General features: G+C 38.5%; 6 protein-coding genes across 16 annotated transcripts in view; 2 read left to right on the top strand and 4 right to left on the bottom strand.

Moving 5' to 3' along the window:
* The first annotated feature begins 6823 nt into the window (after positions 1 to 6823).
* Positions 6824 to 16872, top strand: LOC104110616 (pentatricopeptide repeat-containing protein At3g42630). 9 transcript variants are annotated; one of them, XM_070174791.1, is made up of 5 exons: positions 6824 to 7000; positions 7451 to 8668; positions 15120 to 15642; positions 15729 to 15995; positions 16084 to 16872. In XM_070174791.1, the coding sequence occupies exons 1-2, from the start codon at positions 6914 to 6916 to the stop codon at positions 8606 to 8608; spliced, it is 1245 nt and encodes a 414-aa protein (XP_070030892.1). In that variant the 5' UTR covers positions 6824 to 6913; the 3' UTR covers positions 8609 to 8668; positions 15120 to 15642; positions 15729 to 15995; positions 16084 to 16872. The 9 variants fall into 9 exon arrangements, with proteins under 9 accessions (XP_070030892.1, XP_033515706.1, XP_070030893.1 ...); XM_033659815.2 differs by having other exon boundaries at positions 15110 to 15642; XM_033659820.2 differs by having other exon boundaries at positions 6825 to 7000; positions 15156 to 15642.
* On the bottom strand, positions 12439 to 18102 carry LOC104110618 (U-box domain-containing protein 35). The gene is made up of 10 exons (XM_009620145.4): positions 17681 to 18102; positions 16289 to 16386; positions 16056 to 16180; positions 15760 to 15977; positions 15609 to 15672; positions 15153 to 15480; positions 14647 to 14748; positions 14078 to 14506; positions 12935 to 13690; positions 12439 to 12733 (listed from the first exon to the last, which is right to left on the bottom strand). Exons 1-10 carry the CDS (start codon positions 17868 to 17870, stop codon positions 12659 to 12661), a joined length of 2385 nt encoding a protein of 794 aa, XP_009618440.1. The 5' UTR covers positions 17871 to 18102; the 3' UTR covers positions 12439 to 12658.
* Positions 18103 to 19167: 1065 nt separating this feature from the next.
* Positions 19168 to 21515, bottom strand: LOC104110621 (uncharacterized). The gene has a single exon (XM_009620146.4). The coding sequence runs from the start codon at positions 21234 to 21236 to the stop codon at positions 19713 to 19715; it is 1524 nt and encodes a 507-aa protein (XP_009618441.1). The 5' UTR covers positions 21237 to 21515; the 3' UTR covers positions 19168 to 19712.
* A 2855-nt stretch (positions 21516 to 24370) lies between these two features.
* LOC104110615 (pollen receptor-like kinase 2) lies at positions 24371 to 28035 on the bottom strand. The gene is made up of 3 exons (XM_009620143.4): positions 27105 to 28035; positions 25973 to 26593; positions 24371 to 25124 (listed from the first exon to the last, which is right to left on the bottom strand). Exons 1-3 carry the CDS (start codon positions 27904 to 27906, stop codon positions 24448 to 24450), a joined length of 2100 nt encoding a protein of 699 aa, XP_009618438.1. The 5' UTR covers positions 27907 to 28035; the 3' UTR covers positions 24371 to 24447.
* Positions 28036 to 33661: 5626 nt separating this feature from the next.
* On the top strand, positions 33662 to 34777 carry LOC138892120 (uncharacterized). Its single transcript, XM_070175815.1, has one exon. The coding sequence runs from the start codon at positions 33662 to 33664 to the stop codon at positions 34775 to 34777; it is 1116 nt and encodes a 371-aa protein (XP_070031916.1).
* A 28609-nt stretch (positions 34778 to 63386) lies between these two features.
* The window catches only part of LOC104110614 (cycloartenol synthase 2-like), a 20668-nt gene continuing 18224 nt past the window's right edge, over positions 63387 to 65830 (bottom strand). For all 3 annotated transcript variants that reach the window (XM_009620141.3, XM_070174789.1, XM_009620142.4), the window contains 5 exons: positions 65153 to 65296; positions 64598 to 64778; positions 64171 to 64251; positions 63877 to 63960; positions 63387 to 63769 (listed from right to left, as the gene is read on the bottom strand). In XM_009620141.3, coding sequence (XP_009618436.1) covers positions 63641 to 63769; positions 63877 to 63960; positions 64171 to 64251; positions 64598 to 64778; positions 65153 to 65296 — 619 coding nt within the window. In that variant the 3' untranslated portion in view covers positions 63387 to 63640. The remainder of the gene's footprint in view (positions 63770 to 63876; positions 63961 to 64170; positions 64252 to 64597; positions 64779 to 65152; positions 65297 to 65830) is intronic.

Raw genomic sequence — 65830 nt, 5'->3', positions numbered from 1 at the left:
TATGCCTAAGGGCTACATTAATTCGAGTTTGAGAAATCATTCTCAATCGACTACGAAGCCCAAGGTCTATCTTATTTCGAGTTCGAGCAAGTACTCACTCGACCATTAAGCTTAAGAGCTATTCTTATTTCGAGTTCTAGAAACCATTCTCACTCGACTACGAAGCCTAAGGGCTATATTACTTCAAGTTCGAGCAACACTCACTCGACTATAAAGCCTAAGGGCTACCCCAACTCGAGTTCGAGCAACCATTCTCACTCAGGGACTATCTACAAAGCCCAAGGGCTACTCTTAATTTGAGTTCGAGCAAATAATCACTCGACTATTAAGCCTAAGGGCTATTCTCACTTCGAGCTCGAGATAACGCTCGCTCGACCATTAAGCCTACGGGCTATATTACTTCGAGTTCGAGAAAACACTCACTCAACCATAAGCCTAAGGGCTACTCTTAATTCGAGTTCGAGCAAACACTCACTCGACTATTAAGCCTAAGGGCTACTTTTAATTCGAGTTCGAGCAAACACTCAGTAGACCACTAAGCCTAAGGGATATTCTTATTTCAATTTCGATAAATCATTCTCACTCAACTACGAATCCTAAGGTCTACATTACTTCGAGTTCGATCAACACCCACTAGACCACTAAGCCTAAGGGCTATTCTTATTTCGAGTTCGAGCAACCATTCTCACTCGGGGACTATCTACGAAGCCCAAGGGCTACTCTTAATTCGAGTTCGAGCAAACACTCACTCGACTATTAAGCCTAAGGGCTATTCTCACTTAGAGCTCGAGCAAACGCTCGCTCGACCATTAAGCCTACGGGCTACATTAGTTCGAGTTCGAGAAAACACTCACTCGACCATAAGCCTAAGGGCTACTCTTAATTCGAGTTCGAGCAAACACTCACTCGACTATTAAGCCTAAGGGCTACTTTTAATTCGAGTTCGAGCAAACACTCAGTAGACCACTAAGCCTAAGGGATATTCTTATTTCAATTTCGATAAATCATTCTCACTCAACTACGAATTCTAAGGTCTACATTACTTCGAGTTCGAGCAACACTCACTAGACCACTAAGCCTAAGTGCTATTCTAATTTCGAGTTCGAGCAACCATTCTCACGGGGACTATCTACGAAGCCCAAGGGCTACCTTATTTCGAGCTCGCTCATAAAGCCTAATGGCTACATTAACTCAAGTTCAAGTGAAACACTCACTCGACCATAAAGCCTAAAGGCTACATTACTTTGAGTTTGAGCAAACACTCACTCGAACGTTAAGCCTAAGGGCTACATTAATTCGAGTTCGAGAAATCATTCTCACTCGACTACGAAGCCCAAGGGCTACCTTATTTCGAGTTCGAGCAAGTCCTCACTCGACCACTAACCCTAAGGGCTATTCTTATTTCGCGTTCGAGAAATCATTCTCACTCGACTACGAAGCCTAAGGGCTACTCTTGCTTCGAGTTCGAGCAAACACTCACTCGACCATAAGCCTAAGGGCTACTCTTAATTCGAGTTCGAGCAAATACTCACTCGACTATTACGCCTAAGGGCTACTTTTAATTCGAGTTCGAGCAAACACTCACTCGACTATTAAACCTAAAGGCTATTCTTACTTCGAGTTCGAGCAAACACTCACTCGACTATTAAGCCTAAGGGCTACTCTTTCTTCGAGTTCGAGCAAACACTCACTCAACTATAAGCCTAAGGGCTACTCTTAATTTGAGTTCGAGCTAACACTCACTCGATTATTAAGCCTAAGGGCTATCCTTACTTCGAGCTCGAGCAAACACTCGCTCGACCATAAAGCCTACGGGCTACATTATTTCGAGTTCGAGCAAACACTCACTAGACTATTAAGCCTAAGGGTTACTCTTACTTCGAGCTCGAGCAAACACTAACTCGACCATAAAGCCTACGGGCTACATTACTTTGAGTTCGAGCAAACTCTCACTCGGTTATAAAGACTACAAGTTGGGAACTTAAAGCCTAAAGCCTCGAACTTATGAAAACTTTCACAAGGCATGAATGAAACAAAATTTTCACAAGGCAGAAAATGAAACAAAGGCAAGTTGGGAAAGGAAAAGATCTTTATATACATAGGAGTATTTACAAGGTTCGATCAGGACCCTACACAAAAAGATCAAAAAGAGAAAAAACCCTAAAGTTCCTGATTTTCTCCGCTGTAAGTTTCTTCTCCATCGAGCTCCTCCCCGCTCTCAGACCCATTCTTGCTCTCATCATCATCATCGTTATCATTGGAAGCTAAGGCTCCAACATTGACTTCAAGTTCTTTAGCCTTTATTTTCTCTTCGGTAAGGTCAAAACTTCGAGCATGGATCTCCTCGAGGGTTTCCCTCCGAGATTGGCATTTGGCAAGTTCGGCAATCCAATATGCTCGAGTTTGAGCGGTCTCAACTTCCTTTCTCGCTTGTACTTAAGCGGCTTCAGCATCAGCCCGGTATACGACCATAATTGCCTCTGCCTCGGCCTTTTCCTTTTCAGCTTGAGACTTGGCCTTTGCAAGTTCGGAAGCCAACCGGGCCTCGAGCTCCTCTATCCTCTTTGCCTGAATTGAGCTTTTTTCCTTCATGCCTCGAAGCTGACTTTCGGCCGATGACAATTTAGATAAAACAGTTTCCTTTTCTGCAGCAAAGCGTTCCATACCTTCTTTCCAGCCCAAGGTCTCCGCCTTTATCATATCGACCTCCTCACGGAGCTGCCCGATCATCTCGATCTTCTGCTGCAGCTGTGAGATTGAAATGTTATCCACCGTTCCCGAATCGAGCCCATGAACATTAAGATCACATTGACTTTCCGCCACCATTTCTAATTGCATCACCCACATTCTCCTACACATAAAAAAAATTATAATTAGATAGAAATTAAGATTTTTATTACCTGCTCGGTCAGGTCGGTCTGGTCTTGGTGAGCCTTGGCCAATTCGGCTCGACGGTCCTTGATCTCCTCTTCTCTTTGCCCACAAAGAAGTTTAAGGGCATTCTTCTCCTCCGTGAGCCCTCGAAGGTCGGCCTCATATCGACTCGACTCAGCTCGAGACCGAGAAAATGCTTCCCGATTAAACGCTGAGGCCTACGCAGAAAGAAGAAAAAAAGTTAGACAGGAAGAGAGAAACAAACACAAGGGTAATACCAACAAGAGGAGAAAAGGCTTACCCGATTTAGAGCTTGCTGCACTTCATTGAAAAGGCTCGATGCCTCACCCGAGTCCTTCCTCATGACCTCCAAATCGCTCAGGCCGGTAGAATCTTCGAACCCAGTAAAATAATCACAAAAGGGATCTTCCCTTTCGTGGCCTCCTTCGACGGAAAGGGTCTTCAAGGCTCGAGCCTCTCGAATCATTCCCTCGGAAAACGAGGGGAGCAGCGGGGAGCCTCCAATTTCTATCGCCCCAAGTGAACCACTTGGGGCGTTCTCTCCATATCGAGGGGCCTCAAGATCAGCCCCTGCAGCCATACCCATAATTGGCTCATTATGGTGGGAGGTAGCCTCGATCCTCGATGACTCGGGGACTTCAACCAATTCTCTTCCCAAGACTCCCTCATCACGAGATGGAATCTATGTTGTTCACCGATTCAGTAGCCTTTGAGGCCTCGGTGCTCATTTTCACTCGGGCCACCAGCTCGGAGTCATCATCTCCCTCTTTTTCATCTTCATCCCTAAGACGCCGAATAGAGTCTTCGGTCAGGAGGATGATATTCTTTCTCGGCTTACGAGCCGCCTTCTTAGGTTTCGGATCCTTGGAGGTCGAGATCTTTTTCCTCTTTTTGTCCTTCGTCGGTTTCAGTACCGGGATTGAAGTCTCCTCCTCACCGGATCAGGGCCTCATAACAATATCTTTGCCAAGGCCTGTATAAAAAGAAAATAAGAAACGCTTTACAAAGTCAACAATGACGTGGGAAAGAAGCTTACCATGTGTTTTGGCCTCCCATCGGCCCTTTGATAAATCGCGCCATGAGTGCTCGATGTATGTAGAGGTCGAAGCCAGGTCCCGTACCCAGCTCTTAAGGTTAGGAATTGCACCGGGCATCTAAGCAACCGCTACATAACGGAAAAGGATATCGGTGAGAAAGAAACGAAGAAGCAAAATAATAGGAGCTAACAGTAGGATTATACTTACGCTTCATATTCCATTCTTAGGGAAATGGCATCTTCTCGGCCGGGATTAGGTCGGAAGTTTTTACTCGAACGAACCGGCCCATCCAGCCTCGGTCCTTGTCCTCGTCTATGCTCGAGAATAGCACTTTGGTAGCCCGGCGCTGGAGTTTTATTAACCTACCTCGGTATATGGTCGAGGGTGAATGGCACCCCCTCGATTTTGTTTACAAAGAAGCAGATCAGAATAACGATTCACCAAAAAGAAGGATGGATTTGGTCTAGGGTTATGCGGTATTGGCGGCAAAAATTGATGACAACAGGGTCGAGGGGGCCCAACGTGAAAGGGTAAGTATAAACACTAAAAAACCCTTTCACATAAGTAGTAATATCTTTTTCGGGAGCTGGGATTATCACTTCTTTGTTCTCCAGTTGCAATCTTTCCTTACTTGTTTAAGATATCCCTCAGTTATCGAGCACATATACCTTGATACTAGCTCACATCGACCGGGAACCGATGAGGCTTTATTGGTCTTAAAATCAGAAGTGAGAACACACTCCCCGGGAACACATTCCTCAGGTCGTGGCTCCACCGGTATTTTGTCACCGGCGGGCTGTGAAGAAGAAGCGTTTTCTTTTTGAGGAACAATTTTTGACATTTTCCCCATTTGGATTTAAAGATTGAAAATAGAGGGAGATGACAAGATTTGGTGTTCTAAAGAGAGATTTTGTAGTGAAAATCACAGATTCGCAGATGAAGAACTCAGAAGGTGCGAAAAGGAACTTAAAAGATTTGGAGATTGGAGATCTAAAAGTAAAAAGTGGTAAAGAGAAGAGCTATTTATAGAGTTGACAATGACGGTTCAATATCAGCAGTGGCCGACCATCGTCTGACACACATTTAATGCCTTGGTAGCTGAACCGACGGGACATCTATCACGTACATCATGGTCGGGCTCGATGCAAAGGTCAGTGTATATCTAGTCGTACCATTAAAAAATCATGTCGTTTCTCGCCACATCCTTCCCGAGAAACGAGGGGACTATCTGTATACGGTCAAAACTGGTTTCGACCTTCATATGATTAGTCAAGATTGGAACATAATGGACCGAAGGTAGTCTTCATAATATCGAGATGAGATCTGAAGCCAGGATACCGAGCTCGAAGTCACTATCGAGCTCTGGTCCAAATCGAACTATGATGTGAAGTGGTGTTATCGAGTTCAAGAGCCAGAGACCGACTAATACCGAGATCGAATCAATACCGGACCCCGAGTCAATATCGAGCTCTAAATCTGGAGATCGACCAATACCAAGTCCGATCAAGATCGAGCTAAGAAGACAAGAGCCGTTATAGCCGCACTAAGGAACAGAATTTTGATGGGAATTAAGAAAAAGCCAATTAACTAATCTATCATGAGATCCCCACTATGTATTTTTTTAATTCTAAAGTAGGGTTTTCTCCATTATAAGAAGAACGACTATCATTTCTGTAAAGGGCATCAAGGCATCTACAGACTCCCACATTAAAAAGATTATTACTATTCATATAGAGATTATCCTTTTTTGGGCTTTGTACATTGATTCGTCTTGCTTGTTCATAAATCGTTTTTCACTCAATTTAGTTTGTATTTCATTCTTTTTACAGTCAATAATCGATATATTTCTACTCAGTTTTCCGATTTGTGCCAAGTTATACCATGTATTCCTAGAACTACATATAATTCAACTCTATCCGTTTTTCGGGTAAACAAATATAACTTTTTGTATACTCAATTATTCAGAAAAAGTAATATTGGGTAATTATATTTTCTTTTTTCCTTTTATCTATTCTCTTAACATTTTGGTGTTGGGAGTATAGATTCGTGCAAACTCTCCTTGCGCGGGAGATATGAGTTGATTTTGTGGTCCAGCATAAATGTTATTTTAGTTATAACGTATTTTTATGAGAAATTATTAAAAGATAACATAAGAGATTCGTATATAAAATATATGAGATCTTTATAAGGTTATTTTATTCTAATCAAATTGTAAGTGATAGTATGAGATCATTTCCTCTTTCTTTCTGGTACTATGAAAGATGGACCAATTAAATGTAAGAATGATGTGGAATGACATTTACTGAGCAAATTTTTAATATTTAATCACCTTTTGAGATGTAATTGAAAAATAATTACGTTTTAGTGCAAAAATAAAGTTTAAAGAAAAATACCCCTAACTAAGACATAGAAAATTAATACTTATATTTAAGTAAATTGGATGGCATTTCAAATTTGCTATCTGCAAAAAAGAAGAAAATTGACTATATGGAGAAGTGGTGTGAGATTCATATATTTAATAGTTCTCTAATGAGAATTTTTATTTTTAAGGATCTTTGTACAAATAATCGTTCAAATTTATTATTCGCATTTTCTAGACGGTATATATAAATTACATACTGATTATATATTGCTAAATACTTATTATATACTATGAATAGGACATATATTATATATTCATCGGATATTTAAATTTAATCGGTTGAATAAGCAGTTTATTTTTCAAATTTTTTAATAGTTCAAATTTCAAGACAGTTGCCTTACCACCACGCCCCCCTTAATTGATACTTTTGAGTTCGTTTGAATTGTTATAACAAAAACTTCAAATTATGCGGCTAAACTTTAAATACATCGAAAATGTTGGCTATTCTTTAAAAAGCGACCCTAAAAAGCGGCTATTCGTGCACTCCCGGGAAATGGAACCCCGATTTTAGTTTAGCGGCATGAGAACTGTGCGTCTGAGCTAGTGAGGGTAGTCAGCCATGGCAGTTGGGTTAGTTGTGTCCACAGCCTTCGCATCGGCAACTCCAAAACCAAGTCCCTTTTGGTATCAATCTTCTGCAGAAAAGGTACAATTTTCGCTACTATCCATCTTGGCTGGAACATTCTGGAAAATGATACCCTTCACTTAAGTAAATAAATGGAAGTTTTAGTTTTGTATACCCACTCGAATCAGCCTATTCATGATTAAAATTTGATCGGTTCACTTCTGCCATTACTTAATACTCCATCTATCTCAGTTTATGTAGCACACTTTACTTTTTAGTCAATCCCAAAAATAATATTTTCTATATTTCGAAACAATTTAACTTTAAACTTCATAAGTAAGAGATATTTATAGCCACACGTCTATGACTTATTTGTTAAATTGTAATGTTTTTTTTTCACAAATTCTATGTTCGTGCAAGAAATACCGAGTCTATGTTGCATCCGCCCCTGACTCTAATAACCCCTTAGATATGATCAATAGTTTCATAATGTTTCCCTTACAAGGAAGTTGTATACTGTGCTGATTGCAGAGACCGTGGCGCAAGAAACAGGGAGGAAATATTAATCGACATGGTACTTATGCAGATTGTGCTTCACAGATACAGGGCTTCACTAGGAAAAAATTGCCTTTTGCTGCTGAAAGGCTTTTCCTTGATATGAAATCTGAAGGTTTTATACCTGATAACTCTACCTTGTCAGCACTGATGCTATGCTATGCCGGTAATGGTTTATTTGCCAAAGCATTAGCTGCTTGGGATGAAATTTTAATCAGTTCATTTCTGCCAGATGTTCGTGTAATTGTAGAACTGATTAATATCTGTGGCTGCAATGGATATATCGACGTCGCTGTTAGAATATTGCATCAAATTCAGTTGAAAGATTCCGACCTACTTCCTGATATTTATGCTCGGGTTATCTCTCGTTTTGGAAAGAGAGGACAGCTTGAGTTGATGGAAATTATGTTGGAACAGATGGTTTCCATGGGGTTCCCTGTTGATTCTGCTACCGGAAATGCTTATGTAATATACTACAGCAATTTTGGTACGCTGAGTGACATGGAAGTTGCATATGGCCGTCTTAAGATGTCAAGAATTCTTATAGAGGAAGAGGCGATCAGGTCAATCTCCTTGGCTTATCTGAAGAGAGAGAAGTTTTATAGTTTAGGTCAGTTTGTAAGAGATGTGGGCCTTTGTCGGAGAAATGTGGGAAATCTCCTGTGGAACCTGTTACTTCTTTCTTATGCTGCCAACTTCAAAATGAAAAGTTTGCAGAGAGAATTTGTGAGAATGGTAGAAAGTGGATTTTTTCCTGATCTTACTACTTTCAATATTAGAGCTTTGGCGTTTTCAAAAATGTCATTGTTTTGGGATCTGCATGTAACACTTGAACATATGAAGCATGAGAAGGTAGTTCCCGATCTTGTGACTTACGGTTCTGTTGTTGATGCGTACTTGGATAGAAGTCTGGGACGAAATTTGGATTTTGCTTTACAGAAATTGAATACATATGATTGTGTTACAATAGCAACAGAACCCCTTGTGTTTGAGGCCATGGGGAAAGGGGATTTCCACTTAAGCTCAGAGGCACGTTTGGAGTTCAGTAAGAAAAAGAATTGGACATATGAGGAGCTTATCACAATCTATCTCAAGAAATACGTCCGGCGTAATCAAATATTTTGGAACTACTGATGATGAATAGCATGCTCTGGAAGTTCTGCGCAATTACATTGTGCGCAGTTATTTGAACAAGTAATCATGCTCATCCTTCCTTACTGAATGCTAATTTAACTTCACGAATGTGAATAAGTAACCTCTGATATGCGAGACATTAATATCCACCTCAGACATGTTGCGAAGTATGCTATAATATGTGAAACAGATGAAACAGTTTATTAAACATGATTTGATCCTGACAAGATTGAAATATTTTATTCTATATCTGTCTCTCTCTCTCTCTCTCTCTCTCTCTCTCTCTCTCTAGTTCTTCAGATACTCTGGTAAAAGTGTTTTATCGGCCACTGGCTGCAGCTCCCCGTTCACTGATTTTATCAGAAGGATATAACTGGAAGCTGCTGTTTACAATTCTTTCTTTTTCTTTTTTCTCTTTTTCTTTAGATCGTCATTTGTGCTTTTTCTTGGCCACATTCTTGTCCAGCTCATTTCAGTTAGTTCACCTGAGTGGCACAATTTAGTTGCTAGGTTACTGTTCTCTGTTCTAATTCCATAGTTTGCTTAAACTCTTTGTTCTTGCTGTTTCTTTTTGCCTGTGGTGCAGCAGATACCTAAGCTAACAGAAAATCAAATAGACACTAAAGATTAGTAACCTGAAAGAAGACAAACTCCAGCAGGTATGTGGAAGGGCAGTTTTGTGACATATATATATGGACACAAAATCTGCCTTAGTGTATTAGGTGGATTTACACCTGAGTGTTAGTAACACCTAAAAAGTGAATGCATGGAAGAAGGAGATATGATGCTTTAAGCATTATCAAAAGGAGATATGATGTCTTAAGTCTTATTTTAAGAACGGTCATGTCCATTTCTGTCCTGGAATTTTACAAAAGATGTGGTATGCATCAACAATATGCATGTAAAGAATACTCCTTTCTATGAAGTGTATCTAAGTGCATTCATTATCCTTGGACAGAAAGAATAATTCTCTTTGCAAAAGAAAGATATTATACCTTGATATACCACAACAACTACAACTACAACTACAACTACAACTTTGTGTCAATACTAATCTAGTTGGGGTTAGCTATATTATTCTTCACTATCTATGTCGTGCTCAATTTAAACTGATATCAATCTAGTATTTGAAAAGAGGGTTCTCTAGCACTAGAAGTTTCTACATTTTCTACTGGTATATAAATCTATAACAAGACTAAGAGACTCCTAGCGAGCGGTGGACTTAAAGCGAATGTAGCTAACATAAGTAAAACTTAATCTCGATTAATTTGTATTGTTGCCTACTACAGATATTTTTCTTCCACTGTTTTTGTGCCCTATTTTTCAATAAGTTTGCATGGATTTCAAAAGATTGCATGTTTTTTAGACAACTTCCTTCCATGTGATTTTAGGTCTATCTTATCCCCTTTTGCTACCATGAATCATCATGGTTTCACACATATGGACCAGTGCATCTCGAGGTCAATGGAGAACATTGAACAAAACTGAAGCGACCTTTTTATCCTCTTGTGCGCTACTTCCACCTTCTGCCAATGTCATCATCTTTAATCTTGTTTAATCTTGTATGACTGTACATCCACCTTAACATTTGCATTCTCTGTCATTTGCCATGGAAGTGGAAGGAGAATAGCATTCTGGATTGATAAGTGGATTTGCTATGAACCACTAAGACAGATATGCTGAAATCTTCAGACTATACTTACAGCATGAGGCTACAATTAGTGAAGTATGGAGTCAATATGGATGGAATTTACCTTCAGGAGAGCTCTAAATGACTGGGAACAGGGAGAGTGATTGGATTATTTCATAACTTTGGAGGTATTTAAAGGAAGCAATGAAAACGAAGATGCTATGATTTGGAAAGGTACAAGCAAGAAGTATAAACAGTTAGAGATATGTCTTTTTCAGCAGTACTGGACAACAGGATACAAAATGGCCATGGAAACAAATCTTGAAAGTCAAGATAACATATAAAGTAAACTGCTTTTCTTGGTTAGTTGCAAGGAGGGCCTGTTTAACTCAAGAAAATCTGTAAAGAAATGGTACACAGCTAACTCCAAGATGTTTCCTATGCAAAGCTGAATCTGAAACCAATAGTCATCTCTTTCTTCATTGCAACTTTACATCTCAACTGGGGCAGCTGTTTCTGGCCCTGGTAAACCGGAAATGGTAATGCCAGGAAACACATATGATCTGCTGAAATCCTGGAATTATGTTGGTGGAACTGTCAGACAAAAATGGTGGAGGGCTTTACCAGTATTTGGTGGACTGTTTGGAAGAAAAGAAATAGTAGATGTTTTTGAAGACAAGAGTAGCTCCATTCAAAAAGTTAAGATGAACTGTATTATAAGTTTCAATTTTTGGTGTAAAGAATTTTGTGTAGAAGAATGCAGAATATATTTTACAGTTTTTGGAAGCCTTGTAAATTGTACAAGGTATGGATGTAATTTTTAAATACAGCTACCAGCACAAGGTTTGTGCTGAGGAATATACTGTTATCATTTTTTTTTTTGAGGGCAATGTATGCGGTGCTAGAAGTGACAATATGGGTTTTTCTTGTGTAAAAGGTAGAGGATGGGAAACATGGATATGGAAAAAAGAACGAATGAAGGAAGAAACATGAGAGGGGTAAAAGGAATTTTTGGGAAGGGCGGTTTGTGTGTGTGGGGTGGGGGTGGGGGGAGGGTGGTGGTGGTTGGGGTGGGTGGGTGGTGGTGGTGGTGGTGGTTGGGGGGGGGGGAGAGGTGGTGGTTGTTGGAGGAGAGTAAAATATCAGAGTGGGCGGAGAAACAAATCTTGGATTTCCGAAGAATTCTTGGGTGTCCTTCGGAAATTTCGAGGAGAGGACAATATAACTCTCATATGAGATACAACAAAAATCTATGTTGTTCGGACTCTCCAAAAGTGCTGCCGCACCCGTGTCGGATCCTCCAAAAATGCACTAAATTTGGAGGATCCGACACGCACTCAACAACATTTTTGAAGAGTCCGAGTAACATAGACAAAAATGGTGTGAAGCTAGCCGTGGAAGACATTTTGAGGTTGAAACCATAAAAGATGAGGGAGTTATTTAATTTGGAATGCTCTATCAATTATGATTCACTTAGGAAATAATTAGAGTGGGAGGAGGCAAGAGATACTTGAGGAGAGTGTAGAGAGTCTTATGAAGTTTAAGATAATTTCATGCAATGTGAGGGGGGTAAATGACCTGAGCAGTGGGGCCATCACCTAGGTGGAATTGAGGGGATAGGCAACAGGGCAGTAATGTATACAAGAAATAAAACGGGAGAAGTTACCCGCATAAGATATCAAGTGCATGAGGAGAAGGAGATAGGTGAGAAAAGAAATGATTCCAACTGAGAGCTGGCTAAATTTTGGTGTTATGGGATGGGGGGAAGTTAGAATAGGGGATAGGAAAAAGAGGAATTTCTCCACTACAGTAGTCTTTAAAAGTATAGGCAGCATATTCGAGAGGCTTTGTGGGAGTCTATGGGCCAATAAGTGAGTGGTCAAAATAGAGTTTAGAGAAGAAAATATCTGAGTTTTTTTTCAGAAGGGGATGTGCCATGAGTTATAGGTGTAATTTCAATATGATAAGGTTTGCGAAGCAAAGTGAGATGTCAGACATTCTTTATCGTAATGGAGGAATTCTTGGATTTTATCAATTGTCACCAACTTGTTAACCTTCAGGTGCCAAATTTACTTGGTCAGAGCTAATGAGGACAGGAAATTCCTATTCCTTAATTTTATAGTGTTTCTCATACCACATGACCTTTCTTATATTGGATCTTAACGGAAAAGAACTTTAACTAAAGCAAACGGAAACATGGTGTCAGAAGTCTGTCAATATTTATGAACATAGTTTAGTTAAAGCATCATTTTCTTTTTGCAGAAATAAATAAATACTGGAAGCTAGATGAAACCAGCTGTCTTTAGCTATATCCTAGAAGATGAACTAAATTAAAGAAATCACTTGTGGTATCTTTGGTGTCAACAATATCTTGCCAATATCTTGGCTCTTCCAGCCTCTTTGAGTTTTGAATATTCTTGTTATCCACTTGATGTTGCGTCTGATGAAAAGGGGTTGGTTGAGCGGCTTTTACTGCTATCATATCCTGAAATTACCTGCAAAAAATCATGATTTGTTATGTGTTTGAAAGTTTCTTCTTCAGGGTGGGTATGCCAATCAACATCGCTAACATTCTTCCGCCTGTAGCATTTTCATGCTATTTTCTTGAAGTTGAAACTGTTTTTAATTTGTTAAAAGATTTGATAACTTTATCAAAAAAGATGTTCTTATTACTCTTAGCCTTCTAGTTCACTTACTTGAGAGCTAGATCGACTTTCACTAGATGGAGTTTTTGGGCTGCTTCCAAAAGGCATTTGTGGTATGGCTTCTTCAGCGAGTAAACGTAACCTGTTAAGTTCAGGCAACACAACAGTGGCAAGATCTGGTCGATCTTTACGCCTGAGTTCGGCACACTTGAGTGCTAACTTGGCAAACGTCAAAGCCTCTTCAACAGGCCAGTCACGAACTGCCGGATCAAGCATCTCAGCAAAAGTGCCTTTCTCAATTGCCCTCTCAACATGGTGGGTCAAACCCATTGGAGGTCTGGCTGTGATAATTTGGAGAAGCATTATTCCAAATGAGTATATATCAGATTTTGTTCCCAACATCCCAGTTTGTTGATATTCAGGGTCTATGTAACAAAATGTTCCCGCTGTTGATGTCATTCGATACTGTGTCACGGAGTCAGCTACAGAAGGGGGGACGAGCCTAGCTAAACCAACATCACTGATCTTGCTTACATAATTGCGGTCAAGCAAAATGTTGCCAGGTTTCAGATCCCGGTGCACTAGAGGTTCTGGCTTGGTCTGGTGAAGAAAAAGGAGGCTAGTACCTACCTCTGCAGCTATACGGAATCTTAGTTGCCAAGGAAGAACTGGAGTGTTTCCTCTTCGGAAGAGGCGATCATCTAAGCTCCCATTGGCCATGTACTCATACACTAGGCAGCCAAATTCAGGGCAGGCTCCAAGTAGAAGAACCATATTTGGATGCCTTATGCAGCTTAGAACTTCAACCTGCATCAGAGCAAATGAAAAGGGGCATGAGAAAATCTAACCTTTTTGGGACTACTGTATAACTGATTGGATTTGCTTGGTATCGCTTTTCTTGGGGGGAGGGTGGTGGTGGTGGTGTGGTGTGGTCAATATTGTATTATATGCAAGTAGCGAGACTCTGTAGTTCCGATTACTCATGTTTTGTTTGTTGAGCGCTGAGTAGTTTGGTCGAAGAAGGACACAAGCATTTACTAAGATGCTTAGTGGTTGTGAACCATGATGCTAGAATGCTACAGCACAACATTAATATTCTATTGTTCTGCAAGATAAACAGTTCACATATGTTCCCTAAATGTCTTCACATAGTGACTTTCTTTTGCCAAAGGAAGAATTCCTCTATTCGCATACCTCTTGCTGAAACTGTGACCTTCCTTGAGCAGCGTCAGGACGAAGAACCTTAATTGCAACCTGCGTGTGATCCAAGCAACACTTATATACCGGCCCGTATCCACCTTCCCCAATTTTACGAGACGCTGCAAAGTTATCCGTTGCTGCTTCAATCTCCTCTATTGTATACTTACGGTAGCGGCAATCACTTTGTGCAAGGGCATCCAATACCTTCTTCTTCTCTTCAGCTTCTTTTAATGCTTTCCTTTCTGCATGGATTCTTCTCTGTGCCTCCCGTTCGGCGATCCTCTGTGCCTCTTCTGCAGCTTCAAGGGCTGCCTTACACTTTGCTTTTTCTTTCTCTGCAATGGCCAGTGCTGCTTCCTCAGCTGATCGTGCCTCTTCTAATCTTTGTTCTTCTTCTACTTTCCAGCGGTGAAGTTCCAGTGCCTGCATGAAAGAACTTAGGCTAGATTCCAGTTTGCAAGAGGGAACTTTCCAACATATTCTGATACATTAATGTACTATACTTTGATAAGAAGTACCATGTTGTGGTGACATCAGAATTTTTCACCACCTCAAATTAATACCTTATGCTTTGCTGAAAGTGCCTCCTTGCATGCTGTGCTGTACATGTCCATGGTCTGCTTGAGCTCCTGCTTGAGTCTTCTCATCTCCGCTTCAATGTCTTCCTACATTTAGAGTAAAATGTTTACCATGAATCTTCTGTATTTGGTGGTAATAGTTGTAAAAGAAACCTTTCACTGTCACAGCTTTATTGAAACATAGGAAAGTTTAAATAACAACACCACCATAACAAAAGAAGGTGATGAAATACATTTTCTGGAAGCATGAGGAGGATAAGTTCCAGCAAAAGACTTTTGGCCAAGATGAGTTAAAGTTATAAAATCAATTTTGTGCTTGGTTGAAATGATTAGAGTTTGTTGCACCATATTTATTTTCCTTTATTTTTCTTGAAGTTAAAGTTATAAAATCAATTTTGTGCTTGGTAGATTGCTTGTGTGATATTGTATATCTAGTGTTTCTTGACAGATTTTTGCAGATATTACTGTACTTTGGATGTTGAAATGCATACCAGGTTATTGGTTGATCCGTTGGCACTGTCAAAAGAATTTGATGAGAAGGCATTAACTTCAGATAACCTGGTTGCTGAGAATGATGATCCAAAGCTTAATCTGCTATCTGTTTCTGAGCTGTTTGAAAGCCGAGGAGCAGAAAATCTATTATCTGTGTCTGAGCTGTTTGAAAGCCGAGGGGGAAGACCCAAATCGTGACTGTCAGAGGAGATCGGAAATGTACAATCTGAGCTTGGACGGTTAGAGCTCACAAATGATATGTCAGATTCTGCCACTGAGAGGTCTCCATATGATCTGTTTACAGGTTTACCTCTGTTGAATGGGGACCTGTTGAAAGAGAGACATAAAAGTTGAGTAGTTCTATGCTAATCAACCCTTTCGAGTAGTAAATTTTGCAGTTCCTCTTATATACTGCATAAAGTATTGTCCATTTCCTGATTCTCTGAAAAACTTACTTGATGAAATCTGAATCTTCAGTTGAACTTCGTGGTGCGTACGGTGACCTATCAGCCATACTTCCTGTTGAAATAGGACAGGTTAAACCTGTTTTAACAATATTATTGTTTTATTGACAGAATTAATGCAATACGCTAGTGCAAAGCAGACCTCTTGAGTCGTTGCTTGGTGCATAACGTGCCTCAATGAAGCCAAGCTTAGCACCAAGAGAGGAGCTGGTCTGATTCTGCAGCAGGGAAGGGGGTGGATTGGGGACAGGAGCGGATGCATTACGTATTGATAGAACTTTGCCTTTCGCGATCACATAAACTGTACAAAAGCCAGGTGCAATTTTGGAGACAGAGCTTGGAACGTCCATCGTCTTGAATCTTCTGAGTCTAAGTGTTGTAAGTAGCTAGATATGGAATTGGTGAATTCTACAGCTTATTGGGAATAATAAAAAGTACCTGCTAACGAAACCATTCCTTGATGCAGCTCCTACCACCAGATTCTCTGTGACATTGGCTGCAACATAGTCACTTATGGAGTTTGCTATGTCTATGCCTTCGATTACAACTTCATTGACATGGATCTATGACAAAGAGAGAAACACTGATTCAGAAAATGAAAGAAGGTTTGCAAGAACGCGAGGAAGAATAATTGAGAAAGAGTGACTGAGTAAGAAATAGCAGACACTCACATTCTTGCGGTTGCAGAAGCAACGGAAAGGTAAGAACAATTCCTTTGCTTGACTATCAGGATCACTTCTATATACTCTGGGAGTTCCGTCATTAACATCTGAGAAAGAAACGTTGTTCCAAGTACGTAAAAAATGCTTTGAACGTGTTCCATCTTTTCTTTTCTTTGGAGGTAGTGGATAGTATGGAGTGCATGTTTAAAGCCAGTGGCAGATGTAGGCTTTGGACAATGGGTTCGACTGAAGCCACTATTTTCAACTCGGAACATAGATGTATATGTGAAAAAACAGTACAGTTTTAACAAATACCAAATTATGAACTCATAATTTCAAAAGTTCAGTGCTTAGAGAACTTTAGAGATTGAAACCATCAAGTTTAAATTTTGGATCCGTCTATGTCTGAAGCCAAGAAAGAGACCTTTTATTGACTAAAAATACTTCATATCATTTTTTGTGGAGAAATTTACTTCCATTTTGAAGTTGTTGTTCCAATATTTGGGAAGAATTAAATCTGGGTTAGATTTCACCGTAACTCACTCGTTGGGTTATTGTGTATACAAGGATATAATGAAAGGTTTCATCCAAAATCAGAAATAAGATACTCCTTCCGTTCCCGTTCTTTTTTGTGTGACACTATTTCCTTAGTTTGTTCAAAAAAGAACGGTACCATTCTGTATTTGAAAACAATTGAACTTTAAACTTCTCATTTTACTCTTTAATGTTATGCTTTTGTAGCCACATAGATCTTTTGGTAATGTTTAGGATGACAAGTTCCAAAAGTTTTTCATTCTTTCACAATCCGACCCTATCAAACTATGCTACATAAATTGAGACAAAGGGAGAGTACTGTCTACATGAAAAATTTACAATGGACAAGAAAAGTTCTGAAAGAATCTGAATGGATTGCCCCAACAAATAAATGCCAAATTGGAGCTAGAATTATAACCTCGTTAACTATTTGGCTTTCAAGAACAATGTGAATATGATTAGACTCAGAAAGGAGGAGAACAAAAGCACAAAATTAACAATATGATTAAAATTGGTCGACACTGAAGAGAAAAAATATGCAAGCTGTGCATGGTTTGCATGTGAGTACATGCAAGCACAGAAAACCCCCACATAATTACAGGAGATAAAAGATGTCAATTTTTTGGTATACTCTTTAAAACTACAGCACATAAGATTAAGGAGAAAAGAACTACAGAACATAAAACTACAGCATCAACGTACATCGACCAAAAAGAAAAAAAGAAGGAAATTAATCCTCTCCTCAACCCCTCAAAATTAAGGAGAGAAGCTTTAGAAAAACAATATATCTTGTGGTGATTTTGGAAAATTGTTTGAAAAAATAAAGAAGATTTTACATAAAGAGGGTAAAGAGGCAGAAGAAAAAACCTGCATTAGGAATGGAATTAGAAGGTCTGAGTTTAACATGGAGAAGAGTAACACTTTTGCCTTTGCCAAGAAGATTATCAACTGCCCATTTTAATGCATATTGGCTTCCTTTATCTTTGTCTATTGCTACAACTGTTGCCTTTTCTTCCCCCTTTTTCTCTCCACTACTGCTCTTTTGGCTCATCATCATAATCTCAGAAAAAAATCAATTCTTGTTGTTTCTCTCTTTTCCCTTCCCTTTCTTTCAAGATATTAGGGGACTCCTTTTGAGGTCCCACGTTCCTTTATGATTTCCCTTTGTTTTGTTTTTTTCTTTCTTCTCCTTTTCTCAGAATCAAATATCTTTTAAAGTTTGTTTTGTTGAAATCTTTGTCTCTCTCTTTATTTACTTTTTATATGTATATTTGTTATTATGTATCACACATAAACATCTAAATGTATATATCTATTTCTTTTGGAGGCTCTAGCAGATTTACCCATTTATCAAGCTCGTCCAGAAATTTGTTTCATCTGTTGTTAACTATATTTATTTTAGATTCTGAGTTTCTGGGGTTATCTTTAAAGATTGACTTGAGAAGACGTGGCATAAATTTTTTTTTTTTTTTTTAAACTTCTAAAGAAAAAGAATGAGAAATAGTTTGCGGGATTGTTGATTTTATTTTCCAAGTTAAAAGGTTCCCCTCCAATAAACCTTTACGGAAGCAATGTTCTTTGATCTTAGCTTTCTGACCTGCCTGTCCAAAATAGCCACTGGCTCCTCAACATAAGATAGATCCCTGTCCAACTGGACTAAGCTGAAATCCAACACATGAGACGGATCGCCGTGATACTTCCGGAGCATAGAAACGTGGAATACCGGATGAATTCCTGCTAGACTGGGAGGCAAGGCAAGCTCATAAGCAACCTCCCCAACTCGACGCAACACCTCAAAAATTTTGTAGCATAAAATCGAAAATACGTGAGAATTTGCAAGATCCAGAAATGTTACTATTATATGCCATATAGTTCACTAAAATATTTAATGGTAAATTACAATAAACATATCCGTACATCTCTTTTTTATTTATTTATATACTAATATTTTATTGCTGTCCACTGACTCATGAGAGAAGTTATATCATCACACATTTGCAGTTTGCTAATAGTCTTAGTGAAGTCTTCAAGCCAATTGGCATCACCATCGATTTGCACTTTGAGTTTCTTAAATATTTATGCTAACATGTGCCGATTACTTGGAAAGCGTATGAGTACTTATTATACACTCTCGAAGTGTAAAATTTGAACTCTTTTAAAAATTGTTTCTGCAAAATATGTGACAAAAGGATAATAAATTAATTTGAAAATACCAAGGCTAGCTTAGGAGGGCAGCTAAGGGGTGTTTGTGAAACAATTATTTTTAATTACTACTACTTTGTAAAAGATAATATAAAGGAAGATAGTATTAAACATATATAATGTTGTATTTTTCTTTCCTTTTTGAAAAAATTAACCAAGAAAAAAAGGAGAAAAAGATAAAGAAAATTAAAGGAGTTTCTGGTTATCGAAGTAATATTGCCGTGAATATGGTAGAGTGCGTTTACCACGGAGGAAAATATTTTCTATAGAAAATGGTTTTACTCATTGAGAAAAGGGAGACTTACCTTTTGTTATATTGGAACTTTAGTTGGAATATTCTGTAGAAATATATATTATGGGCTTCATTTGACAGGAAAAGATTTGTACCAATGGGTTTTGGCCGGACGATCAAAACTCTAGTTCTAGAAATAATAGATAGTACAGAAACCTGCTATAATAATGCTGCCCGGTTACATCTAACTAAAACCATTATTAGGAATAGAAAGTTGATCAATACAAGCAATTCAGTTTCCTTTTAACTTGCCTAGTTAATCAAAATGAGCTGAGCTCGATGTTAACATCAATTCAATGAATGCATGACACATGTCTTCAAATAGCACTAAATCATACTTCATCCGCATTCTCACCTTAATTTATGACTTAACTATAGTAAATTAGTATGGTTTGATGTATCCGATCATGAGGTCGGTTGGTAGATACAATAGTTTTCATCATGGTTCTCTGCTTGTTTTCTATCATCAGTAGTTGAGATACAAAGAAATAGCCTTTCATATGCAGCAGCCATTTTGGTAGCAGTAAACAACTTCAAACCCCTCTCCCTAGCAATTCTCCCTTTCTGCTGCAGAATTTCTTTTCCGTCCTCCCAAACCTCATACAACGCTTTCTTCAATTCCCCAACTGTAGGTGCAAATGTATACCCCATCTCTTTGCTAACAATGATAGAACCAGTAAAGCTTGCCAGTTTTGTTGCCATCACAGGCTTACCAACTAGATTTGCTTCCAACGGAACTTGATCCAAACCTTGTGCTCTTAAAGTCGGGTGTACAAATATATCTATAGCATTATAGAAGCCTGCCAGTCGTTCTCTTTCCAGTGGTCCCAAAACCATCAAATTTGATCCGAGCTCTTTGTATCGATCAGCCCACGGACCATTTCCAGCAATTAGAACAATGACACTATCCCTGAATGTTGAGTTCTCCTTGAAAATTTGTTTTAAGGCTTCAAACATTAAAGGGTGTCCTTTGTCTTTAACCAGCCTCCCAGCTAACCCTAGGATTATGGACGACCTCGATTTATCTGCTCTGATACCAAGTTCTAACCTAAAATCATTGCCCTTTGAAATATCAGGCTTGAATATCTCCTCATTGACACCATTTAGAATGATATGCACGCGTTCTTCTGGGATCATATAGATCCTTTTAAGTACATCGCCTACATGATCACTCGTGGCGACGTGGTGAGCATAATATTGGAAAAACTTTACCTCTTCAACAACCTTCATCATTTTACCATTAAATGAAGATGATTGTGAATCTTCAGGATTTCGCACGAGTTCCTGTATAATATCAGAATGTATGGTCTCATAAGCAATTCCATGCCAGCTAACCGCAAGATTATTCAAGTTATTTGGTCTAGTAAGCCTGAGCCCTACACTCTCCGTATGAATCACATCAAACGGCCTTGATGCAGTTGCGCTTTCTGTTAGAAATTGCTTCCAAGCAACAATTTGGTCCAGAGATCCAGAACCCATAGGTCTCGAGAAGTGAAAATGGAGATTGCTCATATTAAAAGATGACGATGAGCTGGTGGAGGATGAAGACGACATTGTGAAAATATGAATCTCGTGCCCACGTTTGGCTAAGGCGAGATAGAGTGTTAGTGCATGTCGCTCCATTCCTCCTGCCTGATTTTTTGCTGGCCATTTCTTGACAAAGAGAGCAACTTTAAGGAGTCTTTGAGGTGGTTTTGATGAGTAGACGAGATTGTTCCAAGCTTTTGGGTATTTAAGGAGATTAATTGGTACGTTTTCTTTGTTCATTTGGACATGGTTTAGTACTGTCATCTGGACACTATGACAATAGCCATAGCCAATGAAATAAGACCAGTAGAGGAGAGGAATGGATGATAAGGCCGAGAGAAAAACAAGAATGCAGCTAGAAGATCGGAAACTAGTGGAAAAAGTGGTTTGATGTTTTGCCATAACAGTTTAATATCAAGAAGAAGAAGAAGAAGGTGGAGTACTAAAGGATATATAATCGTGGCGTATAGTAGGAAGCAAGAAGAAATTAAAGTATCATCAATAGATCAAGCATGATTTTCGGAAATGAGATTTTTTAATATTAAGTTTATATCTTTGTTTCAGATCTAACACGGAGTTGCACATGATTGTGAGTTAGTTCAAAATATATACTAAATTAATACTCGCAGTCGCAGATATCTAGAAATCCTCTATTTAAGTTGACCTTATTGATTAATGGATTTTGACCTGCGCAGATTTCTCCATATGGGGAATTGTGCATTCCTCAATGTGTAATGTTTCTTCTCTTTGATAAAATACTCCATGCACCGCGCTCCTAATTTGGGTTAAGTGGTTTTGTTAAGAAAATTGAAAGACATAAAAGATTAAAAAAAATACAAAAATAATATTTTAGTTAGTGTGTCTTTTTTTTTTTCTTTTTCTTTTTTAGTTTTCAGTCTTTACGTCTCATTTTATTTGGTTGGACGAGTTTAAGAAAAAATAATATTTTAAAATTTGTGATCTAAAACAAGTTTTAATTAAACATTTGTATAGTTATACATCATCTCGGTGAGAGTAAATTAAAAGTTTAAAATCAGAAGTGTTTCTAAATATAAAAGGTGTCATCAGTTTTGGAAAAAAAGAAAGTGTACTACATAAAATAGGATATCGAGAATACTATTTGTTTACTCCCTCCGTCTTATAATATCAGTCGTGGTTACTAAAAATAGTTGTCTCAAATTATTTGTTATATTAGAAGTTCAAGATAAAATTAATTTTTTTTTTATATTTTTTACCTTTAGTAATAATTATTCTTGAAGATGGAGATAATACATAAATAGAATAAATATTCAATGAAGAGAGATTTTATTTAAGACATAAATAAGGGTAAAATAATTTAATCCCTTTCCCAATTAATGTTTCTTAAGGGACGTATAAAAGAGAAACACAACAGATAATTTGAGATAAAGGGAGTAACATATTTGCAATTTTAGTTTTATTTATCATTCTTATCAACCACAAGCAAAAACGTAATTGAATAAGTTGAACAAATGCGATAGGATTAAACATGATTTTTGGATATGAGATTCATTTCTTTATTTTATTAAGTACTAACTTTATTGCAAGAACTAAGTAAAAAAAGAACTCCCTACATATTCCGCGGAGAAAAAGAGATACTCCCCGCATATTTAGGAGTAGCAGGTGCTGTCCCTAGAAAATTGAGTTACTACACTGTCAGTCTACTCTTCACTAGGGCCCTTTACTATACATTGAAATCAACGGGCAGAATACTCTTCTTCCCAAATTCGTTGCTGAAAATAATACTCTTTTCTTTCTTATTTAAACGAGGTAGTTTGATTCAGTACGAAGTTTAAGAAAGATTTTTTTTTTTTTTTGAAACTTGTGGTCTTATCAACTTAAAAGGTAAAAGCTCCGTAAGATCATGACATTTGTGTGATTATAAAAGTTTCTCATTAAGGATAAAATGAGTAAAATGAAAAGTTTAAAATTGAATTATTTTTAATTGTACAAATGTATCATTCTTTTTGGAACGCACTAACAGGAATAAATTTGGGGATACTGATCTTCTACTTCTGTTTCGCCTCTTCGGAGTACTGATTTGTCAAAAATATTGACATCAAGATAAGTCTATTACGTAATATTTTTTGCAAATTGTAAATCTCAAGTTTTCTTGCTAAACGTAATCTCAGTTAATCTTTCTGCAGATCTCATTCAAGTCCAGCCATCTACTTTCCCATACTGTTTTGGGCTATAATGTCGGGTTAGTCCGTAGAACATCCTTCGTTAAAAAACTATATTGTATATAAGTAAAATATTTTTTTTCTGAAAGGTGTTTTCTGGAAAATATAAATATATTAAATTTTGAACCCTCTAATTAACATAACTGAAAAATGTAGCTGAAAGGTGTTCGAAATATCTTTGACATTCGCGGTTTTGATTCTTTCTTTCAGTATTTTTAGTGTACACACTCTTTTGGTTAAAAACAAAGTCAGTTTGACTGGAAACTTTTCAGAGCTTCATTGTGTAATTTCTTTTTACCCGATCTAGTCTAAAAGTTTTAAAAGTCTATGACTTTTGCTTTTTTTTTTTTGGTTGGTAAATAAAGAATTTTATTAACCAAAATTGAGAATATATACAGCTCAAAAAACGAAAACACAGCAAACTAGCTAATTCGCACTACACTGGCTGGACATGAAGCCCCAGTTTAGTGCCTCTACTCATTCAACTACTCTCCCATTCTCCTATTTTGCTGACCTTAGTATCTGGTTACTGGGTAGAAGTTTAGGGTGTGTTTGGTATAACGAAAAATGTTTTCCGTGAAAAATATTTTTTAAGAAAATATTTTTTTGGAAAATAAGTAGTAATCTTATTCATTTTCCGGTGTTTGGTACGCGTAAACTTCCAAACACATAAACCTCCGAACTCATAACTTTGGAACTTGTAAAATTTCGAACATGTAAATCAAAAGATGAAAAAACTAAAACTGAAAATATATAAAAAAAAAATATTTTTTTACCGGGAGGGGGAGGGGGAGGAGGTGCAGAAAAACAAAAAACAGAAATCTGAAATTACAAAAAATAAAGTTTTTTCTGTGCGGGAGGGGGGTGGGGGTGCAGAAAAACGAAAAAATAAAAATTTAAAATTATAAAATAAAAAGTAATTTTTTTTTTGTGCAGGATGAATGGTGCAGAAAAATGACAAAAACAGAAATTTGAAATTACGAGGGTTAGTAGGGTGGGTGATGACGAAAAAAAAACTAAAATTCGAAAAAATAAAAGCTTTTTCTAGAGAGAGGGTGGGGTGGGTAGGCATAGGGTGGGATTAGATGAGTGGATGTGGGGTGTGTTGGTGAGGGTGGGGAATAGGGTGGGGAAGGTTAATAAGAGTTTTGGAAAATATTTTCTTTTATAAAATGTTTCCTTTTTCTTTTTCTGTTGATAAGGAAAACAATTGGAGGAAAAAAAAAAGTGAAAGTACTTTTTCTATCACTTTTTTTTAAAAAAATATTATTTATTTTGTTCAGTGGCTATATAGCTATCCCCAACCATAAAAAATCAACCTTATACCCCCAACCATGCATCAAAACAAAATAAAGTCCAATTCCATTACGATGATTATGAGTTGAACAAATTAAAATGCCTTAACGTACACTTCAAATGTTCAATGAGACTTGAGAAAAGTCATCAGATAATCCTCTAGAAGAACGCATATCAGCTTCACTTGCATAAGAAGAGTAAAAATCATCATCCCCTTCTCTCTCTTTTACTTCCTCAATTCTTTCCATTGCTTCCTTCATATCAAACCTCTTATCCATATCAAGCTCACAACAACTCAATCCTATCTTCAATAGCTTCGTCATTTCCGCCTCGGAATTCTTTGTTCCTCTCATGTCCTTTTCGAATACCTCTACGTTTGACGGATCCTCGTTAACAACAGAACGTACCCAAGTTGCCAAATCCGTGTCACTTCCTTTTCCTTGTTGCAAGAAATTGGACGGGAATTTCCCCGTTAGGATCTCAAGTATTAAAACTCCGAGTGTCCATACGTCAGTTTTACGTGTGATTCGGCCGGTGTGCTTGAACTCTGGTGATTTGTATGCGATCATGTGTTCTTGAGCATGTTCTAGGTTCACAACTGGTAGTAAGGCGTAGTCTGTGAGTAACGGCTCGTAGGATTCGTTTAGTAGAACGTTGGAGGATTTGAGGTGACCGTGGGGTGCTGTCAAGCTTGGAAGCTCGCTGTAGAGGTATAAAAGTCCTTTGGCTACTCCCTTCACTATTTTTAACCGAGCTGGCCAATCTAGGTTTGGCTGCCCACGGGATTTATTTCCTGATAAAAATTCACATAAATATATGTTGACGACGACATAATTAAATAAATATATAAATGTATTTTTTTTCTAAAAGTATAAGGTTTTAGATTAAATGGTAACATGATTTAACAAAATATTAGAGAAAGAATTTTCACGTTCATAGCTAATGAAAAAGAATCAGAATCATATATGAAGGATGAATCGTAGATTGATAGTTCTAAAAGATTAGGATGAGACGATCATATAATTCAACATATTACAATGGCCAATTTGGGATAGGCTTGAATCGGTTAACAAATTCATGGCCTGACCTACCTTCGCTAGAGGTAAAATTTGTAGCGACCAACTAATCCAGGCTCAAATATCAATCTCCAAGTTCAAGTGAGGATTTCTTAATTATTTGTTATCATAGGATCTTTAAAACGTGCAAAAATAATAGTATATGCATAAAATACGTACCATGAAGATGAACTGTGAGGCTGACATTGTTGACATATTCGGAGACCAAATACAATTAAGTAAATAAATGTATTTTTTTTAAAGATTAATTTTTTTGGATGAGACGCCAATTCGGTATAAGCGTGAAAAAGCGATTCCTCTGTAGATTCATGTCCAGACCTACCTTAGCTTAAAGGTAAATTTACAGAGACCAACTAATCAAGGCTCAAATTTCAATACTCCAGAGGTTCAGGTGAGGATATCTTAGGACCCCTTTGGACATAATATCCCAAATATAAAAAAAAAAAAAAACTGATTTGGGTGAAATTTGATATGAAATTAAAAATGTGTTTGGACGGCTCAATTTTTGACATGTTAACATTGATCTTTAAAAAGTGCAAAAATAATATAAGCATAGAGTACGTACCATGAAGATGAACTGCAAGGCTGACATTGTTGACATATTCGGAGACCAAAAGCTTTTCCTCCTTCCTATAATAGAAAGCGACAACAGGAAGCAAGTTCTTATGACTTAACCTGCCTAGCCTTCTCATATGTTCATGAAAATCTTCCTTGCCTACATTATTCATTTGCCTAAACCTTTTGACAACCATAACAGGTCCAGTGCTAAGTGCAGCTTTATAAGTTGATCCAAATACTCCACTTCCCAATATTTCAGCTGATGCCTTCAACAAATCTGGCAAGTCAAATTTCTCCATATCATCCTTTAAAAATAGAAGTTTCTGAGCTTGTTCAGGTCTCTTTCCACCCTCCGGAGAACGGTCAGGAGCCACTACTTGGCCCTGTTCCATCTTATCTAAATCTGCCGAGGGCGCCTTCTGGTGAGTGGCGCCCCCAGGTGAATTATTAGCTGCGCCTGATCTTGCTTCCGTTTCAGGCGTCTGCTTGCGTTGGCGAAGGATGACGATAACAACAATAATTGCAGCTATAGCTGCTGCCACTGCGATAACCACCAATATAATTGTCCAAAGTGCTATCTTTGGTTCACTTGTACATTTGGATAATGGCCCATCACAAAGATCATTACCTATTTTATTAAAGAAATAAAAAGGAGAATCAAATATAATTTCACGCACATATCTTTAACCAAGATATTATAATCTTGATCAGAACATTATTTGGATGAAAATGAGAGCATATTTTCTAATTTAACTCATCAGAGGAATTTGTTGGGTACAAGTTCATGAGATGTAAAACATGCATTAATTTTTCTAGCATTTTAAGAGAAGTGAAGGACATAAATCATAAATACCTATAGCATAAGGACCTAAAATTATGGCAGTTTAATTAAGAAAATAGAGGAAGGAACAAGACAGTCACGTATTGGGACTTACGAAAATTAGACACCTTGAGTTTGCATTCAGACGAAATAATTTAAGCTTAAGATTCATTTTAAAGTAAGACTACATGTTAATTAACCATTGTTAGCTAGATGATGTAAGTTTATTTAATCGACACATTATCACACATTTTGTTCGTTTGGTAAATATCAGGTGTATGTAAGTTTTCGCAATGTACAAAAAAAAATAAAATATTACCTTCAAATGATGAAGGTTTGAGACTAGAAAGGCCACGAGGAATTGGACCCACAAGAGAATTGTTCGAGAAGTTCATATCCATAATCCTCTCTTGATTAAAATCAGGTAATTGTCCTTCAAATTTGTTATTTTCTAGCATCAATTCCGTAAGCTTAGGCAATTGACCTAAAATGGAGGGTACTTTTCCTGTGAATTGATTGTTAGCAATATGAAGCTTCTTTAACCAATGCATCCCTTCAAAAACACTATTGTCAATTTGGCCAGAGAATTTGTTGTTTGAAAAATAAGCAGTTTTCAATCCCGCAAGTTGACTCAAAATTGGCAAAGGGCCTTCGAAATTATTGTTAATGAGACTAATGGTTCTGAAATTGGCCAATTCCTTAAGAGCGTCCACATCGATTGTACCACTTAATCCCTTATCCTCCAACCGCAAACCGAAAACGAAACCGTTTTCGCAAATGACATTTTCCCAATTGTTGTTATCGGTCTTTTGATCGCAAGGTGGTACGTTGGGATTCCAATTGGAAAATGCGTCATTTTTCGACAAGGACTTACTGAACCTTAAGAGAATCTCCGCTTCCGAACTTCCCGAGGAGGCGGAGACAACAGCCGCCGCGAGCAACACGGCAAGGAGGAGAAGGCGGTGGCGCGGATGATGATGGCGGTTGTGATTGCTGTAACGGTAAGCCGCCGACATTGCATAGACTAGGAGTGGGGGTGCGCACACTTGTGGGTGCGCGCCCTTACAAAGGGCTGCTACAAATGAGAAATAATAATATGGCTTACGCTGTAAGCTGGGCATGCAAAAAAAGTTTCAACATTATCTCAAGGGAATGGGATTAATTGTGTGGGAATGCATGGGAAGCTCAAAGGGGGAGAGAGAGAGAGAGAGTTTGAGAGGTGATAAGAGTGAGGTTGGAGAAATGGACAAATGGGAAGTTGGGAGCTCAAGTTGACAATGTCTTCTATGGTCTTGGCTTATTTCAGAAAACTACGCTCTGCCTTTGAACTCTAATATAATTTTAAACACTCCATTGCCTCCAAATTCTACCTAGAGATCGAGCCCAAGCCATGCCAACAAATATGTGCCACTAGCTCGAATTAATATTAAATGAGGACAAAGATTTATTATACTTTTATTTCTTTTCCTATCTTACAGCTTCTCGAATATATAGTGTTCAGGGGCGTATGTAGTATTAAAGTGATGGGTTCGATTGAACCCATAATTTTCGGTGCGGAGTATAAATTTATGTATAAATATCTACTAATATTGTAAGAAATAGTAGATATATATGAACTCATAGATTTAAAAATATAATGCATTCAATGCTAACAAATATAAAGGTTGAACTCATTGAGTTTAAATCTTGGATCCGCCTATGATTTTGTCTTGAGAAGATAGAAGCAAATCATGATATTGTTTACCCGTAAAGCGATGCAGTTAAATTTGTAGCGTGATTTATAGACACGTGAATTAATTTGATTCAAGAATATAGAAAAATAATAACATAAATAATATTATCAAAATAAATTTAAAAAAAATACAAGCCTACTTATGGACTTAGCTTCTCCAGAAGCAATGGTAAGAACAATATCAAGTGCAAAATAAAGAAAGTAGATTGATAGAATAAGAATAAATTTAGCTTGTGCGTACAGAATGTTTCGTGTCCAACTATGAATACAAATTCTCCTATTTATAGCTTTATTCAGGGAGACAAGATCCTCAAATCAAACTCTCATTTAATGAGAATAAAACCCCACTTGATGGCTACATAACAATTGATCATTAACAAAGAGATTTTTTATAACGACTGCTCATTAAATGTTATCTTTTTCAACCGACGTCTTCCTTTCAAATATTTGTTCTTGGTTCCAATGCCTTTGAAATTTATTCAACACCAGTCACATGTTTATATCCGGTACCACCTATTGACTCATATCATATCGGTCTTCAGTTCCACGTGTCAACTCGTAGAGCGTTCACCTGGCATTAATCAATTTTACCCTATATAGATAATCCCCTTACTTTTCGATGACAACACTTTGGTATTGCCGGAAAGTAGATAAAACTACTTTCCTTAGCGGGTAAGTCTCTGAATGGTTTCTGACACTTGAAAGGACGAACATCTCTTTGCATTTAATGAACCTAACACGTGTTATTCCATGATTCAACAAATATTTTTGCCAGTTTTCAAGGTAATCATGACTGTGAATTCTGTTGCCTATAAACTTCTCCACTACCTTTCACTTTTCTCTTTCACTTTTACAAATCCATCCTCATCGAATTTTCTCAGAATTCAACTCCAAAACCCCACTTTATCAGTAAAATCTTCTTATCCAAATTTTCAACAACTATGTCTCCTACTTCTTCTGTCCCCGGAAACTCTAGCATTATCATCGGTGGTGGCCCCAAAAAGAACAGAACAAAGGAAGTCGATGTTGAATCCAAGCCTCCTACCGTTAACACCATCATAACTCTTCACCTTAACTTACAATCAAATGTTCAAGTCCAAAAGGAAATTATCAACCCCCATAATGACAAAAATTGGCCTATCTGTAAGTATCCTTCTTCGATTCGCCCTGTTAGCATTCCCGTCGTGAAGGAAGATTGTGACTGGAATATGATCGAAATATTTTCCCCCAATGAGGTGGAAAGGGTCACCTTTAGCAAACCAGGGTTCATGTATGTTTATTGTAATGACCATGCCGGTTGTTTTGTGTATTGTAGCCATATTTCCCTATTTATTATTTCTTCTATGTTCATTTGTGATTATATGACTTCCCGATATGGTTGGTTTTATTCCGGAGATGATTCAAAGTAAATTGGGACACTAAGTCCCAAGGTTGGAATCTTAAGTTAGAAGAGAGTTTTGATAGTTTCGATAGCTTCGTACAGTAATTTTGGACTTAGGCGTATGTCCGGATATTGATTTGGAGGTCCGTTGGTTGGTTTGAGGCTTTTTGGCAAAAATTGGAATGTTGAAGCTTTGAAAGGTTGAGAGGTTTGACCAAGAGTTGATTTTGTTGATACCGGGTTCGAATTTTACTTTCGGGAGTTGGAATAGGTTTGTTGTGTCATTTGGAACTTGCATGCAAAATTTGAGGTCATTCAGAGTTGATTTAATATGGTTCGACATTAGTTTTAGAAGTTGGATGTTCATTAGTTCATTAGGCCTGAATTGATGTGAGATTCGTAGTTTTGGTATTATTTGATGTGATTTGAGGCTTCGAGCGAGTTCATATAATGCTTTGGGACTTGGTCGTATATTTGAACGGGGTCCCGGAAGTCTCGGGTGTGATTCGGATGTGCTACAGACCATTCCACTGTATTTTTGGGCTGCTGATGCCTCAGTTCTGGTTTCTTTCTTCGCGTTCGCGAAGGGTTATGGAGGCTGGGCAGTCGCCCTTCTTCACATTCGCGAGGGATATTTCGCATTCGCGAAGCAGCTAGGTGCTGGGAGGGATATTAGCCTACGCGCTAGCGAGGTCTAGGACGCATTCGCGAAGGCTTGGACTTTTGCTTCATCGCGTTCGCGAGGTGGAAGACGCGAATGCGAAGGCCATTTTCTGGGAAGATCAATTTTGATCTTTGCGAATGCGACGAGGGTCCCGCATTCGCAATGTGTAGTACCTGGTCAAGCTATATAGTACTCTATTTCAGGGGTTTGGTTCATTTTAACATATTTTGAGTTGTGGAGCTCGAATTTGATGGATTTTGGAGGGAATTTACAAAATTTTGATCGGGGTAAGTGTTTTTGACTCGAACTTGTTGTTATTTCATGATTCCATATTCGTTTAGTGAATTAAAGTGAAAAAATGAGGGATTTTTGTAAGAACTTCCTAAAGTAAAAATTAAGGATTTGAAGGTCGAATCGAGGTCGGAATTGGATAAAATTGGTATCGTTGAACTCATTATTGAATAGGTGTTCGTAATTTGCGAGTTTGATCGGGTTCCGGGGTGCGGGCTCGAGGTTGACTTTTTGATTTTGATAAAAATCGAAACTTTATTATTTGAAATTGTTTCCTACGACATTATTTGTTGATATTGAGTTGTTTGTGACTGGATTCGAGTCGTTTGGCGGCCGATGCACGTGGGAAATGCTTCTTGGAGTATTGATTTACGCGTTTTGAGATAAGCAACACATCTAAACTTGGATTTGAGGGTATTTAACCTTGAGAACTATGTCATATGAAAGATATTGGGGTGACGTACGCGCTAGGTGACAGGCGTATGTGCGTGCACCAGTGTGTTTATGGTCCAGGGAGGCCTTTAGGCTATTACTGGGCTTGTTTTGCTATCATATCTTGTTATCTATGTGTTTTCCCAACTTGTTTAATCATCTGAATTGTGATTCATGTTAGATATCATGTCTAGGCTAAGTGCTATTTGTTTGAGAATTTATAGGGCTATTCTTGTTGTCTCAGCGCTATATGGTTTATTTGTACGCATGTTCTCAGCCATGATGCCATATCCGTGTATGATATCTCTGTATCAGAACTTCTTATTTGATTCCTGACATGTTGTTGATCCCTCTTATGTGTAACACTGTTAAACTGAGCAATTTGAGATGTGTTTATTAGAGACATGGACGGTAAATGACTGAGTTTGGGCCGTGGAGTCGGTTTGGTATTGATATTGAGGTGACACGTACGCCAGGCCCATATTAGGCTAAGTGTTATTGTTTTGGAGCGACGAGTGCACCCGACCTCACTATTGGGCTAAATGATTATGATTAGTGCTTGGGAAGGATTCGCTCCTCTGGAGTTTGAGATGCCAGCAATAGGCGGAGGCACAATATTTTATATACTTGCTTTGATGATGGACAGTTATGCCAAGCACTTAAACAATGCTAAATGTGAGTATTGATGGATCCACCGTGATATTGTTGATTGACATGTATACTTGACATGTAGGCATAAAATATACCTCCCACATGCTAGTTGTTAAATAATTTATCCTTATTGGGGCTTTAACCGTTATACTTGAAAACATGTCTAAATTTCTAAAATATGAACAAACTGAACATGATATCATTGAGCTACTTATTTCTATATTTTTTCTTTAGATTCTGAACTGTTACCGGTTAATGCCATTGGCATTTGACTACAGTTCTAAGCTCGTCGCTGATTTCAGCCCAAGGTTAGTGTTGTTACTTTTTGAGTACATGGGATCAATTGTACTCATACTACACTCTGCACTACTTGTGCAGATCTAGGTACATCTGGTCCGAGGTGATTTCAAGACTTGAGTTGTTGCCAGCGTTTGGGAGACTACGGGGTAGCTACTATATCGTCCACAGTCCTTGAAGTTTTCTTTCAGTTATCTCTATCTTTACTATTCGATTGTTCAGACAATTGTATTACAGGATTTTGTTTGTATCTTGTTATTCAGTTATGCTCATGTACTCGTTGACACCTGATATTGGGGATATGTTTAGTAGTTTTATGGTTATATTCTCAGATATTTCATATTATTTTTTCTTTGTTGAGTTATCAGACCATGTTTATTCGATTTTATTGTTATTATATGACTGTTTGTTTATCTAACAGGTTGGGGTTAGGTGCCATCATGACTAGTGAGTTTGGGTCGTGACAAGTTGGTATTAAAGCACTAGGTTTCTTAGCTCTCACGAGTCACGAGTAAGTTTAGTAGAGTCTTACGGATTGGTACAGAGATGTCTGTACTAAACTTCGAGAGGCTACCGAACTATTAAGAAACTTTACTTTCTTGCAATCTTATCATGCAAATTTGTTATTTCTGAAGTTTGAACCTTGACGGTTTTATTCTCTCACATATGGTAAGGACACGTACAACTGGATCAGGCGGACGACCACCAGTACCACCAATTCGGGCCGCGAGAGGCCGAGAATGCGGTAGAGGTCGAGACATGGCTCGTACTACAGTCACAGAAACATCTATAGAGCCACCAGTTACTCCAGCTGAGGAGAAGGTACCAAATACTGGTGAGCTGGTGGGACCATCTCAGGCACTAATAGTGCCCATTGTTATTCCTGGCCTTCTGGAGGTCTTAGCCCAAATTTTGACTGTGCGCACGATTCTGGCTCAGAAAGTTTTGATTTCTGCTGCACCAACTATTTCACAGGCTTGGGGAGGTGCCAAGACTCCCATCGCCCGTACTCTAGAGTAGCTAGCTCAGGGACTCCAGACTCCGGGGGTACTACCAGCCCAGCCATTTGCTGCTGCTCGAACCAAGGTTGGCCCACCTATGAGTGATGAGGAGCAGAAGAGATTGGAGCAGTTCAGGAGGCTTAAGCCTCCAGAGTTCTGCGGGGAGGAGTCAGAGGATGCTCAGGACTTTCTAGACTGGTGTCAGCGAATTATTCACACAATGGGTATTTTAGAGACCTCATTTACCACTTTTCAGTTGATAGAGCCTATAGATGGTGGCAGGCCTATGAGTTGAGCAGGCCAGTTGGCGTAGTGCCACTCACATGACATAAGTTCTCTATTATATTTTTTCGAGAAGTTTGTCCCACAGACTCGGAGAGAGAAACTGCGTATAAATTTTGAGTAGCTACGCTAGAGGGATATGACTATGACTCAGTATGAGATGAGATTTGCGGATTTGGCTCATCATACTATAAGGTTAGTTCCCATTGAGAGGGAAAGGATCAGAAGGTTCATTGATGGCCTCAACTATGGTTTACATAACAGTCTGGCTCAAGAGGCCGATAAAGATGCTAGGTTTGACCAGGTAGTCGAGATTGCCAGGCGCTTGGAGTCGATTCGCAGGCTTGAGCGCGAAGAGTGGGAGGGCAAGAGGCCCCGTGGTTCAGGTGGTTTCAGTGGTACTTCATTTGGAGGTCAGTCCCAACACAACAGAGGCTGTCCTTATAGGACCGCTCAGATGACTCATCCAATTCATCGTGGTGCATTAGTTAGCCATGATTCATATAATACTCGTACGAGTCAGTCATCTTTTAGTGCACTTCCAGCTCAAAGCTCGTACCGTGCTCCATCAGTTCAGGGTTCATCGGTACCGGGTTCTTCCAGTGGTTATTCTAGTTCTCGGGGTCCGATTCAGGGCCCACCGTCATTTCCAGCTCGAGGTAGTTGCGACTGTGGAGAGTTGGGGCATGTGAGGAAGTATTGTCCCCATTACTATAGAGGTCCAGTGCAACAGGAAGGCCAGTCTTTGATCCTTGCACCAGTTGCTACACCACCCGCTCAGCCAGCTTGGGGTGGAGGTCGTGCAGGTCGAGGTCACCCCAGAAATGGGAGGTCAGATAAGTGGTGGTCATGCTCGATGCTATGCTTTTCCCGCTCATCCAGAGGAAGTTGCTTCCGCGTTGTGATCACATGTATTGTTTCAGTATGCCACATGGATGCTTCAGTATTATTTGATCCTCGTTCCACTTATTTATATGTGTCATCGTACTTTGCTCGTTATTTGGATACGCCCTGTGATTCTTTAGTTACGCCTATTCATGTATCTATGCCTATGGGTAATTCTATTGTTGTGGACCGTGTATATCGGTCGTGTGTGGCGGCTATTGGGGGATTAGAGACGAGAGTTGATCTTTTACTGCTTATCATGGTTGATTTGGAAGTGATTTTAGGCATGGATTGGTTGTCTCCATGTCATGCTATTCTGGATTGTCTCGCCAAGTTCGTGACCTTGGCGATGCCTAGGTTGCCTAGGGTTAAGTGAAGAGGTTCCCAGGATTATGTCCCAGTAGAGTGATTTCACATTTGAAGGCTCAACAAATGGTTGAGAAGGGATGTCTGTCATATTTGGACTCTATGAGGGATGTTAGTGCTGATACTTCTACCATTGAGTTTGTTCTGGTAGTGAGAGACTTTACAGATTTGTTTCCTGCTGATCTGTCGGGCATGCCACCGTATAAGGACATTGATTTTGCTATTGATCTGGTGTCAGACACTCAGCCTATATCAATTCCATCGTATCGCATGGCACTAGCAGAATTGAAAGAGTTAAAGGAATATCTTCAAGAATTGCTTGATAAAGGGTTTCATCCGGCCCAGTGTGTCGCCTCGGGATGCGTCGGTTCAATTTGTGAAGAATAAGAATGGTACTATGCAGATGTGTATTGATTACAAAAAAGTTGAACAAAGTTACAATTAAGAACAAGTACCCACTACCACATATTGATAACTTATTTGACCAGCTTCAGGGTGCTAGAGTATTTTTGAAGATTGATTTGAGGTCAGGATATCATCAGTTGAAGATTCGGGATTCTGATATTCTAAAGACACCATTCGTGACCTGCTATGGTCCCTACGAGTTGTTGGTGATGTCTTTTGAACTGACCAATGCCCCAACATCCTTTATGCACTTGATGAACAATGTGTTCCAGCCATATCTTGATTCTTTTATCATAGTATTCATTAATGATATATTGGTGTACTCACGCAACCAGGAGGATCATGAGAAGCATATGAGGATTTTACTTCAGACTTTGAGGGAGAAGAAGCTATATGCTAAATTCTCCAAGTGTGAGTTTTGGCTTGATTAGGTGGCATTCTTGGGTCACGTGGTGTCTAGTGAGAGGATCAAGGTGGATCCAAAAAATATTGAGGCAATTCAGAGTTGGCCTAGACCATCTCCAGCTACTGAGATTCAGAGCTTTCTTGATTTGGCAGGTCATTATCGCTATTTTGTGGAGGGTTTCTCATCCATTGCTGCACCATTAAGTAGATTGACTCAGAAAGGTGGCCCATTCAGGTGGTCTAATGAGTGTGAGGAGAGCTTTCAGAAGATCAATACTGCATTGACCATAACTCCAATTCTAGTTTTTCCGTAAGCATCGAGTTCATATATAGTTTATTATGATGCTTCACGGATTGGTATCGGGTGTGTCTTGATGTGGGAGGTTAGGGTAATCGCTTATGCTTCTCTTCAGTTGAAGCCCAATGTGAAGAACTACCCCATTCATGATTTAGAGTTGGCCGTCATTGTTCACGCATTGAAGATTTGGAGGCACTACCTCTACGGCGTGTCTTCACAGATCATCAGAGTCTACATCACTTGTTTAATCAAAAGGATATAAACTTGAGGTAGCGGAGGTGGTTAGAGTTGTTAAAAGACTGTAATATCACCATTTTGTATCATCCAAAGAAGGCCAATGTGGTGGTCGATGCCCTGAGTAGAAAGGCTGTAAATATGGGTAGCCTTGCATATATTCTAGTTGGTGAGAGACTGCTAGCATTGGATATTCAGGCTTTGGCAGATTAGTTCGTGAGGTTAGATATTTCGGAGCCTAGCCGGGTTTTTGCTTGCGTGGTTTCTCAGTGTTCTTTGTATGAGCGCATCAGAGTGCATTAGTATGAAGACCCCCATTTGCTTGTATTTAAGGACACGGTGCAATACAGTAATGCCTAGGTGGTTTATATTGGAGATGATGGGATGCTGCAGATGCAAGGTCGGGTTTGTGTGCCCAATATGGATGGGTTGTGTGAGTTGATTCTTGAGGACGCCCACAGTTCGCGGTACTCCATTCATCCGGGTGCCGCCAAGATGTATCAGGATTTGAGGCAACACTATTGGTGGAGAAGAATAAAGAAAGATATAGTAGAGTTTGTGGCACAGTGTTTGAACAACCAACTGGTGAAGTACGAGCATCAGAGGCCTGAATGAGGGTCAAAATCCGTTATTAGCATCCAATGTGGCCTAACTGTTAATTCACAAATACCAGCAGTTTCAAAATTTGGCTAACTCCCTAAATTTCCAAATATTTTGCCAGAGTCTCCCCTGTAACTGGGCCTATCCACCTGTCAGAGAATCCCAGAAACCAATCCTAACAACATATACATAATCTGATGACGCAATATAACATTAAAACAACACCAACTATGACCTCATAAGAAATATATTACCAGAAAAGGAACACCCTTAGCATAAGCTGTACAAATGATACGTAATTCATAGAGAACAATTTCATAGAACGATTACATAGCTATTCAAACAAATAAGGGTACTTCTTCTTCATCTCTTTCTCGGCCTCCCATGTGGCTTCTTCAACCTGCTGGTTTCGCCATAACACTTTCACGGATGCAATTTCTTTGTTTCTCAACTTACGGACTTGCTGTTCAATAATAGAACTAGAATCTCTTCATAAGTCAATTCCTCATTAACCTCAATAGTCTCAACTAGAACAATGAGTGTCGGGTCTCCAACTACTTTCTTCAACATAGACACATGAAATACTGGGTGCACTAATGACATCTCAAGTGGTATCTCAAGCTTGTACGCCACCTCACCAATTCTCTGAATGATTCTGTATGGTCGGACATACCTCAGACTCAATTTCCATTTCTTACCAAATCACATTACACCCTTCATGGGGGAAACCTTCAAGAATACTCAATCATCTTCTTTAAACTCCAAATCCCTATGACTAACATCCGAATAGGACTTCTGATGACTCTGAGCAGTTTTCAACTGCTCCTTAATGATCTTAACCTTCTCCATAGCCTGGTGCATGAGGTCCGGTCTTATCAACTCTGCTTCCCCAATCACGAACCACCCAACGGGAGATCTACATCTCCTACCATATAAAGCCTCGAACATTGCCATTTGAATGCTAGCATGATAACTATTGTTGTAGTCAAATTCTATAAGTGGAAAATGATCATCCAAGCTACCTTTGAAGTCAAAAACACAAGCACGCAACATATCCTCAAGCTTCTAAATAGTCCGCTCTACCTGCCCGTCGGTCTGTGGATAAAAGGTTGTATTAAGATTTACCCGAGTACCTAAACTTTGCTGAAAGTTCTTCCAAAAATTAGACGTGAACTGTACCCCCTGATCAGAAATGATAGAAACTGGAGTGCCACACAACCTGACTATTTCTTTGATATACAACTGAGTATACTGTTCCGCTGTGTCGGTAGCCTTAACAGGCAAGAAGTGTGCTGATTTCGTGAGTCGATACACAATCACCCAAATTGAATCAAACTTACAAGAAGTGCAGACTAGTCCTACCACAAAGTCCATATTAATCATTTCCCACTTCCACATTGGAATTTCTATGTTTTGTGCCAACCCACCGGGCCTTTGGTGTTCGGCCTTCACTTGCTGACAATTTGGACATCTCTCCACAAAGTCCGCTACATTCCTCTTCATATCATTCCATCAATATACTTCCTTAATATCATGATACAATTTTGTAGAGCCCAGGTGCACAAAATACCTAGAAGTGTGAGCCTCAGTCATGATTCTCTCCCGGAGACCATCTACATTTGGAGCACATAGACGCCCTTGGTACCTTACTGTACCATCACCCATGCCAAGAATAAAGGCCATGGTCTTATGTATATGAATCCCTTCTTTCAATTATGCTAACAATGGATCGTTGTATTGCTTCTCCTTGACTTCCACAACAAGTGATGATTCAGCCCTATTTTGCACAATCACCCCCTCACTAGAGTCCGCAAAACGAACTCCCAAACTAGCCAATCGGTGAACTTACTTAGCCAATGGCCTTTGATATGCCTCCAAGTGTGCTAAACTACCCCTAGAATTCCTGCTAAGAGCATCCGCCATAACATTAGCCTTCCCCGGATGATATAGAATATTAATGTCGTAGTCCTTGAGTAACTCAAGCCATCTTCTTTGCCTCAGATTCAATTTCTTCTGCTTGAAAATATATTGAAGGCTCTTATGGTCCGTGAATATATCCATATGGACCCCATGTAAATAATGATGCCAAATTTTCAATGCAAATACCATCGCCACAAGTTCTAAGTCATGCGTGAGATAGTTCTTCTCATGATTTTGAGTTTCTTTGAAGCATAAGCGATCACCTTGCCATGTTGCATCAATTCATACCCAAGTGCGATTCTCGAAGCATCACAATATACTACAAACTCATCTGTACCCTCTGGTAGGGTCAACACCGGTACCGTAGTCAATCTTGCTTTCAACTCCTAGACGCTCCTTTCACAAGCATCGGACCATTGGAACTTAGTTGCCTTCTGCGTCAATTTAGTCAACGGAGAGGCAAGAGTAGAGAACCCCTCCACAAACTTTCTGTAATACCCAACTAAGCCTAAGAAACTGTGAATCTCTGTTGGAGTTGTAGGCCTCGACCAATTCTTCACAGCTGTAATCTTCTGATGATCAAACTTAATTCCTTTACTAGAGATGACATGACCTAAGAATGTGACAGATTCAAGCCAAAATTCACACTTTGAAAATTTTGTATATAACTTGTGTTGATATAGGGTTTGCAGAACTACCCTGATATGATCAACATGGTCCTCTCGACTTTGTGAATATACAAGGATATCGTCAATGAGCACTATCAAAAAGGAGTCAAGAAAAGGCTTGAAGACTCGATCCATAAGATCCATGAATGCCGCCGGGGTATTCGTTAGCCCAAACAACATCACCAAAAATTCAAAGTGCCTATATCGGGTTCTAAAAATTGTTTTCGATATATCCTGCTCCCTGATCTTCAATTGGTGATACCCGAATCGTAAATCAATTTTGGAGAAGTACTTAGCACCCTGCAATTGGTCAAATAAATTATCTATCCTTGAAAGTGGGTACTTATTCTTGATTGTGACCTTGTTGAGCTGTCGATAGTCGATACACATTCTTAGTGACCCATCCTTCTTCCTTACAAAGAGAATTGGTGCACCCCAAGACGACACACTCGGCCGGATGAAACCCTTCTCAAATAAATCCTTAAATTGTTTTTTTAGTTCTTTCAATTCTGCCAGTGCCATCCTGTAGGGTGGAATAGGTATAAGTTGCATGCCTGGCATCACATCAATCCCAAAATCATTCTCCCTGTCTGGTGGGATCCCAGGGAGCTCATCCGGAAAGACCTCTGGAAATTCATTCACAACAAACACAAAATCAAATGTAGGTGCCTCAGCATCAGTGTCCGTAACCCGGACCAAATGGTAGATACACCCCATGTTAATCATCTTCGTGACCTTAAGGTAAGAAATAAACATACCCTTTGGCACCACATTATCCCCCTTCCATTCAATCACTGACTCATTTGGAAATTCAAACCTAACGGTTCTGGTTCGACAATCAAGCTTAGCGAAACATGAATAAAGCCAATCCATCCCCATTATTACATCAAAATCAACCATCCCCAATTCAATGAGATCGGCCATGGTGTACCGGCCACGCACATTGACAACACAATCCCTATAAACCCACGTGGCCAAAATAGACTTACCAACCGGAGTAGATACAGAGAACGACTCATGGAGCTATTCTGGTTCTATCCCAAATTCCATAGAACATAGGAAGTGACATATGACAAAGTGGAACCAGGATCAATAAGAGCATACACATCATGAGATTAGACAGTCAATATACCAGTGACAACATCTGGAGAAGCCTCTAAATTATGGCGACCCCTCATAGCATAGAAACGACTGGATCCTCCTGAACTCTATGCTCCACCCCTAGCTGCACCACGCCCTGCGGGTGTTGGAGTGCCTTGAGCTGGAGGAGGTGCTGCAGATGTAGTAACTGCAGAACTGGCTGGCTGTGTCGTGCCCCTGCCCGCACCCTGGCGGGGCGAACGGCAACCTCTATGAATGTGACCCCTCAATCCGTACCCGTAGCATATGGGTAAGTCCATGTAGAATATTCATAAGTGCATCTTTCCACACCTAGGGCATGAGGGCCTTTGCTGCTGCTGGAATCTACCACCATGCCGACCCTGCTGGTAGGAGCACCTGTTGCCCTGACTGGGCCTAAAATGGCTCCACTACTGCTGACTGGGCCCTGATGGCGGTGCATTAAACGAAAACTGAGTAAAGGATTGAGATGGCCCTGACGACCTTCCCTGAATGCTGACCTGCTGCCACCAGAAGAATCACCAAAGTTGCTTGTGGACCGGGCCTTATTGCTACCCTCTCGCTCCATTCTGTTCTTCAATTTATGGGTCTCTGTGGCTTGAGAGAATGCCACCATCTTCCCATAGTTCATATCAGAATTCAAGGCAGCTGTAGCGGCCTCATTAATTACCAAGGGACTAAGGCCCTGCACAAACTAGCGCACTCTAGCCTCCATAGTGGGCAACATGTAAATAGCATACTTGGATAGGTGCACGAATCTCATATGGTACTCCCACACACTCAGGCTACCTTGCCTCAGGCTCTCAAACTCAGCGACATGGGTTGCCTTAGTCTCGACAGGGAAGAAATGATCAATGAAGGCATCGACAAACTCAACCCACGTCGCCGGAGGGCTCCCCTCCTCATAGGACTCCTCCCATAGCTCAAACCAAGAATATGGCACCTCTTTCAGGCGGTAGGAGGCCAACTCCATTGCCTCTATCTCAGTAGCACGCATAACTCAGAGAGTATTATGCATCTCATCAATGAAGTCCTGGGAGTCCCCCTCTGGATTAGTACCCGTGAACACTGGAGGATCTAACTGAAGAAACCTGTTCATCCTGGAACTAGCAGAATCCCCTAGTTGGCTGGAAGAAGTAGGTGCAATATTCGATATCTGCAGCGCCACCAGCAAAAGGAACGTTAGTACATATGGAATTGTACTAGTATGAATGACAAAACACCCTCTCAATAGAACGATTAATAATACACGTAAGAACAATCATAATATCAGTGGAAACCTCAAACAACATCAAACCTCAAGTTAGGACTAAGACAGTGTTCAAATAAATTTCCATATCTTAAGTTGGGAGATCTTTAGTACCAATATGCCACTGTTCACAATACCACCGTACTTTTAGTATGAAGTCCGATCATGACCCGATCGGGTATTCGGCATAGGCGGAGAGAGCATCTGGCTAGGCCGTCTCATCCAAGACATACACCACAATCACAATTTCTAGCACAATCACCACCATGTGTGCGGCATGACGTCTGATCACGACCCGATCGGCTAGGCCATCTCATCACAAGGATGTGTAGATCGACATCATCCTTTTCTACTAATCATCTTGTTTCATACTTCTTTCACATCTTTTCATTTCATTGGCACTAGTGGCTACAATTATAAACCTTACCTCTTGAGTGAAGATCTTGTGAGATTTCTTTGTTGAATTTCAAAGCTTGGACAAGATCTTGATGAACAAAGCACTTGAGCTTCTTTCTCTCTCTAGAACACTCTCACTTCTCTCTAAAAATATCAGATTTTTGCCTTCAAAATGAGCCCCAAAGGCTATTTATCAAAATGGGGTCGGGTTTTAAAAATCAAAAAATGGACCCTCCGATTTCAAGTCTACGGTCGCAAAGTGGATTGCAGAGTTGATGTACGACCCGCAAAATGGACCGCATAATTGATCTCCAAAAACTAGGTTGTTTCGGGTTGGGTCTGTGGTATGTTCTGCATCCCGCGGACCTGTTCTGCGGTCATATAATGCACCGCAGACCTTTTCTGCGGTCATATAATGCTCCACAGAACTTCCCTCCTGAAATCTCCATGATTATTCTACGATGTATTGTGCGCTCCGCAAAACGATTATGCGGCCGCATAATGGACCGCATAAAGGTCCTAAAATTTACTCAAGTTTCTGCTTCACTCTATGACGCTTATGCAGCTCGCGAAACGGACCGCAGAATCTCCTTCTTCTGCCAAAACTTTTCATCAAACAACTTAGTGCATTCTTCAACCCAAAAAGTCTGGACCGCGACGAGCTCGCCACAAAGAATCTCTACAATCATGAACACATAAGTTTACCTCGGCACCACAAAATCCCAAGTTTTCAGAAAAATTTTATGGGTCCTTATACTCAACCGCCTAAGTGGGTCCCATAGAGAGGTGCTTGTGCAGTCTTGCAAAAATGCAAATATCTCTCTACTCCGATGTCGTATTGACAAAAGGTTTAATGCGTTGGAAAAAAGACTCGTAGATCTTCAATATAAAGGGTGGATCACCCTGTAATTCCAAGTATATTGAGAGAAAATCTTTGTAACATTAGACCTAAGGTGTAGATAAAATTATGAAGATAGGTTGCGACAACTTTTGTCGACTTTTGTTTCATAACTCGCTTGACTTCAAGACTTAGGATATGGATATTATATGATTCAAATACCTTAAAACACGACCTCCTTATAATTTTAAGCACCTCTATTTTTACTCGAAAATATGGGTTACAACATCCTTGATTATTTTTACTTCTAACTTCTAATACTTGTTAACCACTCTTATACACCCTTGTATCATTTAAGACCAATAGGATTAGCTTCATATCATCTCAAAGATAATATTTTCTCAGATTTACATCGACTAACTTATGGCATGATGTAACGTACGCGAATATGGGTTGTAACACCCCCATTATGAACATTCGTCCTCAAATGTAAGGGTTTATGGTGCGTCTAACTCATCATGGATTCCAATAGAAATTTCCGGCCGAGTTTCCCCTCTAAAATGGACACTAGCCAAACTTGTAAGAAGTTAAACCAAACATATAGCCCACAAGGCTATACAAAGCATTATGGATATGTAATTGTTTACCTCATAGAGCTGTTTCAACTTCCATTGCATCCTGGGTTCCCCTGACATCCTCGTTATCTTCAATGTGGAATAGGTAAGGGTATTTAGACTTCATCTCCTCTTCCGCTTCCCATGTCATTTCTTCCATATTCTTGTTCGTCCACAATACTTTATTGGAAGCTACATCCTTTGTTCTAAGTTTGCGGACTTGTCGATCTAATATAGCCACTGGAACTTTTTCATATGATAGATACTCCGTAACTTGTACATCTTTGATATGGATGACCCGAGAAGGATCCCCAATACGTTTCCTCAACATATATACATGGAATACCAGGTGGACAAAATTCAATTCGGATGGCAATTCTAACTCATAAGCAACATGTCTAATTCGTCAAAGAATCTTGTACGGCCCGATATACTGCAGACTCAGCTTACCCTTCTTCCCAAAACACATAACACCCTTCATTAGTGAGATCCTCAGGAAAACCCAATCACCAACCTCAAACTCCAGATCACGACGCTAGACATCGGAATAAGACTTTTGCCTGCTTTGCACTGTCCTCAGTCGTTCTTGTATTACTTTCACCTTCTCAATGGCTTGGTGAACCAAATCTGGCCCATATAATTCTGTTTCACCGACTTCAAACCATCCAACTGGTGATCTATATCTCCTCCCGTACAACACCTCGTACGAGGCCATTTTAATACTGGAATGGTAGCCATTATTATAGGCGAATTCTATGAGTGGTAGATGGTCATCCCAATCACCCTTGAAATCTAGAAGACATGCTCGTAGCATATATTCGAGTGTTTGAATGGTACATTCAGCTTGTCCGTCAGTCTGTGGATGGAATGCAGTGCTGAGATTCACTTGTGAGCCTAAATCCTTCTGAAGCGACCTCCAAAAGTTAGCCATAAACTGAGATCCTCGATCTGATAAAATAGATATCGTCACACCATAAAGCCTAATAATCTCATTGATATATAGCCTCGTATAATCCCCAATTGTGTAAGTTGTCTTAATTGGCAAAAAATGGGCATATTTTGTAAGTCAATCAACTATCACCCAGATGGAGTCAAACTTATGATAAGAGCGAGGTAATCCAATAATGAAGTCCATATTTATTACCTCCCATTTCCAGGTCGGAATCTCTATATTCTGAATCAGTCCATCGGGTTTCTGATGCTCGATCTTTACTTGTTGACAATTAGGACATTAGGCTATGAATTCTACAATAGCCTTCTTCATATTGTACCACTAATATATCTCCTTAATGTCATGATACATCTTGGTCGAGCCGGGATGGATGGAATATCAAGACTGATGAATCTCAATCATAATCTTCTCTCGTAGCCCTGCCACATTAGGCACACTTAATCGGCCCTGGTATTTTAGTGTCCCGTGTTTTCCAATCTCGAAAGCCGTAATCTTATGTTGCTGAATGCCCTCTCTCAATCATACTAAGGTAGGGTATTCATATTGTCATGCTTTTACCTCGCTACCAAAGATGATTATGCCGTATTCTGTATAGTAACACCTCTGTCATCAGAGTCTAACAATTTGACTCTCATATTGGCCAGTTGATGAAGCTCTTTAGTCAACCCTTGTCTGCCTGCCTCAATGTGTACTAAGCTTCCCAATGACTTACGACTGAGAGCATCTACCCTAACATTGGCTTTACCGGGATGGTACTATATCACGACGTCGTAGTTTTCAGTAATTCAAGCCACCTACACTGCCTCAAATTCAACTCCTTCTGCTTGAAGATGTATTTTAAACTCTTGTGATCTGTGTAGATGTCAACATGAATACCATATAAGTAGTGCTGCCATATCGTCAAAGCATATATTACTGCAGCCAATTCCAAATCATAAGTTGGGTAATTGTTTTCATGTTTCTTCAATTGTCTCAATTCATAAAAAATCCTTCCCATGTTGCATCAATAAATACCCCAAACCTATACCTGAGGCATCACAATATACCACTTCTGTTCTTCTAGGAGAGTGAGTGTTGGCGTGGATGTTAATCGATTCTTCAGCTCCGGAAAACTACGTTTACAAGCATCAGACCACTGGAACTTGGTAACTTTCTGTGTTAACTTAGTTAATGGTGCTGATATAGAGGAAAACCCTTCTACAAATCGCCTATAGTATCCTACTAGCCCTAGGAAGCTGCGGACGTCTGACGGCGTTGAGGTCTCGGCCAATTCTTTATTGCATCGATATTCTGAGTGTCAGCACTAATACCCTCGTCAGATATGACATGGCCAAGGAATGCTACTGAGTTCAGCCAGAATTCATATTTGGAGAGCTTAGCATATAACTTACAATCCTGAAGGGTTTGTAATACTATATACAAGTGGCCCGCATGTTCCGCCTCCAAACGAGAATACACCAGAATGTCATCAATGAATACGATCACGAACTCGTCAAGATAGGGTCTGGATACATTATTCATAAGATCCATAAAAGCTTCTGGGGCATTTTTTTTAGCCCGAACGATATCACCAAGAACTCAAAGTGCCCATATCTTGTTCGGAAGCCCGTCTTCAAAATATCCTTCTCCTTGACCCTCACTTAATGATACCCTGAACGTAAGTCAATCTTGGAAAAATACTTGACACCCTGGAGTTGAACAAACAGGTCATCAATCCTCGGAAGTGGATACTTGTTCTTTATAGTAACCTTATTCAACTGTCGATAATCAATACACATCCTTAGCGATCCGTCTTTCTTCCGTACGAACAAAACTGCTGCACCCGAAGGTGAAGTGCTAGGCCTAATGAAGCCCTTATCCAACAAGTCCTTCAACTACGCTTTCAACTCTCGCAACTCTGCCGGGGCCATCCTATACGGAGGGATAGAGATCGATTGAGTGTCAGGAAACACATCAATGCTAAAATCAATCTCCCTTTCAGGAGGAAGCTCGGGAGTTCATCTGGGAAAACTTCTAGAAATCCATTGACCAAGGGAACTGATTGTAAAGTAGGCGACTTTGCCTCCACATCTATTACACGAACGAGATGATAAATGTAACCTTTAGAGACCATCTTCCGTGCCTTAAGATAGGAAATAAACCTACCTTTCAGCGTAGCAATGTTCCCCTTCTATTCAATGACGGGTTTATCGGGAAACTGAAACCTAAACATCTTTGTATGACAATCAACGTTTGCATAACATGATGCCAACCAGTCCATTCCCATTATCACATCGAAATTAACCAATTCTAACTCAAATAGATTCGCCGAGGTTTGACGACTACAAATCATCACTGCGCAACCTCTATATACCCTTCTAGCAATCACAGAATCTCGTATTAGAGTGGCCACAAGTGGTTTAATTATCAATTTAGGTTCAACGTCAAACTTATTAGCCATAAAGGGTATAAGCCTGAATGCGGGAAATATCCATGCCCTTCACCAAGGAGGATATCGTGCATTCATTTATTAGATATGGTCCCAACCCGTTCACGAACAGGTGCACCCTATTTCTTATCTCGGCCACCATATGGGGAACATACCTTGCTAAAGAATCAAATTGCATATTATACTCTCTCACACTCATATTACCTTGTCGAAAGTTCAAGAACGTACCATCTCTAGCTCGTCGTATCTCAACTAGTAAGTAGTGACGAAGAAAGGCTTCAGAAAATTCCTTCCGAACAACTGGAGGAGCGGTCAGACCTCTGGATCTCTCCCAACTTCATACCAAAAAAATGCTAACTCCCGTAACCAATAAGAAGACAACTCTATTGCCTCAGTATCATTGGCGTGCATAACCCGCAGTGTCTGATGAACCTAATCAATAAAAGTCTGCATGTCCTCCTTAGGGTCTAATCCGGTAAAACATTGGAGGGTCTAGATTAATAAAATCACAAACTCTCGCACTAATCGGTCTATCAGATGCAATAATATTTTACCTCTGAGCCTGATAAACTACCAGTCTAGTCAACAACTGCAATGAACTGCACATATCCTGGTCTGTAGTGCAAGACAAAGGAACTGGAGGTGCTGGGGCCCTCCTAATATCCTTTGGAGGAGACGGATAGATTGAGGTATGAGACGACATCTCGCTCTGAGACTCACTTTGGCCTGCTCTAGCTGGAGGCACCTGACTGGTACCTTTTCCCGTAGCTGTATCAAGACGTCTACTAATCACTTACGACTCAACTCTATGCACGATCTAGATTTAGAAGGAAGGTAACAACCCTAGATGTCATGTAGCCTCCTGATTATAAATGTGGTGCGCTACACATCCATAATGAAGAATCTACTAAACATGGCTCATATACAACACCTAGGACAGACTTGTTGTGATACCAAGTTTGTCACGACCCAAACTGGAGGGCCATGACCGGCATACTGGCAATACCTACCGAGCATCAGCGTACATTTTATCTAACCTTTATTATTATATATAAGGGCCAACAAGATCAACATAAATGGTATACATAAATCATAAATAACCAACAATGACAGATAATGGCATGAAGATTTATAAGGTAGGAAAGCATAAATAAGAATAGTAATGTAAACAAGAATAATATACAACATGTAATATCTGAGTGCCTCTGAGGGCGACTGACATGAAATGCATGATACATACATATATATATATATATATATATATATATATATATATATATACTTTTTAAAACATACGCCTCTGTGGGCATCATCATAATCATATCGTACCCGGCCATAATAGGCTCGGTAAAAATATATCCGGTGTGGAGCTCGGTAGGTGCCGTACCCAACCAAATATATCATGACTCGATAGAGTTAAATAGGTACATATATATAATTCATGCTGGATTCATAGGACTCACATTCTGAACCTTTCGAAGTGGTGTAAGGTCGGTAACTTCTGTATACGTTATTAGGACTATCTCTTCATCATGAATCTCATAAGAATGAGGAAATACCAAAAACATTGATAATATAAGAATAAGAGAAGCAACATCAATATCAATCGTTCCACAAGAAGGGAAACAATGTAAGTACTGCTAGCTTCTAAGAGTAGAGTATATTTGGAAGCTCGTTCATTACACTATGTACTATCAGAGTAGTGCAAAAGACGGAAAGGGATAGCCTCACATACCTTGTATATACTTCCCAACCTCAATCTATGCAAATCTTATGGCTCCTTAGTCTACAGTAAGAGAAATGATACTATCGTTATCGTTTAAGCGTCGTAACTAGTGTATATCATCTGCAACCTATTTTACGATGAAACGGACAGTACCTCCCCTATTTATATGATTCCCACAAGTTAAAACAATCCTAAACAACCCAAACAATATCAATAATAATCATATTAAGCCTCCCATAATAGTCCACCAATTAACAACATTACTAACAAGCCTTTCTATATATATCTCGCAAGTTCTAGCTTCAATGACTTAGCCGCAACTTGGATAAACTTAAATATATGTAGAGTAAGAGGTTACTTACCTTTAAACAGATAGAACAAATCCAATTTGACCTTACTTCACCACGAAATATCCTTCCAATGCAGCCACAAGAACAAGGAAGCGAAGCTAGCAATCAATTTGGTTTTTTCGGCACTAGAATCACTTTGGAAGACTAGAATCACTTAGGGTTAATATTAAAAACTTGAGAGAGTTCTTTACAGAACTTAAACCACTTAAAACAAACGAGCTGGAACCACACAAAAATCAGCAACAATAAGAAGAACAAGAAACTCACTAGCGTCACGGGATTCCCGACACTTGATTTGTGTTGTTTGCCCTTTGTTTGGGTATTGGATCATGAAAGAACCTTGAGAGAAAGTTTTTAGGTGTCTAGAGTCTGAAGAGAGTAAAACATAATGAAGTTTTTAGGTGTCTAGAGTCTGAAGAGAGTAAAACATAATGAGTTAAAATGGACTTTAGGCATCTCATATATATCAATACATCTCAACCGCCTAAATGAGTCCCATAGAGAGCTGCTTGCGCAGCCTTGCAAAAATGCAAATATCTCTCTACTCCGATGTTGCATCGATGAATGGTTTAATGAGTTGGAAACTAGACTCATAGATATTCAATTTAATGGGTGTATCACCCCGTAATTCCAAGTACATTGAGAGAAAATCATAGTAACATTATACCTAAAGTTTAGGTAAAATTATGAATGTAAGTTGCGACAACTTTTGTCGACTTTTGTTTCATAACTCGCTTGACGTCAGGACTTATGATACGAATATTATATGATTAAAATACCTTAAAACAAAACCTCTTTAGCATATTAAGAACCTCTAGTTTTACCCGAAAATACGGGTTATAACATTCTTGATTCGTTTTACTTCTAACTTCTAATACATGTTAACCACTCTTATACACCCTTATATCATTTAAGACCAATATATTTAACTTCTTATCATCTCAAAGATAATCTCTTCTAGGATTTATATCGACTAACTTAGGCATGATTTAACGTACATGAATATGGGTTGTAACATTAGGTGTCATCACGACTAGTGAGTTTGGGTCGTGACATTTATACATACCCTTTTACTTTAAAATTAAACCAAAATATTGACCCTATAATTTTAGACTTTTACCACCGCTACCAAATCTGCTTGGCATAGGTGAATCCATCAATATGACCTATGGTGGCTTGCCTTCAAAAACTATGCTCCGAGGTCGGGCAAACCCTTACTGGCATATTTGATCAACCTATACACCCCAAAGAACTTCCGGGGAGGTGTGATTAAACTCAGCAAACGTAGACACCATGGCATCATTACCATCATCGATTATGATGACGATATTCAATCATGACTCAATGAGTACAAAACTTGACCCAATGAGTACAGAAAATTCTAGACATTTCCACACTGAACTCCCGTAGGTGGAAATAAATTGCTTTTCAATTTTAATCATGACTCATAATCAATTTGTTGACTCCCTTTTGCAATACACAGGCATTCCGAAGGGATCTATTATTTGCCATGTTGTTGACGTCTCTGATGAACCGGAGAAGGCTCAACGACAATTGCAAGATGTCCTTAACCAAAAAAGGGCTCGTGAAGCCTCTCTCATTTCTGTTGAAGGTGCCTCCTCTCAGAGTCCCCAGCCCAAAGACAAGAAACCAAATAGAAACATGTTCTCTACGGTTGGGACTCAGGCGAAAGCTTCAACAAAAGAAGCTCCAACTGGACATACCACAGTGGTCCTTGATGAAGAAGGAACTGATGATGAAGCGGTTCCTCTTCAAAGAATAAATATATCTCCCCCCTGCTCAATCGAATGTTCAACCGAGGGAAGTTCAAGAACTCTTCTTGTTTCTGGGCTCCTGGTGTTGTTTTCGTTCAAGGGAGTTCTGCCCCTGACATTCATACGCCATCAACTTCTACACCAACCGCAACCGCAAAACCTTCTACACTAACTACTACCTCTCCACCGGCTCCAACCAAACAAATAGAAGATGTTCATTTCCACAGTCTTCTGACCACGGGAATTTGGGGAATACTTACCCGACATTAATCCAAAACTCGTCTGGAAAGCGTAGTGTCATTCTTACGGTTTCGAATGAATGTCACCTACTTTCTAAGCTGGTGAAGGTCACCAATTACTTGAAACCCATGGCCACGAATAAAGATTGGATAAAAATGGACTCTCTTTCTGCTAAGTGATTAATCAACAACAACATGCATTGTTCGGCTCATGTATCAATTTAAACTTCTTCTCTTTACTTTAATTTTTAACCCTTTTAGGCTAATCTCCTTGCCTCTATGGGCGTTCAAAAGCTGATCTTGGACAAAAAGCAACTCACTGCTGAACAAAACCATCCTGCTACCAAATGGAACCAGCTTGTTGAGCACCTCTCGGTTTGGAAGTAAAGGTTACTCAAATAGGCGAGCTCGAAACCCGATTGGAAAAATCATATCAAGAGATAATGGCCCATAGCCAAGAGGCTGATCAATTACACCACGATCTTAAAGATTTGAAGGCCAAGTGGGATGAGATGCAGGATGTTGTAACTGCCTCAACCGAACGTGAGTCTGCTTTCATTGAGAAAATAAATGACCTGGAAGAAGGCTTATGTTTGAAAACCGAAAAGACTATTGCCGCCGAGGAGAAGAGAGCCAAAATGAAAGAAAGGCTCAAAAAGGTCTTGGAGAAAAACCGCGAACATGTGAATACAAATACCGCCTTGACTGATCCTACGACGTTTGATGGTTCAAAACAATAAGCTACAAACGAAGATGGAGAAGCTCCCAGCTAAACTCCAGGACCAAGAAGACTCCTTCCTCATCGAGAAAACTTATGCAAGTTACCAAATAAGGAGGAGTACTTTGGAGGAGGCCAAAGAAGGATTGCAAACATTGATGATTGCTTCGCTAGAGCTCGTAAGTTGGAGACAACTGCCCTCGACAATATTCCTTCTCGTCCCACTACTTCAAGTTCCTCGAACACTAGCTCTGAGTACTCAAGAACCGAAGGGGAATCTGAAGAATAAAAATATAAGGATGAAAACCTTGAACCAGATGCGGAACAACCTTCATTTGAAAGGGAAACCAAAAACTTCTCTCTCCCTTCAGGCTCCCCAGGCAAAATTAATTGATGTATATATTTTACTTTTCCTTTGTAACTATGCAAAAACTTCTTTATTGATTTTGGCATTTTAAGTAGTGAAAGAAATCTTTTGTTTAAGTATTAGCAAAAAATATTCTTTTTCTTTAACTGATAAAGCTCATAAATTCTTTTTACAGTCCGACAACTTTAATCTCGGGCATTCATACTTCTGAAATCTACCCTTTGACTATGAAGGTTTCATAAGAGAGGGCCCTTATGTTTACGGTGTTCTTGAAGAGGACGTCTCTTGTTCATTCCGGCATAAGCATTTGAAGCTTAATTAACTTTCAAACAGAAAATCATTTAACATATCATTTGGATAAGAAATAAGATAAAACAAAAGGACTTTGATTTATTCCTTCCATCTTTAAAAGTACATTTACATAAATACTTATTTTCTTTAGTAAATAAAGTTGTCAATACATGTATCGAACTTGTATAACTTATTTCTACGGTACTGATCATGTAGTCCCCCTGTCCTGATAAAGTAAAGCTCCCGGTTCTAACAGTCCCCGGTCTTCGTGACACTTTTAGTATTCAAAATATACTATGGTCCCCCTAGTGTTTGGATGATGAGTATAAGAATTCGAACATTGGAGCTCTTGGCATCATTGATGATCCTTCCTCGTGATATGCTTTACGTTGTCGCCTCATTGAAAACCTTGCCAGAAAAACCCAATTGGGACAAAACTGGGCGAAGAAAAATAGAGTGCAATGCATACTTTCAGTATCAGGAAGGATCGTACCTTTTGAGGTGAACCACATTCCAATTACTTGTCAATTTGACTCCATCTTGATTTTCGATTTAATATGAATCTTTACCGGTTATAGTTGAAATTTGATAAGAGCCTTCCCACGTTGGTCCTAGCTTTCCGACATTAACCTCTCGGGTGTTTTGAGTTACTTTTCTCAAAACCAAATATCTCACTTTGAAATATCGAAGATTTGCTCTGCGGTTATAATATTTTTCTATCCTTTGCTTTTGTGCTATCATCCTTACATAAGCTAAATTTTGCTTTTCAAGCAGATCCATCTTAATCAATAGTGCTTTATTAATTGTCTCCTCATTTTTCTGGGAATACCTTATGGTCGGTTCTCCAATATCCACCAGAATCAAAGCTTTCGCCCTGTGCATAAGTGAAAATGGTGTTCCACCCGCGCTCGACTTCGTCGTTGTTCCATATGCCCATAACACACCCGATAGCTCATTTGGCCAATTACCTATTGCATCTTCTAACTTCTTTTTGAGGTTTTAAATTATTACCTTGTTGATTGACTCCGCTTGTCTGTTAGCACTTGGATGGTATGGAGAAGATGTAATCCGTTTGATCATCAATCCTTCCAGAAACTTTGTGACTTTGGAACCTATAAATTGCGACCCATTATCACAAGCAATTTATTTTGGTAATCCAAATCGACAAATGATGTGACCCCATATGAAATTAATCACTTCTCGCTCTCTGATCTTGTTTTAAGCATCTACTTCGACCCGTTTAATGAAATATTCAGTCATAACCAAAAGAAATTTTACCTGTCCGGGCCCTTGTGCTAAGGGACCAACTATGTCCATCCCACATTTCATGAATGGCCATAGTAAGACCATCAAATGCAGAAGTTCTGCTAGTTGATGCATTAATTGTGCATGACGCTGACACTTATCACATTTTTGTACAAATGCCTTCGAGTCTTGTTCCATCTGGGGCCTATAGTAGCCAGCCTTTATTAATTTTAGAACCAATGAATCTACACCGGAGTGATTTTTGCATACTCCTTCGTGAACCTTTCTCATCACATAATCAACCTCTGATGTCCTAAATACCGAGAAAATGATCCTTGAAAAAACCATCTGTATAATTGACCGTCAATAAGGAAATAACGAGCAACTTTAGTCCGAAGCACCCGAGATACTTTTGGATCTTCGGGGAATTTGTCATGACATAACTACTCTATAAACTCATTACTTTATTCCCAAATTAGGTTGGTTGAGTTAACTTCGCAATATCTATCCACGTCCAATGCCAAATGCAATAGTTGAACGACTGCACCAGAATCAACTCCTTTCATTTTCGTGGATGACCCCAAACTAGACAATACGTCTGCTCTACGTTTTCTTCTCATAGAATGCAGATGATCCACCATTCCCTGAACTGGGAAAGTAATACTTGAACCTTATTCAAGTAATGTTGCATGCGCTCCTCCTTGGTGTCAATAAGTCCATATACCTAGTTCACCACTATCTGAGAGTCACACTTTATTTCAATTACCTTAGAGCCTAGTCCCCGCTACAACCAAAGCCTCGTACTCTACTTTATTTTAATTAACGGTGTGATTCTAATAACCTGTCTCAAGGTTTCTCCCAAAGAAAGGATTAATTCTATTCCAAGATTGAACCTTTTTACATTGGAAGTTCCATCCATAAACAAGGACCAAACACCTAATACCATTTTCGATACCAGTACTACTTCTTTAGCAACTAAAGGCATCAGTCCCGGACTAAATTCAGTCATGAAGTCGGCCCAAACTTGTGCGATGACCCGATAGGTCATTTTTAGTTTTAGCCCTTATTTATATATTTTGAAATCTCGATTAGCTCTGTTTAGCCTTCCTCGACTTGCGTGCATAATCTGTGTCTTATTACAAAAGGTTTTTATGTGCAAAATTGATAAAAATGTGAAATCGTGCTTTAAAACTCATTTGAATTGATTTCGGTCATCTTTTTGAGAAAATAAACCTGGATCAGTATTTTGAAAGTCCCGATGGGTCCGAATCATGATTTGGGACTTGGGCGTATGCCCGGGATCAAATTCGGAAGTCCCTAACTTGATTTTTCGTAATTTGTTGAAGACTAGAAATTTAAATGTTTAAAGAATTTCTAAGTTTGGCCGTAAGTTGACTTTATTTCTACCGGGCTCGAATTTTGGTTCTGGAACTTGGTATATGTTCATTTTAGTATTTATGACTTGTCCGCAAAATTTGGTGCAAAACGGAGTTGATTTGACGTGATTCGAATGTCCGGTTGAAAAATTAAAAGTTCTTAAGTTTCTTTAAAATTGTTATTCGTTTTGATGTCTGATTCATAGTTCTAGGTGTTATTTTGGTATTTTGATCCCACGAGTGCGTTCGCATGATGTTATTACACTTGTGTGCATATTTGGTTTGGAGACCGAGGGGCTTGGGTGAGTTTCAGATAGGCTACAGAGTAATTTTTGAACTTAGATGAATGCTGGTGCATCAGGTCTGCAGAGCTCGCATTTGCGAGGACCTGTTCGCAGATGCGAGCCTCGCAAATGTGAGGTCAGGCTCGCATATGCGGAGATGGTGGGGGCTGGGTCAGCTTCGCTTTTATGAAGTGAAGTCCGCAGGTTCGCATTTGCAAACTTTTGTGTCGTATTTGCGACTAAAGGAAGGCTGAGGAAGACTCGCATTTGCGAGCCTATTGTTCGCATTTACGAACATCATTGGTTTGCATTTGCGATAAAACTGTCACATTTGCGATGAAATCAGGCTGAATGACTTTTTCGCATTTGTGAAGGTTTGATCGCTTTTGCGATCATCGCAGTTGCGAACTATGTGTCACAATTGCGATATCTGCAGCTGGGTAAAAGAGGGGGGGAAACGGGATTTAGGTCATTTCTTTCAAATTCTCAACCCTAAACACCCTAGAGGCTATTTTTCCAAGAGATGTTCTTCCTAAATACATTGGTAAGTGACTTTAATCTACTTCTTTTCAATTACTCATTACATTTCATAAGTTTTCAATATCAAATCTAGTATTTTCATGGTAGAAATTAAGGATTTGGGTAGAATTAGGGATTTATGTAAATTTGGGATTTAGACCTCGAATTGAGGACGGATTCGAAACAAATTACATAAGCGGGCCTGGGGAGTTGACTTTTGTTGACTTTTTCAATAATGATCTAAATTGAACCTCTTTCATTCGTGGGTAGTTTCTAAGGCTTATTTTGAATCGTTTGGTTAATAATTTGCTAGATTTGGTTGGTTTGGAGGCTTATTCTAAAAGCAAGGCCGTGGTTGAGCTTTGAGTTGATTGCGGAATGAGGTAAGTGTTGGGTCTAACCTTGATTTGAGAGAATTAGGAACCCATGAGCTATGTGCTATGTGAATTACATGTGTAGTGGCGTATATGCGAGGTGACGAGTGTATATACGCCGTCAAATTACTTGTTTACATGCTTTCCCGTATTTCATTAATTACTTTAGTCCATGACCTAGCTGTTACATTACTTGTTTTCCCTATCTTCATTGCTTCATACTATGTCTTGTTTTCATGCCTTAATTGCTACATGCTTATTTGTTGCTACATGCTTATTTGACTTCCATGCCATAATTGCTACTTGCCATTTAGCGTTTCTTGTATTGAATTGTCCATCCCCTTCCTGATTCTATACTTATTTACTACTTGTCTCTATTTGTTTCCCTCATATATTTAAATTGTCTTATGCCTTGTTGCCTTATAGTTTCATATAAATTGTTGCCTTCATTGAAGTAGTTTCACTTGTACGTATTGTTAAAAGTAGATAATGTTGAGTTGGTAAAGTTGAGACATCCGAGTAGTTTGAGTCTCTTTGATTATCAAGTTATTCTCCATTGCTCGTACATTTGTTCTCTTGATGTATGATTTCTTGTAAATCATAGTTATTGAGTTACTATTGTTAATTGACATTGTTTGGGGAGCAGGTTGCACGCCGTAACGGAAATTGTAAAGAAATGAATTGAAAAGATGGAATAAGGATGGACTATGATATTGACAGATGATTATATGGAGGGGTCGGGTTGCGTGCCGCAATGGATTTGTTTAAAGTTTATATTGTGGGATCAGGTTGCACGCCGCAACGTGTTGATAAAAGTTATATTTGTTGTGATTGTTGGTTTGGCCTCGGTTGTTGAGATAAGTTATATGGCTTGTCATTTGGGACTCTCTGTTAGTTGAGGTTGAGTTCGTTGATATGAATTACCTACTTTACTTTTATTCCTGTCTTTTCTATTATTATTATTATTATTATTATTATTATTATTATTATTATTATTATTATTATTATTATTATTATTATTATTATTATTATTATTATTATTATTATTATTATTATTATTATTATTATTATTATTATTATTATTATTATTATTATTATTATTATTATTATTATTATTATTATTATTATTATTATTATTATTATTATTATTATTATTATTATTATTATTATTATTATTATTATTATTATTATTATTATTATTATTATTATTATTATTATTATTATTATTATTATTATTATTATTATTATTATTATTATTATTATTATTATTATTATTATTATTATTATTATTATTATTATTATTATTATTATTATTATTATTATTATTATTATTATTATTATTATTATTATTATTATTATTATTATTATTATTATTATTATTATTATTATTATTATTATTATTATTATTATTATTATTATTATTATTATTATTATTATTATTATTATTATTATTATTATTATTATTATTATTATTATTATTATTATTATTATTATTATTATTATTATTATTATTATTATTATTATTATTATTATTATTATTATTATTATTATTATTATTATTATATATATATTATTATTATTATTATTATTATTATTATTATTATTATTATTATTATTATTATTATTATTATTATTATTATTATTATTATTATTATTATCAGCGTGCAGGTTAATGTAAGTGACCCTGTGACCCGCCTTAGCCTCGTCACTACTTTGTCGAGGTTAGACTCGACACTTACAGAGTACATGGGGTCGACTGTACTCATACTACACTCTACACTTCTTGTGCAGATACCAGAGTTAATCCCAGCGGCGTACCGTAGACTTGCTCGGATCCAGCTACCCAGAGGAGACTTGGGTATAGCTGCACGGCGTCCGCAACTCTGAAGTCCCCTTCTATTTCCTTCAGCTGTTTATTTGATTCAGACAATTATGTTTATTTCAGACCGTTATTTGTAGTATCTTAGACACTCATTTATTCGTGACACCAAATCCGGGGTTTGTGTTTGGATTTTGGCACTTATTAGTTTATTTACCTTGTTAAGACTATTCAGTTTTTCCTTTATTGTCAGCGTAATTGAAACTTGTTAAAAATGGTTAATAATTACATCTAACGTTGGCTTGCCTAACAAGTGAAATATTAGGCGCCATCATGGTCCCGATGGTGGTAATTCCAGGTCGTGACAACTTGTGACTTGATAGCTATTCGAGTTTTATATTCTATATCAAATTCGCTAATTTCTACCGCCCATTTAGCCAAACGACCTGACAATTTAGGTCTATGAAGGACGTTCCTCAAGGGAAAAATTATCACACTGGCTATTGGATGGCACTGATAACGTGGCTATTGGAAAATTCTAGGTGCAAAAAACGTGTCACCGCTCTCGATAAATTTTATTAACATAACAAACAGGAAATTGCGTACCTTCCTCCTATCGGATCAGAATAGCACTTACCGCAACTTCTGAAACTGCTAAATAAATCAACAATTGCTCACCTTCCATCGGTTTTGACAACAGTGGAGGACTAGATAGATACCTTTTTAAGTCTTTCAATGCTTGTTGACATTCTGGAGTCCACACGATATTATTCTTCTTTTTCAAGAGTGAAAAGAAGTGATGGCATTTCTCCAAAGATCTTGATATAAACTTGCTTAGGGCTGCCAACCTGCCGGTCAACCTTTGTACTTCCTTCACACTTGTTAAATGGTCCTGGATATCCTCGATGGCTTTTATCTTATGGGGATTTACTTCGATTCCTCTTTGAGAAACCTAAAACCCCCCCAAAACCTTTGGGAGCTAACTCCGAAAGCACATTTTTCTGAGTTGAGCTTCATGTTTTATTTTCTCATAATATCAAATGTCGCTTGTAAATGAGCCAAATGATCTCCTGCATTAAGAGACTTATCCAATATATCATCAATATAAACCTCCATTATTTTACCAATTTGTTGTTCGAACATTTTATTAATGAGCCTTTGGTAAGTGGCTCCAGCGTTCTTAAGCCCGAAAGACATCACATTATAGCAGTATGTGCCAAAATTTGTGATAAACAAGGTTTTTTCTTGATCTTTTAGGTACATCCTAATTTGATTATACCCGAAATACGCATCAAAAAGGCTAATTAACTCATGCCCGGTCGTAGCATCGATCATTTGATCAATGTTTGGCAACAAGAAAGAGTACTTAGGGAATGTCTTATTCAAATCTTTATAATCTACACATAATCTAAATTTATTAATCTTTTTAGGTACAAACACTACGTTAGCTAACCAATTGAGATAATTTACCTCTCGAATTGAACCTATATTTAGCAATTGGGTTACCTCTTCTTTGACAAACTTTTTCTGACATCTGCTATCGGTCATTTCTTCTATATTACCGAAGGGAAGTTAGGGTCCAAACTTAGCTTGTGGACAACGACTTCCAATAAAATACCTATTATATCTGAATGTGACCAAGAAAAACAATCGATGTTAGCTTAAAGAAAGTCAATAATTTTAAGTCTAAGTTCGGGGCTCAACCCCGCTCCCAAGTTGAACTTCCTTTCTAAGAAATCCGTGAATAAGGCAACTTGTTCGAGCTCCTCTCCGGTTGATTTAGTTGCATATGTTTTTTTTGGTACCTGAAAAGACCTCGATACCTGATATAAATCTGGTGACTCCACTTCTCCACTATCTTCAATCGGGATGGAAGAAGGCACCGACTCCTGTAGTTGCTATTTTCTTGTTTCTTTTGCCTTGCTACTAGACAAGATAACTGCATTCATTTCTCTTGCAGTTGGTTTATCTCCTCTAATCTGTTTGACCCCTACCTGTGTGGGAAACTTCAACAATTGATGGTAATTTGATGGCACAACCTTCATTTCATGAATCTATGGCCTTCCAAGGATCACATTGTATCCCATGTCGCCATCTACCACTTCGAACAGAGTGGTCTTTGTTATACCTTCAGCATGCGTGGGCAGCAAAATCTCTCCTCGGATTGTTACACTTGTTAGATTTAACCCGGCCAGAAGCTTTGTTGCTGGAACTATATTTCCGATTAATTTGGCTTGTTCCAAAACTCTCCATTGAATGATATTGGTTCAACTACCTGGATCAACCAACACCCGTTTAGTTTTAAAATTTAAGACATTAAGCGATATTACCAGAGCATCGTTGTATGGTAAAAGAAGGCCATCAACGTCTTCTTCCGAGAAAAGGATTTCATCATCTTATGTTGCTTCTCGGATCCTCTTGTCATGAGTTACCTATATCTTCGTTTTCTTTGCTGCAGAAAATGTCACCTCATTTACTTTGTCACCACCAAAGATCATGTTTATTGTTAAGTGAGGTGACCCTTTAGCCGGTTTGGATGGCTCCCCAACATCTCAATTTTTTCCATAATTATTTTTGGCCCGATCACTTAGAAACTCTCTAAGTTGACCATTCTTTAATAACGCTGCAACCTCTTCACGAAGGTATTGATAGTCTCCAGGTCATGTGGTCAAGCATTCCATGGAATTCACACCATAGATTTGGATCCCTCTGACTAGGATCTGGTCGAATCGGTTTTGGGAATCTAGCCTCCTTAATGTTTCTCATAGCCGATACCAATTCCACTAAGCTGATATTAAAGTTGTAGTCAGATAACCAAGGTATGATGAATCCCGGGACCCCGATGGTTCCTTCTCCTATAAAGCTCTACTATTTCGATGATGATCCGATCTTTTATCGGTAGAAAACCTGTCCAATTTAATCCTTTATTTCCACGTCCCTCAACCCTTTCGTAAGGCTAAAAGCGACTCGACCTCCGATTTGCATCAAAATTAGTTTTGAACTTCTCCTTATTCCGATCACGATTACGTCCTTTAGAAGATACCGAAGAATTGAGTTGATCATCTTCAATTCTGATTTTTGATTTATAACGGTTAAGGACATGTGCCCATGTAGTTGCCTAAAGTTCCAATAGGCTTTTCTTCAATTACCTGGAGGCATTGAATCTTTATGGATTGAGACCTTTGGTGAATGCTTCAACTACCCACTCGTCCGGTACTGCTGGCAACATCATTCTCTCCTTCTGAACAGGATCATGAACTCTCGTAATAGTTCGGATTCTCCTTGAGTGATTCTGAATATATCCGCCTTTCTGGTTTGGACCTTTCTTGCCCATCATGAATTTAAATAAAAGAATCTGCAAGCATTTCAAAAGAATCAATGGAGTTCTCAGGTAAAAGAGAATACCAAGTTAAAGCGCCCTTCGTTAGGGTTTCACTAAATTTCTTCAATAAAACAGATTTGATCTCGTGCGTGGCCAAGTCATTTCCCTTTACAGTCGTAGTATATTTTGTTATATATTCTTGCAGATCCGAAGTCCCATCATACTTCGGAATATCTGGTATCTTGAATCTTTTCGGAATTAATTTAGGGGCTGCACTTGATTTGAACGGCGAGTGCGTATACTTCTTGGAATCAGGTCCCTTCAACACCGGTGGCGCTCCCAGGATCTGATCCATCCGAGCATGGAATTCTTTAGCATTTTATTCTATTCGTTCATTCATCTCCCTCATGAATCTCATGACCTCGGATTTGAAAGGATCGTTAGCGTTGTCGTCGTTTCCGGATCCACTATGTGCACCACCTGCTTCATTTTCATTAAAATCGAACTCCTCCCTTGGAGCGACAGTACCTGTCCCTTGAATTGTTTGAATTGTAGGTATGCTGGGGGGAATCTAAACTCCTCCATTAGAGTTATTGGAAGCAACCGAAAGCCCTGGCTTCAATTCCGTCATCATCCGATCTTGCCTTGAGAGATGTTCATAATTTCATTTTGTTGCTCTCTCAAAATTTTAACCGTTTTAACAAGTTGTTCATCATCCACATCATCAAGAGTTAGACTTCTCACATGCTGAGGATTTTGTTCTTTACGAACCGGATTTGTTTCATCTCTTTCGCTGCATAAATGGATCAAAGTAATTACACAATTGTCTATGCCCCTGGGCGCCAAACTGTATACCCGTAAAGCGGTATAGTTGAATTTGTTGCGTGGTGTATAGATATATGAATTAATTTGGTTCAAAAATATAGGAAAATAAGAACAGAAATAATATTTTTAAAATAATTTAAAGAAAAAAACAAGCTTGCTTATGGACTTAGCTTCTCCAGAAGCGATGGCAAGAACAATATCAAGTGCAAAAGAAAGAAAGTAGATTGATAGAATAATAATAGATTTAGCTTGTGTGTACAGAATGTTTTGTCTCCAACTATGGATACAAATTTTTCTATTTATAGGTTTTTTCAGGGAGACAAGATCCTCAAATCAAGCTCTCCTTTAATAAGAATAAAACCCCTTTTGATGGCTACATAGCGATTGATCATTAACACAGAGATTTTTTTGTAACGACTGCTCATTAAATATTGTCTTTTCCAACCGATGTCTTCCTTTCAAATCTTCGTTCTCGGTTCAATGCCTTCGGAATTTATTCAGCACCAGTCACATATTTGTATCTGGTATCACCTATTTGCTGACTCATATCATACATGTATTCAGTTCCACATATCAACTCGTCAAGCGTCCACCTTGCATTAGTCAATTTTACCCTATACATATATTTCTTAGGTCGTAATTTATATGGATTAATTTGAAGTATAAGGGTCAAAACACGTCCTACTTTTAACAAATCGATATCTCGAACTATTAAGTAGTATACTTTTATTGATGAATAAAAATACTATAACTTTATTTCCTTTCCTATTTTACATCTTCTCGAATATTATGTCTTGGGATGATAGAATCAAATCATGATATTGTATATGAGATGGACAATGCAAATTATCTCCCAATTTGTACCAAAATTCTTTTAAGACCCCCAATTTTCACTGAGAATTTCTTATACATCAAATCTTTTTACAATGGTAGCTTTTAACCACCTCTTTAGTATTTGAACCACTTATTCCCAATAAATAAGCATATGTCACGCATCAATGATGCCGTGAAACATGTCATTAACTTAAAAAAAGAAGAAAATACTACACCATCTTCTTGTTCATCTTCAAAGGCTACTTCCACCACCACTCCTTTTTACGATCATCACCACCAATACGTCATGGCTTCGTTGGAAACTCAATATCCATAGAAAAAGATCTTGTTGGAGATCACCTCTTCACTCTCCTCTATCGGCAGTATGCCTTAAATTAAACTTCCGTCGAGCGAATCACTAATATTAATATTTATGGTAAACTATATATATGACATAAAATAATCTTTCATAAACTTTAAAACATAACATAGAGCCTATTGGCATTTAAAATATTTATAATATTATACATAAATCGTGAAGCGCGATTGACTCTATTATGAACATAAATACATGACCGCAATGTACATAGAGCTTCTCACAAACTAAAGGTTTCTTAAAAGACAGAAGTGCGCATAAAACCCCCATTATTCTATGTACAAAAACTGTAGAAAATCTTAGTTTGAAAATTAACTCCAAGTGTTGGCTATTCCTGATGCTCTTTAGGAGATAGTAGTACTTGATTGAGAAAAGCTCCAAGTGCCCATATGGGGAATATGTTTCTGTAGGCTGAGTAGCTTATCATACAGTTCTTGTTGAATACTCCTATTATTTCCTGAAAAAAGTTTAAAATACATTCTTCAATATTTAAGCATAACAAATGATACGTGAAGGAGTTTAAAAACTGATATAATATACAAGTTTAAAAAAAAGGGGAAATACCTGTTGTGGAAAATCTCCATTTTCCATTTGAGAATTTATCAGAACTTTAGCAGCTCGTTTGAGTGGAGTAGCATCTCTTTTCCCCTAATAAACTCTCATGTGTCAATTTCACATTAACAATTTCGTCTTACAAATTTGAGACAATTCAAAGAATTTTAAAGTTCATGTATTAGCTGAATTTTATGAGAAAAATAAAAATCATTTAATGAAAGTATTCAGATTTATGGGCATTTTTTGCTAAATTAACTTTGTCTTGATTCTCTAGTAAAAGAATTATAGTGCTGTTTGAAATACCTGGCCAGCTTCAATAAGAGCCAACATGGCCCATGCGGTGTTTACTATGTGTGATTTGTTCCCTTCAATGTTCGTATAAACCTGGTCATTCCGTAAAAGTAAGATCTAAAAAATTAGTAAAAGCATCTGAAACATTAAATTAATGTTATCGAGGGTTTAATTCGCAATTAGAAAATAATTATTATAAAAAAATCCTTTTCATGACGTCAATGCCTTATTAGGGTTATGATATGGTATATGTGTATACAGGTTATGTTGTTCGGGTACTCTTTAAAAATATAGCCATATATGTACCGCATCTTTCAAAAGTAATATATTTTTACAGAATCCGACACATGCACGATAATATTTTTGAAGAGTCCAAACAATATAGATATCTGTGATTAATTGCAAAGAGGCTGTAATTCAAGACATAATGCTTAATTACCTTGTGCTGAGATGAGAGATAGCTTTCGCCCCAACCACCAGAAGGTTGAAGTTGTTTTGATAATAGAAAATGACAAGCCTTTCTGATGCTTTTGCAACTTTCGTAAGTCTTGCCACCAGCAATTAGCCCACTTATCCCAAACCATGTTCCATATGTGTAGCACACTCCCCACGAGCCATACCTTAATTCGCACGAAATTAATATTTACATTACTTTTCACTTTATTACTCCTACTAATCGGAAAGTGAGTACTATTAATCATTTTTTACCTCTTTACTAATGAGGATAAAATTGTAAGATCTTTATATTGATTTCTAAAAACGACAAATATTTTAGAACATAGCGGCACTTAAAAGGGAACGGAGGGAGTATTTCTCTTGCGCTAGTTATAGCAACTAGTAATCACGTAGAAGATTTATTTCTCTTTAAATTTGTTTTAAAATAAGCATTAGGTTTCGAAAAAACTTTGCGAAATAAGTTCTAAGAAATAAAATGTCCAAATATTCCTAAGAGAAAATTTCTTTTTGGAAAATAAAATAAACGTAAATTACCTACCATGAACCATCAGGAAGTTGAATACTTTCGATGAAATAGAGAGCTTTCCTAATACAAGCTTCTATATCTTTCTCTCGATATTGCGGGTAAAGTTTTTTGAAGGACTGAAGAGCTTGAATTGCTGCAGAAGTACATTCTACATACCTGCAAGAATTTGACATTAAGGATTGATTTAACGGAAAAGGGCCTGATTAGCCCCTCTATTTTCGTTTATTGTTCAATCATGTCTCCCGTTATACTTTCCGTTCAGATATAGCTTTACTACTCTATATTTTCCCTATTTTAACGGCCAAAACACCTTACCCGACTCGTTACTCATAACCCGTCCGATCCTATTCCTCTCTTACTCTTCTTAAAAACGAAAGTAGAGGGGAAAATCAGTCCCTATACATTTTGGTAGGGGCTGCATTTTTTCAGGAAGAAAGATAGTGACAAAAGGAAGACCGTTTAATCAAAGATTGCCGTTACTATTTCCATTGAAAATTTCACATTCACAATGTATAAATTTCGGTAGCTAGCTTTCGCTTTACAAAGGTTTCCTTTGTGATTTTAATTAGATTACAGAAACTTCTAAAATACGAGTGTATGGGAAAAATCAGTTCAATTTTAGGAGAATAATCTTTTTCAAGAATATATAAATGAGGGAATTTTTTGTAATTACAAAAAGGAAGAAGCTAA

This window comes from Nicotiana tomentosiformis, chromosome 5 (genome assembly GCF_000390325.3).
Source record: "Nicotiana tomentosiformis chromosome 5, ASM39032v3, whole genome shotgun sequence".
Taxonomy (NCBI): Eukaryota; Viridiplantae; Streptophyta; class Magnoliopsida; order Solanales; family Solanaceae; genus Nicotiana; species Nicotiana tomentosiformis.
Note: the sequence above shows the minus strand (reverse complement) of the source record. Positions and strands in the feature narration are given on the sequence as shown.

Bases quoted from the DNA above. Each gene is read 5' to 3' on its own strand.
- LOC104110616 (XM_070174792.1), top strand. From the start codon at position 6,914: ATGGCAGTTGGGTTAGTTGTGTCCACAGCCTTCGCATCGGCAACTCCA. The intron at 7,001-7,450 runs GTACAATTTTCG...TGCTGATTGCAG, and splicing joins ATCAATCTTCTGCAGAAAAG to AGACCGTGGCGCAAGAAACA.
- LOC104110618 (XM_009620145.4), bottom strand. From the start codon at position 17,870: ATGATGATGAGCCAAAAGAGCAGTAGTGGAGAGAAAAAGGGGGAAGAA. The intron at 16,387-17,680 runs GTTTTTTCTTCT...TTTCTTTCTCAG, and splicing joins TAATTCCATTCCTAATGCAG to ATGTTAATGACGGAACTCCC. The intron at 12,734-12,934 runs GTAAGTGAACTA...GATTTTTTGCAG, and splicing joins AAAGTCGATCTAGCTCTCAA to GTAATTTCAGGATATGATAG.
- LOC104110621 (XM_009620146.4), bottom strand. From the start codon at position 21,236: ATGGCAAAACATCAAACCACTTTTTCCACTAGTTTCCGATCTTCTAGC.
- LOC104110615 (XM_009620143.4), bottom strand. From the start codon at position 27,906: ATGCCCAGCTTACAGCGTAAGCCATATTATTATTTCTCATTTGTAGCA. The intron at 26,594-27,104 runs GTAATATTTTAT...TTAATAAAATAG, and splicing joins CAAACCTTCATCATTTGAAG to GTAATGATCTTTGTGATGGG. The intron at 25,125-25,972 runs GTACGTACTCTA...AATTTTTATCAG, and splicing joins CCTTGCAGTTCATCTTCATG to GAAATAAATCCCGTGGGCAG.
- LOC138892120 (XM_070175815.1), top strand. From the start codon at position 33,662: ATGACTCAGTATGAGATGAGATTTGCGGATTTGGCTCATCATACTATA.